At 35.2% G+C, this 72089-nt stretch overlaps 3 protein-coding genes across 11 annotated transcripts; 1 reads left to right on the top strand and 2 right to left on the bottom strand.

The window, feature by feature from the left end:
* Positions 1–16369: 16369 nt before the first annotated feature.
* Positions 16370–22539, bottom strand: LOC18446012 (Protein kinase superfamily protein). 2 transcript variants are annotated; one of them, XM_020674580.2, is made up of 4 exons: positions 22245–22539; positions 20626–21989; positions 18848–18925; positions 16370–17734 (listed from the first exon to the last, which is right to left on the bottom strand). In XM_020674580.2, the coding sequence occupies exons 2-4, from the start codon at positions 21353–21355 to the stop codon at positions 16446–16448; spliced, it is 2097 nt and encodes a 698-aa protein (XP_020530239.2). In that variant the 5' UTR covers positions 21356–21989; positions 22245–22539; the 3' UTR covers positions 16370–16445. The 2 variants fall into 2 exon arrangements, with proteins under 2 accessions (XP_020530239.2, XP_006856200.2); XM_006856138.4 differs by having other exon boundaries at positions 20626–22539.
* Positions 22540–34880: 12341 nt separating this feature from the next.
* On the bottom strand, positions 34881–44314 carry LOC18446013 (clast3-like protein). 2 transcript variants are annotated; one of them, XM_006856139.4, is made up of 7 exons: positions 43872–44314; positions 40669–40834; positions 39738–39796; positions 36553–36671; positions 36222–36459; positions 35514–35637; positions 34881–35303 (listed from the first exon to the last, which is right to left on the bottom strand). In XM_006856139.4, exons 1-7 carry the CDS (start codon positions 43929–43931, stop codon positions 35224–35226), a joined length of 846 nt encoding a protein of 281 aa, XP_006856201.2. In that variant the 5' UTR covers positions 43932–44314; the 3' UTR covers positions 34881–35223. The 2 variants fall into 2 exon arrangements, with proteins under 2 accessions (XP_006856201.2, XP_088712903.1); XM_088856777.1 differs by lacking the exon at positions 39738–39796 and having other exon boundaries at positions 43872–44016.
* Positions 44315–52282: 7968 nt separating this feature from the next.
* Positions 52283–71372, top strand: LOC18446014 (DNA topoisomerase 1 beta). Of its 7 annotated transcripts, none has more exons than XR_016048380.1 (16): positions 52283–52330; positions 59191–60405; positions 62523–62717; positions 63535–63615; positions 64822–64881; positions 65036–65130; positions 65253–65409; positions 65763–65888; positions 67532–67612; positions 67704–67794; positions 67994–68127; positions 69364–69450; positions 69561–69650; positions 70038–70141; positions 70278–70446; positions 71002–71372. XR_016048380.1 is itself a non-coding variant. In XM_011629433.3 (16 exons), the coding sequence occupies exons 2-16, from the start codon at positions 59230–59232 to the stop codon at positions 71068–71070; spliced, it is 2694 nt and encodes an 897-aa protein (XP_011627735.2). In that variant the 5' UTR covers positions 52283–52330; positions 59191–59229; the 3' UTR covers positions 71071–71372. The 7 variants fall into 7 exon arrangements, 2 of the variants coding, with proteins under 2 accessions (XP_011627735.2, XP_020530236.1); XR_016048381.1 differs by having other exon boundaries at positions 67704–67811; positions 69385–69450; XR_016048383.1 differs by having other exon boundaries at positions 67704–67816; positions 69385–69450.
* Positions 71373–72089: the final 717 nt, after the last annotated feature.

The following is a 72089-nucleotide window of genomic DNA, read 5'->3' as shown; positions in this document are numbered from 1 at the left end:
ACTGTCTAACAGTGGAACTGTGTAAACAGTTAGACTGATAAAACAGTAATAATGTTCTTTAACAGTTAAACTATATGTAAGAGATAAAAGTTACATCTTTACTAAGGAAACCAAGTTAAATTTACATCCAAGAAAGTTGGTCCGAGAGTTAAGACAAGAGACAAGGGAAAGTCTATTGCAAAGTACCGCCAAGGCCAGGAAGAGCCGCTTAGGGAAAATGCTGGACCCCTGAATGTCCAGATTGTCATTATCCACAACCTAAGGATGGCAAATTTAATTAGGAATCTTACAAGTAAGAATGCAACTTCATCTCAAACACTTAGAGTAAAAAACAAAGAACAAATTATTATAAATGACATTGAAGAAAATATTCAAAATTGGAATATTCCTAAGGTACCAATACATGACATTTACCATAAGGGATCATTTAAATTCAAGATGGGATATGCCATCAAAACAGTAGAAGAGAGTTTATCTGTCACTCAAAATCAAGAAGACTTTCAACTACTATCAAGAAAAGTTATTGAAAAACATAAAGAAAATAATTACAAATATTTACACATTGGCCTTATACAAATAGCAGTAAAACCTTTGACCCAACTAGGGTTGAATACTTCTGTGCTTGTATGCCTAAGAGATGCAAGACACAATATCTTCACAGACTCGCTACTTGTCATGGTTGAATCCAACTTTTGTAGTGGTCCCATATATTTTAATTATTTTCCAAATTTTTCAATCTCTTTAACTGATCCAAATGTTCTAGATATACTAACAATAAATTTAAAAACTCATGGTTTTAACATGATCCATGGTTCTCAAAATCTAGCAATAGTATACAGAATATATTACAAAGTCATGAACACTTTAGGATTTTGTAGTAATTAATGATAAAAAGGAGTATGCAAAGTAAAGGGATAATAGAGATATCAATTACGAACCATTGAGCATAAGATAACTCGCCAATCTTTATAATGAATAAAATTTTAAACTGCATTTTATCATGATATAAACAGATATAACAACTTTTTATAGCAACTGTATAATTTTTATAACAAAGTAACGGAGCAACTGAAATAATACGACTATTAAATAATATGACTATTACAAACTCTTGAAGAAAAGAAAAAGACAAGATTGAAATCTGAAACTTACTGTGTACAAATACAATAATTGAAAAATCAATTCCAATGTTGTGGACAGTATGAAGGGAGAGATTTTAGATTGCAGTCACACATAATGGATATAGAAAGAAAGGTGAAGGATAAAATCTGATCATATGCTTAGAATATGATGAGCTATGAAGGTCAGGATAGCTCTGATGTTTGATGCAATATTCCAAACTCAAAAGAATGGTGATGAACTGAGACTTAGAGAGAGAGTAGTCATCAACTCAGAGAGAAATAGGAGAGAGAATTCAGAGAAAGATCTCAGAGAGAGAACTCAGAGAGAACTCAGAGAGAGAACTCAGAGAGAGAAGGCAGCAGGGAGTAGAAAGAAGATGGTTGAGGTGCTGAGTTCGACCTTGTTGAAATGAGGAGAGGTCCTTCCTTTTCATAAGCGAGGGAGGTTGCTTCGAGACGAAGCAAAGTGACACGTCAAAAGGAAGGGAATCAAACTAAAGAAGGGATTCCTTTGTCGTGAAGTAAAAAGTGGTCCAGCAAAAAGGGAAGAGACAAAAGAAAAAAGAGAAAAGACAAAAGCGAAAAAGCATTATGTACAGTGCTCTATTTGTTTGTTTCCCAAGTGGCTACAGTAAGCGCATCTTGGTACAGTGCTTCTTGTCGAGGACGTAGCCATATGGAATAGTGTCTTCTTATCGTATATGATAGTGGGTACAGTGCTTCGAATCTTGAAACAGTCTTTTTGTCGTTTTCTGTTGGCGAGGTTTTGTCTCTTATGGAGCTTTGTCGGTGGAGACTGTTCCTCTTTTGGATTATTGGTATTGCTGTCAGTGGTAATGTCGGTAGAGACTTTTTCCTATTACGGTCGTTGACTGAATTCGTCTGGATCGTCTTTTTCTGGATCTGTCTCTTCTTCTGGATCAGCTTCACTCAATTGAAGGTATCTATTGGTATGAAGTGGGGAAGACTGTAAAGTTTCTTCGGAAGATACTGGTTTTCTTCCAGCCTCAGCAAAGATTTCTTTCATTTGTTTTTCTAGTTCTTCTTTGGATGCATTGGGATTGGTTTGCAACATATTTCGTAAGTAGGTTGGAAAGTCAAAAGAGGTATTGGTTGTAACTGGGCTTGGCTGGTATTTAGGTGTCTGTTGGGGTATTCGTTTTGGCGTGGTGGTGGTGAAATCCATTTTGAAAATGTCCCACCATTTTACAGAGATGGTTTTCCCCAATCGAGGAATATAGGTATAATCGGCTGTATTATTGACTGAGATAGTATAGTCCCATTTTATGATCCATGGGATCTGATACAATGCCATGAAGTATAGGTGAGTGTCAATTGTATTGTCACTATTATTGTATTGCACAAATTGTTCCTGCATGTTTTTTAAAGCAGGAGGTAGAACCAAAGATGTTGAACCCCACACCAAGAACCAATTTTGAAACCATGTGGGGAATCTTTCAAAAACAGGTAGCCGGAACTGAAGGTACCAGCTGTGTGTATTATTTGGATTTTGATAATAAAAGAATTTAAGCCAGGCTTCTAGGTATTCGGCATATTTATAGTATTTATACGAGAAATCTGGGTTGTGCAGTTTCTTTCCCTGTGCGGGATTGCAACCCCACTCGTCATAGGAAAGTAGCTTTTTTATTTGAACCTTGGAATAAGCAATTATTCTGGCATTCTGCTAGAAATAATGGACTACAGAGATGGACCCTGTTTCCATGAGTATAGCCTCATAATATTCTCTGGTTTTTACCCCATTAATAGGGTTGAGATGGTTCAATAAATATAATCCTACAAGAACATGTTAATTACAATAGCCTCTTTTTTACATAATTACTCTAGCCTAGATCAGTCTGGCTCCAAACACATGTTATATATTTCTTATAACCTCATATTCTGATTAAATTAAGAATCAAACAATAGGATTGTAGATCCTGGGCGTTTTGGAATCAGAGCCAAACAGTAGAACTGTCTAACAGTGAAACTGTGTAAATAGTTAGACTGATAAAACAGTAATACTGTTCTTTAACAGTTAAACTGTAAGGAAGAGATAAAAGTTATATCTTTACTAAGGAAACCAAGTTAAATTTACATCCAAGAAAGTTGGTTCGAGAGTTAAGACAAGAGACAAGGGAAAGTCTATTGCAAAATACCGCCAAGGCCAGGAAGAGCCGCTTAGGGAAAACGCTGGACCCCTGAATGTCCAGATTGTCATTATCCGCAACCTAAAGATGGCAAATTTAATTAGGAATCATTCAAGTAAGAATGCAACTTCATCTCAAACACTTAGAGTAAAAAACAAAGAACAAATTATTATAAATGACATTAAAGAAAATATTTAAAATTGGAATATTCCTAAGGTACCAATACATGACATTTACCATAAGGGATCAATTAAATTCAAGATGGGATATGCCATCAAAACAGTAGAAGAGAGTTTACCTGTCACTCAAAATTAAGAAGACTTTCAACTACTATCAAGAAAAGTTATTGAAAAACATAAAGAAAATACTTACAAATATTTACACATTGGCCTTATACAAATAGCAGTAAAACCTTTGACCCGACTAGGGTTGAACACTTCTGTGCTTGTATGCCTAAGAGATACAAGACACAATATCTTCACAGACTCGCTACTTGGCTTGGTTGAATCCAGCCTTTATTGTGGTCCCATATATTTTAATTGTTTTCCAAATTTTTCAGTCTCTTTAACTGATCCAAATATTCTAGATATACTAACAACAAATTTAAAAACTCATGGTTTTAACATGATCCATGGTTCTCAAAATCTAGCAATAGTATACAGAATATATTACAAAGTCATGAATACTTTATGTCCAAATATCATGAAAATTGATCAAAAAGATCAAACCATATTAATCCAAATAAATATGGAAAAATCTAATATGATTGTACCAAAAACAATTAAGTGGTCAGATATTATCCTCCCACAGTCATGGGCATTACAACATGCAAATCAGCCCCAAGAAGTACCAAAAAATAGTATTCCAAATCAAATAATTGAACATCCGGACGGTAATATTGAAATAAAATTCCAACAATTACAAGTACAAGATGATATCAATATTAATAGAAAAAGGAATATAAAAAATAAAATACCAAGTAGAAAATCTTATTCTACTAATCCTGATGTTATAATACTACCTCCTCCTACCCAATCTTTTTCATCTATACAATCTATTCCACAGTCAGATTTTCACTTCCAAGGAATAAGAAGAACAACTGACCATGTTGTTATTCCTACCTATACTCCTGAATCAAGTATAGCAAATACTCCTAAACCTAGTATAGAAGATTTTCAAATATTAACTTTGCAAATCGAAGATGATATAGAAGAAGAAATCAATCCATATGATCAATATTCTGACGAATATATAGCAGCATATTTAGCAACCAAACTAGAAAGGAAACGGAGAAAGGAAACGGAGAAAAGTTAATAAAGAATATATCAGAAAAGATTATTTATCTGAAGAAAATAAACATATTCGATAATGGTATTTAAAAACATTTCAACCTATATTAATAGAATTAATGCATAAAAAATATAATAAATTTCTTAAAAAAAGAAGATTAAACCAAGGATTTTTTATATGGTTAAGAGAAGTATGTACTCAATATAATAATATTATTCCTTCATTTGATAATATTCAAACATTAGAAGAGAAAACTTATATCAGTACAGATGGTACAACCACTGCTAGTACTCATCCACCTGAGAAGAGTATAATACTAAAAGCAGCTATCTCAGTTAAGGATGAGCCAGCACAACCACAATCATTATATGATATTATTGTCACTCCATATAAAATCTTACCTAAGGAAATTGGTAAGAACCAGGAATTAATTCTTCATATTGTGGAAAAGAATAATTATACTAATTTATATATGCAATCTTTAGGTAAACAAGCAGAAAGAATAGAAATACTTGTTTCAACAAAACAACCTTCTGCTACACCTATACCAAAGGCAGTTTTGTTCAATCCACCTCCAGAATTAAATAAAAAAAATTTCCATATTGGAGATAATAATAAATCCGTAATGGACCAATTAATATCAAAATTATCTCAGCTAGATATTAAAGGAATACCTTCTCCCAAAATAGATATTCCTCCTCCAACTATTATTAGTTCACTACCTGAGTCTTCTGATAAAGGAAAAGCAAAGTTACTTGAGCATGAAACAATGATGCTCCAGGAAGAACCCATTATAGAAGATACTATCCAAAATCAAGAAAATGCATTTATGGATACTACTCCCATAGATCTCAATAGAATAGCCTATGGAAAGAATTGAAAATCAATAACGGCTTTACCATATCACAAGAGACCTACACCTGTTGATATACAAATGGAAGAAGATGCTATACAACAGGCAGTATCATATTCATGCAGATCCATAGTAAACTGGAAAATAGATAGATTATCAGAATTAAAAATATTAGATGTCATGCAACATATGACAATGTACGCATCGGCAAATAAAATGGCAGGCAACCCTGATCAAGAGGTTGCAAAAGCAATAGTTAATGGATTTACTGGCTGGTTACGAGGCTAGTGGGATTTTATGTAGATGATGAAACCAAACAAAGAATCCTTAATAATACTAGACAATGGACCGCCAGAAATGAACAAAACCAATAAATAATTTATACAGAGAGTGATGTTGTCAACACTCTCATCTATGCCATTACACTTCATTTTGTAGGCAGCACAGCATTATTAGCAGCTAGATCAGAAAATCTGCTATCCAATTTATGTTGTCCCCTATCTCATTATAAATGGTATAAAGATGTATTTTTCTCAACATTACTAATAAGAGAAGACTGTCAGCGAGACCACTGGAAAGAGAAATTTATAGCTGGTCTACCATATTTATTCGCAGAAAAAGTCAAAGAAAGACTGCGAAAGAAACATTATGGAATTATAGTATATTCATCACATACATTAGGAGAACTCTCCACAGAAATATGTGCTGAGGGATTAGCCTTATGCACAGATATGAAACTCAAAAGACAACTAGATAAACAAAAAATCACTAAGCGAAAAGAACTTGGTGACTTTTGCGAACAATTCGGATATTATCTTGATAAGAAAAATATGCCTGACAATTTATATAAGAAAAAGAAAAAATATAAAAAGAAAAAATATAAATCTAAAAATAAAGATAAGAGAAAATATAATAAAAAATCTAAAAGAAAACTAATTGATAAGTTTTCCCCCAATACAAAGGAAAAAAGAAAACTACCAGTATGTTATAAGTGTGGTAAAGTAGGACATTATAAACATCAATGTAAATTAAAAAAAAAAATAGAATCATTACATTTAGATGAAACAATAAAATCAAAATTATATAATATAATCAATTATGATTCTTCGTCCTCTACTTCTACCAATTCTCATATAGATCAAATCCAAGATAATGATCTTATGTTGACAGACTCTTCTGATTCCACTAATGGTTCAGATACTGAATCATCCAGTTCAATAAAAGATAATGATTGTAGTTGCCCCATACCAACACATAACGTACAAACACTCACTCAAGAAGATAATTTCATCTTAGATATTATTGATAAAATTATTGATCCAGATGAAAAAAGAGCTGTCATTACTCAATTTATTTCTATCACAAAAAATAAAGCAAAATCACTTCCAATAAATAAATCTCCGAATGAATATAATTTTGCTTCAATAATGAAAAGAGTAAGCGAACAACACACTTCTCAACAAAAAGAACCCACAATTTCAGACCTCAAAAAAGAAATTAAAGAAATAAAAACTGAAATAGTTCAATTAAAAAATAGGATTAAATCATTAGAACTACAACAACTATCTCAACAAGATTCAGAAACAGATGAAATAGAATTCGATCAAATGATGACATATGAACCAAATCCATCATCCGATATTCTTGAATCTTCAGAAGCAAAGCCACAAATAGTAACTATTCCTTCTGTCAACTTAATAGACAAAATAGTAATACAAAAATGGTTTGTCCAAATTAAGATTATTGTTGCAAAAGATTATAGCTTTGAAACTTCTGCTCTAATTGATTCTGGAGCTGACCTGAATTATATCAATGAAGGACTTGTACCTTCAAAATACTTTGATAAAACTACTCAAATACTAAATACAGCAAATGGAAGTAGATTATTCATTAAATACAAATTATCTAATGCTTCAGTTTGTAACAATTATCAATGTATTGATACACCATTTATTATGGTAAAAGGATTAAGCCAAGTTGTAATACTTGGGGTCCCATTCCTTACTTTACTATATCCTTTAACCATAGATGAAACAGGAATATCTTCAACCATTCAGAATATTCCAATACATTTTAATTTTATACAAAAACCAAAATTAAAAGAATTAAATAGTGTTAAAAGTCAGTTACAAAATAAAGAAAGATTTCTTTATACTTTAAAGCAAGAAATTAAATATAGGTCTATTGAAAAACAAATACAAACTCCTTCAATTCAACAAAAAATCCAATCACTACAACATCATATAGAAACTTCAATATGCAGTGAACACCCTAATGCTTTTTGGGAAAGGAAAAAGCATATTATTACTTTACCATATTAACAAAGATTTGATGAAAAACAAATACCTACAAAAGCTAGACCAATACAGATGAATACTATCTTAATAGATATGTGTCGCAAAGAGATTGCTGATCTCCAAAATAAAAAGCTCATAAGACCAAGCTCCTCACCTTGGAGCTGTGCAGCCTTTTATATAAATAAAAATGCTGAAAAAGAACGAGGAGTCCCTCGCTTAGTCATTAATTATAAACCTTTAAATAAAGTTTTAAAATGGATTAGATACCCTATTCCTAATAAAAAAGATTTACTAGATAGAGTTGCTCAAGCTAGTATCTTTTCAAAATTTGATATGGAATTTGGATATTGGCAAATACAAATCCAAGAAAAAGATAGATATAAAACAGCATTTAATGTCCCATTTAGACAATATGAATGGAACGTTATACCATTTGGTTTAAAGAACGCTCCATCATTATTCCAAAAAATAATGAATGATGTCTTTAATGCCTATCATCATTTCATGATTGTTTATATTGATGATGTTTTAATATTTTCTGAATCTATAAATCAACATATTAAACACATTAATACTTTTATACATACTATCCAAACTGCTAGATTAGTTGTTTCAGCCAAAAAGATAACCTTATTCAAAACCAATATTAGATTTCTAGGTCATATGATCCATCATGGAACAATTATTCCTACAGATAGATCAATACAATTTGCTGATAAGTTCCCTGATCAAATACTTGATAAAAAGGAACTTCAAATGTTCCTAGGATGTTTAAATTATGTCAGTGATTTCTATCCTAACCTTGCCTTAGATTCTAAACCTTTATATGATAGACTCAAAAAGAATCCTCCACCATAGACAAATATTCATACTCAAGCAGTACAGGTAATTAAACGCAAGGTAAATACTCTAGAATGTCTATCCCTTCCTCATCCAACTGCTTTGAAAATTATAGAATGTGATGCTTCTGACAAAGGTTTAGAAGGCATTCTTAAACAAAAAATTGATTCTCAAGAACAATTACTTCGTTATACTTCCAAAGCTTGGAATCCTACTCAACTCAATTATTCCATGGTCAAGAAAGAACTCTTAGCCATAGTTCATTGTGTTTCTAAATTCCAAAGTGATATTTTTAATCAACATTTCTTAATACGCACTTACTGCAAAGCAGCCAAAGATATTTTACAAAAAGATGTTCAAAATTTGGTTTCCAAACAAATATTTGCCCGATGGCAGGCTATCTTGTCAGCCTTTGATTTTTCCATCGAACACCTTCCCTGGTCTTCCAATTCTCTTCCTGATTTTTTAACCCGTGAATTGATGTTTTAATATTTTCTGAATCTATAGATCAACATTTTAAACACATTAATACTTTTAACACTATTTACATCGTTTAATTTTGGTGTTTGTATAAAATTAAAATGTATTGGAATATTCTGAATGGTTGAAGATATTCCTGTTTCATCTATGGTTAAAGGATATAGTAAAGTAAGGAATGGGACTCCAAGTATTACAGCTTGGCATAATCCTTTTACCATAATAAATGGTGTATCAATACATTGATAATTGTTACAAACTGAAGCATTAGATAATTAGTATTTAATGAATAATCTACTTCCATCTGCTGTATTTAGTATTTGAGTAGTTTTATCAAAGTATTTTGGAGGTACAAGTCCTTCATTGATACAATTCAAGTCAGCTCCAGAATCAATTAGAGCTGAAGTTTCAAAGTCAGTTACAAAATAAAGAAAGATTTCTTTATACTTTAAAGCAAGAAATTAAATATAAATCTATTGAAGAACAAATACAAACTCCTTCAATTCAACAAAAAATCCAATAACTACAACATCATATAGAAACTTCAATATGCAGTGAACACCCTAAAGCTCCTTGGAAAAGGAAAAAGCATACTATTACTTTATATATATATATATATATATATATATATATATATATATATATATATATATATATATATATATATATATATATATATATATATATATATATATATATATATATATATATATATATTATCACATATAGTACCCAGAACTTTCTTAACATTTCAGCAGGTTATCAAACACAGTACCTAGAACTTATTTAAACATTCCTAAACAAAACATTCAACTTTTCAGAAGATATAAAAACTTTCAACTTTCCAAAATATATCTTTCAGAAAAACAACACGCCCTTAGAGAATTTTTGTGGTGCACCATGTTTCAATAGTGTAAGTTTGACACCTTATATAGACTTTTCCCTTTCTTAGCAATTGAGTGTTTACACAGGGCACCCTCCTTATACTATAGAAGTAAGGAGCACCTCTAAAATTTGCTTCTAGCTGCAATTGAAGTGTCAAAAATCTTATGATGACTATAAAATTTATTTTTATCCCTAGTTAAGAAATTTACATTTTCAAAAATAATACATATCAAGCATATCTATAAATACTTGGATATCTTTAAAAAGATGAAATAGCAATTTATTAAAAAAGAAGGCTAAATTATATAATTTAAACAATGAAAAAGATAAGAAGGGGGTTAAACGTCTTGTTTTGTTTAATTTCGGGGATTCCATGGGATATCTATAGGATCAATGGGCTAATTGGGTTTATACTTTTCAAGAGGAGAGTTTATGTATTTTTCCCAAAATCAAAATCATTATAACATGATCAAAAGATCCTAATTAAAAATACAGGATTTTTTTTAAAAAAATACCACTTGGGCTCTTCATCAAAAAAATACCTTCAATAATGCCTTAATTGTCCATTTTGAAGGTTGGGAACGCTAGATAAATAAGAGCATTTTAATAATTTGACCAACCTAAGAGAGCCCAACCAGCTGATAGGCGTATCAAAATATTCTAAAAGTACTAAAAATGTACCTATTTTCCAGGTGCTTAACCTTAAACAAAGGGCAATTTTGGTATTTTTAAAAATATTTTTTGAGAAAGTACTTAGGTGGAATACAACTTGAAAACGAAATATGCTAAAGCTAATTAGGATTTTTTGACCTCCTTTGTGATTTTGACGTTTGAACTCCATTTTCGAAAAAATAAATGGTGTGGAACCAATGATTTAAAATTTGTTACTCCGGATTGGGGATTGCCAATCCAGCCCTAAAATCAATCCCTACCGACCCAATTCCATGTCAGAATTGGGAATTGGTCCAAGCTTCTCTGGATTTGTCCAATTACATCAAAGAACTAGCAGAGTCTGTTAGGGAACCGAGTCGTCTGGATCAACTGAATCACCAAGTTCCGACCAGTTATACTTTTTATTATTTTTTCCATTTTTTTAAAAAAAAAAAGTATATGTATATAGCCTGACCCTAACCTTAGAGAATCAGTCTAATCCTCCATCTTGACTAGATTTTTGAAGGACCAGTTCACCCTGCTGGCTTGGTTTCTAGAACAACTTCATAATTTTATGTAAATTATGAAGATGACATAAAAACTTGAGTCAACTCATGACCAGTGGGGGACCGTTCCATGTTAGGATTTAAGAATCCTCTTAGATGTAGAAATAGGAATCCCAAAAGTTGGATCCCACCAATATCGTGTACTTATCCAGCTAGAAACAAAATAGGAGATAGCACGAGCCATAATACAAAAAATAAAGAATGAAACACGAACACAAAGATTTACGTAGTTCACCTCAAGTGGACTACATCCACGAACATGGTAAACTGAAATCCATTATACTATTAAAAGTTATATTACAAATTTTAGGACATAGATTTATCTCAATAATGAAAGTTACATTAAAAATTTTGGGACAGAGAGTTACCTTTATAACCATCGACAAAACCCAGTCAAGTAAACCCTCTTAGACCCACTCCTGATCGTCACCATCGTCGACCTCTCATCTCTATTCCACAGCTTAACCACTGTCCAAGAAGAGACCATCTCCATTCTATAGCTAAACCATTTTCCAGGAGGAGAACCTTAAGAACAACCAAGAGTTTCTCTCACTAAAAAGGGAAACTACCTAAAATCTTCACGGGAATCATTTCTCTACAAGAAACCAACATGTCAATCTACAGGAGGTGCAATCGTGATGTTTCTCTCCATAGAGAGCTCTTTTCTCTATAAGGTAGGCTTTGCTGATTTGAGGAAGCCACATTTCCTATATGGTGATCCAAATTGGGCACACAAGTTTTGTGCACTTTCGTCCTATATATACAAGGTTAGAAATCCACATCAAATATGAAACTTCTTATAGATGTTACCTATATCTCAAAACCACGAGATATAACCACGAGTCCTATTTTTTTGGATTTCCATTTGATTTAAGAAATTTATCCATATCAATCTCAATCCCACATAATATGAGATTTCTTTATATGGGTGATTTTGGATAATTACCATATCCAACAGTCCAGGTTCCCAATCTTGTCAATTAAAAAATTAGTTCATTTCTTTATACATAAAAACCCAATCTACCATTTTCAATCTTTTTCCCTTATTTCTTCACCAAAGATCATGAAATTAGTATCAAAATTTGTAGTTTTTATCACCTATTTATTACCTATACAATCATTTTTAATCAAAAACCAATATATAAGAAATCGAAAATCCAAAGTTTTGGGGGGTTTTGAAACTGAAATTGAAAATCTGCGATTTTTATTCCATTATTTCAACAAAACCCTGCAATTGACCCATTTGGAGGCAATTCTTTATGCCTCACAAGTATTGTATAAAGCTTGTGACCAAGGAAGTCCTGCATATTTCCATTGGCATGCATCGCACATAACTTTTGCCATACTAAATCCCTTGAACTCACGAGTGTGGTCATCTACGTCATCAAGATGATGCCAGTGCTATGGTTGGCATTGTCCCATGCCGGGTTCAAAAAAGATGACTTATTGGGCTTTTTTTAAGTAGTAGTTAGGTCTTCAAAAGTACCTCGAGTGTAAACCGCATTAAAAATTTACACGAAATCAACGTTTCACCCTTAATTAGTCCCATGCCGGGGTTCAAAAAAGATGACTTATTGGGCTTTTCATAAGTAGCTGTTAGGTCTTCAAAAGTACCTCGAGTGTAAACCGCATTAACAATTTACACGAATGCTTTTCACCCTTAATTAAGTGGTGTAGATTGTATAAGGCCGAGTCCCTAAACACTCAAAGTAAGACGCACATTCATATAGTGTCGAAAGGTGTTGTTTCAATGCTGAAAATCTTTGTAGTGTCCTGAAAATTTATTTTCATCTCTAATTATAAAATTTAAAGCTTCCAAAATAGTGTAGATCGAGCAAATCTATGAGCACTCGAAAATCTTGAAAATTGACAGATCCAAAAATGCATTACAAGATGCACTACTTTCAAGACTTGAAATCCATTTTTTCTCATGTCCATATATTTTAAGGTTGAGATAATCAATTTGAGGATTTTGGGGCATCTAAACAACCTCTTCTGAAGAAATTTTTGAGGTGTACCTTAATTTGATTGTTTAAGGCCTCAGCCTTATATGAACTTTTTTCCTTAATTAAATAGTGAATAACCACCTTCTTAGGGGTCCTTCTATGGTTATATTAAAGAGCATCATTAATATGGATTTCACGTCGTTTGCTTGACTTAAGATTGCACTTAGACAATCATTATTACAATTCACCATTGTTGCGCTCCAACAAAAAAATGGAGCCACAAGATGGCTGTCATTCCAGCTTTGGTTCTCATGGACAAGTAAGCCGCAACATGCCTAGCCTGCAATCCATGTACAAGGCCCTTGAAGCATTATTCTTTTCAACTGACTAGACGATGCAATTAGAAAAAGAAAACTTTGTGAGGTTAATCTATGTATTAAAGTGGTAGTATATTTAAACTTTGGGGTATTAAAATTAATCCTAGCTGAAATTTGATCTGAGGCAGTAAATAGATAATATACTGCCAAGGTAGTAGAATATCTTTTGGCCTTCACCTCAATTGTTTATGACTTTCAAAGAGTGTAATTCGTTGTCTCCAATACTGCAGTACTATCAACTTCTGATATGGATCGTCCATCTCAATATATACTAAATCAATTGGATTTGGAGCATTTATAATGTTTGAAGACATTTATGGTACGCCAATGGATTTCGAGGTGTTTGGAAGGGTTTTTGAGTAACATACCCAAATATAAAGAATATGTGACCCCATTTCTAGTTTTTCCATCTAAATGGATGAGTAAGATAGCTCATATCACGATGTCACATCAAAACGTCTTTGAATTTATTTTATTTTTTACAAAATAGTTTTGAGCAAAATCTTAGGCATCCCTTGACCTTATTGTGTTGCACCAAGCAAATATTTAAAATTTTAATTTTCCATCTAATGTTAGTATATATTTCCAAGTTAGTACTTTCAAATCCGGATCAGAAAGGCGGATCGTTTAGCTATAAATCCGTATCGGATCATTGAATCAGCCATCCTTATTAGATCCGGATCAATCCAAATCAGAGATCAAGAAAATATTAATAAATAAATAAAATAAAGACCTATAGGGTTGGGATTTAGAGGGTGCCTTAGAAAAAATATTAGATAAGTTTAAACAAGAAGAAAATAAAAAATAATATATATATATATATATATATATATATATATATATATATATATATATATATATATATATAGAGAGAGAGAGAGAGAGAGAAATACTAGCATTGGCCAGTGGATCTACAGCAACATATGAGCCCAACGAACCATATTGAATCTGGCCCGATCTAATTATCATGATTGCATTTCGTATTGGAATTTTAATTTTTTTATATAAATTTAAATCACTTAAAATTTTGGGTGTGTTATTTAAAAATTGAAAAATCCAATAAAAATATCAAATAAATATTTCATGAGAAATAAATTGATCAATAAAAGAGTTAACATTAAAATAACAAAAATTAACATTAAAACCATTTGTGAATATTAGTTTTACCTTTAATACCCTTACATAACAGATGCAAACCTTACAATAAAAGGGTATTCAAATCTTTCATTATAAAAGGTTAAAAAAACAAATTTATTCATCACCTGCATCTCTCGTTCCCCCATTTCTCTCTCCTTCTCTCTCATCCACCTGGTTCAGTCCAAACGGATTTCCATTTTAGCTATCCAATTCAAACATTGCCGATATTTAAAACATTGCTCAAAACATGTGGTCCTAAAAATAATCGTGGATAGAAGATTTTTACTTGACTGGACCATACACGTTAGTCCCGGCATATAATCTTTGGACTTGTACTTCACGGGTAAAGTGACATTATCCCAGCCCGAACCCTACGTGGCCCTTTTACTCTGTCAAAATTGTTAGTCCTAGGTGGCCTTTCTGCCCTGCTTCTCTACCAACAGATTTACATACGGCTATAAATATTTACATTTAACCAGAAAACAAATGGCACACAAACTACTAACCCTCTAGAGTTCACCAGAATTAATCCGTCCAGGGTTTAAGAAACTGAGAGATCATCCAACCGGTCGGACCAGCTCCTCAATCGGTTAGGTATCTAATACAGTCAAAATCAACCAACTGTCGGCTTTCTAAAACATTATCATATGGGTGTAAGACTTGACTTTTCTATAAATTTGTGTCAAATTTAATGATGATTATTTGGGGTCCTACACACGTGGGTGGAGACCTATATATTTTATATTTTATATTTTATAATAAAATCTCATTTTAGAATATAATTATATTTTAATTTTATATCTTTTTGTCTCTCAAATTTGATATTTACATACTTTTCACCATTATAAACCTATAAAATATAAATTTCAAATAATTTCAAATAAATAAATTTAGCAAACCACCCAAGAATAAAAAAAAAAAGGGGGCAATTTGATAATTTTTATTTTAAATAATTTTTAAAATATTTTATATAGGTGTATAATTGTAAAAAGAATAAACATACCAAATTCTAGTTGAATCTTATTTATTAAAATATTTTTAAAAAAAATAAAACTTTGATTGTAAAATATGAAATACATTACACTATTCTTGACTATCTAAAATAAAGCACAATTTATGTACAAATTTCCCTAAAAAATATAAAATGTATTAGAAAAAAGTCGCTCTTTGTTTGACCGGATGGTTGACTCTCGTACATAGTAGTATTCCAGCAGCTATGTTATCCTTGACTTATGAGATCGAACCGGTTTAAACCAACTGATTGAACAAGCGAAAACCAGCCAAACACTAATTTTGACCGATTTTTAACAAGCTTAATTTATACTTTAATCGAGACCAATTAAGACATCGGTCTGCGGTCCGCCACGGTCTTGATAACTATGAGTTGGATTGTGCGTAAGGACTAATGCCACGGTCCGACATGGTCTTGATAGGTCATGATAACTATGAGTTGGATTGTGCGTAAGGACTAACGCCATATGCAGATCTAGGCCGCGTTGGGCTGCAAGAAAAATTGTGCGTTGGGGGAGGAGGGAGAGACGTAGAGCTTAACTACAAACAGCAAAACCAGTCAGCGAACAGAATCACTGATCAACAGGCATTCTCGCGATCCCACCAGCCAAATGGTAAACTAGAATCCAGAAATGTCAAGAGGGAACTCATGGCGGTCAAAATATTTTATCAACTCAGTATTGAAACACAGGGTGATTCAGGCCCTGTAGTCATAGTTACCGAGCAGCACATGAAAGCTAAAACAAACCCACCAATCAAAGGAACTCCAAGTTGAATATTACATAACTTTACTTAATTTCATTTTCTTTCGGTTATAAACAAGAAGCACAAGAACATATAACAACTTTCACTGAACCACGTTACCCAACAGGCTATTTGTCGAAGGAGAACTTTGCTCACTGAACCAAGGATCCTGCACAGACACAGGAGAACCCCCCTTCAAATCCTCCAATGAAGAAGAAACCACCACCCCACCACCACCCCCACCACCACCACCACCCCCACCACCGTCGTCTCTCTTACTTGCACCTTTATGCGATCTCTCACTATCAATGGAACGAACAGATGGGGAGGTGCACACACCCGCAAAACTGACACCCCCCACCTCCATGTGAGCCCATCCACTCATTCTTATTTGATCAAGCTCAGTGGAAACCTCCATCATCGAAGGCCTAACATCTCTGTGAAAAGCCAAACACCTGAAGGCCAATTCAGCCACCTTGTGCACACTCGATAGAGTCCACGCATCACTATGGGGCTCAAGAAAAGGGTCTATAATCTCATCAACAAGGCCCTTCCCTATCTTATCAATCGCCAATGCAGCCAAATTCACCTCGCTTTGGCTTCTATTGAAATCCACCACCTTGAGGGCTGTTATGATCTCAACCAAGACCACCCCAAAACTATAAACATCACTCTTATCTGATAAATGAAAGTTTTGGTGGTATTGCGGGTCTAAGTAGCCAGGGGTGCCTTGAGGGGCAGTCGATATATGAGAAGACTCACTTAAAACGAGCCTTGATAAGCCAAAATCAGCAACTTTGGAGTTGAAATTGTAGTCCAAGAGTATGTTACTGGACTTTATGTCTCTATGGTATATGGGGGGGTTGATCGCTGAGTGAAGGTGAGCAATAGCATGTGCAGTTTCAGAGGCTATGGCTAAGCGCACATTCCATGATAGGCCTTGACCCCTCTCTCTTTGTAAATGTTGTGCTACTGTACCATTGGGCATGTATTCATACACAAGAATTTGTTCATCTCTCTCTATGCAACATCCCAAGAGGCGCACCAAATTGGGGTGGCTCACTGAAGAGAGAAGCTTGATTTCATTCATTACCTGTTCAATACCTTCAGTGTCTTTGTGTCGAATCTTTTTTACAGCTACCCATTCGTCATTATGTAATTTTCCAGCATAAACAGTGCCATAGGCTCCAGTTCCAAGCCTTTGTTTTTCAGAGAAGCCTTTGGTGGCTCTTTCGACTTCTCGGTAAGGGTATAAAGGGACCGTGAAGGAGTGAGCAGCCGCTGAGATCAAGTGTTTGTTGCTCTTTCGAGTGCGGAAGCAAGTGGGTTGGCGTCTCAGGCAATAGAAGAGGACAGCCAGTCCAGCCATTATAGAAGCTCCGGCAAGAAGACCTGTATGAGGGGAACAATGGCAAATGAGAAGAACTTCAGATTGATAACCGAAAAGATTAGAATCAAGAGAAAAAAACTTTTGGTGAGATTGTTTTGAAATCTAAAAGTAGGATTTTGGTTCCCAAGTATGAAAAAAGAAAAATTTCTAGGAGGCCTTGTTCCCATTGTTAAGACGGGGCTTGCATTTTCCATAGCTGAATCTGTTAATGGAAGAAATTTTCCTCAAACAAACGGCTAATTTCGATTGGTGAGGAAGTCATCACCGTCTATTTGAAATGATGGATAATCACAGACAGATTAGACTGCGATCGTGTTCATGTCCTGTTTTGGTGGGTGCCACTCCCTTTGCATCACCATCTATCATCTCAATGGATAGTAATAAGGATCATCATCATCATCATTCGAGCCTTATTCCAAGTATTTGGGCTCAGCCAACGGATAGTGATAAGGATGGTTTTCAATAATACACTGGATGAGAATATGCTTCCCATGAAGCCCATGGTCAACTTTATACAAAGAGGCAGTTGATGAAATAAATTTTGAAAAGCAGACTGCTCATATGTATTTGTTTGATCACAAAAGTGCACCTCAAATGGCTCACTTTTTTTGTGTGGCTACACACTCTGGCTACCTTTTAGAAGCACTTTCCTCATACAAAACAGAAGGCAGTGTGATCTAAATATCGTAGAATGGACATGTGGCCCGTTCCAGAGAGGTACAGTAATAGCAAAGTAGTAGTCATTTTCTCCTCTAAATTGAGGAGGCAGTCGTGTTCTTCCCATTGACTTCTGTAAGAGGATCTGCTCCCACTTGGTCATTAAACATTATCCATTCATACATCATGCATAAAATCCAAGACACCCCATTTGAACATGATAATTAAATCTGCATATGCATAAACATATTCTTTTGGATAAGAACTCTATATGGGCCTTATTATTATGTTTTCTGAATGTGGAGAACAATTATCTCGCCTAAGCTCATTCTTATAATACAGTATATTACGTTTCCAAGATCAGGAATAGAAATGTTAGACCATTAAGGAGTATCTTCCTCTAATATGAACAATATCAACTTCTAAGGAATAAGAAAATTGTCCAGCTTTTGATTTACCTCCGATTAGGACAACAACTCTGGTAGTACCACCACACCGTCCCTTTATGTAATTAGACGGATTGCACTTAAAAGAATCTGCATTCAGAGAAGAAATGAACAAACATAATAAAAATAAGAGGTAAATAAGCATTACCGAAAAACAAAACTTTGTCATTTATCAAACCATTCAGGATCTATAGATGAATTCCTGATAAGTGATGAACCTTGTGAGCATGTGATAATAATCTCACAAATAATTCCCCAAATGACAGGATTGATAAACTTTCTTAAAGTGTCACATTAGCTTTCAAAAGTGCACCTTCCAACACCAAGCATCATAAACTGCACAACTTACCATATAAGACACCATGTATCTCACAATATCATAAATATAAAACATGCTGCTTCATAAGAAAATACAAAAATTACTAGAGCTCTTCCAAAGACCAATAAAATGCTATAAATGAGTCATGTTATTCGGCTAGGTGCATTCTCTGCATTTCTAGATTATTGTAAAATAGACTCACAATTGCTAACATAGTAGATAGTTTTCTTACTGTAATCAGAAGTCTCTAAAAAATTGAGAAGTTTGTGGCTTCCAGCCATTGAGAAGATTAAATTGTCACTTACATACAAAAATTCCATTTTTTTTGAGAGAATTCATACCAAATTCTCTTAAAACATGGAATTTATTTTTCTGGAATATATTTTTAACAATTAGCATAATTTCCCAGTATGAAGAAGAAAATTTTCTCCATACTAAACAGTCTTTTACATTGTTTTAGTCAATCAAAATTTACACCAAAACAAAAAAACAAAAACAAAGTCAGAACAAATTGGGCCCAATGTATGATATTGAGCAGTTTTAGTAGAAATGTGACTTAGAAAACATGATGCTCAAGAATCCAAAAAGAGAAAAAAGAACCCAATAATTCTGGCCTGCTATTTTCTCTCCACATTTGCAAGTGGTGGAGCATTATGCCCCAACACCATTATTATTTCAAGCCATTAAAAAAGTCACTATCACAAGCCAGGTTTGTTTTGTCATTAAAGCAAAAGTTTAGAGTACCTCACGATTCTATCCAAAATTAGCGGCGTACCTTGAGGGTAGGCGGTCAATGGGAAAATAATAATCCAAATTCCGGAATTTCTGTCCCTTTTGGAGACTAGAGAAAGGACGACCCAATTGTTTATTTTAAAAATTCCTTTGAATTAGACAAAATAGACCAGATGAAAGAAGACAGAAATAGGGAAATAAATACTTACCTTTTTAATTAGAAAAATATTTTTCCTGAAATTATTACTATTTATTCGATTTTCTTTTCAATATAAAAGTATTTTCCACCGTTTTCTGGGGACGAGAGAGCCATGGAAAAAATTGGAACTGGAAAAATAAGAACAAATTCTGATATTTCAGTCTAGGTTTCGGCCGTATAAAAACCAACCGCAAAATTCAGGGAAAATAGCAAATTAAAGATGACAAAAAAAAAAAACCATCAATTAGAGAAATTCCCGACTTAAATTTGGTCAATTTAATCTTACCCTCCCGAAATGGGAGAGACACTGAAATAAAGAAATAATTCAAACGTTAAGGCCAAATTCGGTGGAAATTAGGTCCAAATGACTTTTGGGTTCCAACTTTCAAAGTGACTGAAAATTAGGAGGAAGTAAGCCCCAAAATTCAGGCCAAATTTCCGACCAGCTTCCGGCCAAATTTCTCACGCAAAATGAACTAAGAAAACAAAAAAGAAAGACAATAGTTCCATACCAATGCAAAAATCAATCAAAGTTCCTACCTTTATGACACCCATCTCCCCTTTTGAACCCATCGCCATGAAACCCATGTCTGCAACTACACCGGAAACCATGTCTTCCGGTGACTGGAATCTCAAATTCCGAGCAGTTCGATTCCTCTGAACAAGACGTATTGTCGCAATTTCCTGTCATCCACCATGAAAGCTCAAGCACCTCAAAATCCAGAGAAATCTTGGGGCTTCTACTTTGGTCTAAAGCAAAAGATGATAGCAAAGAACCACACCCGCTTCCATTAATTTCCTTCCATTTTAAGTATCCCTGATCATTAGCAGAGAAGCAACTAATATTCCCTGAAACCCTACATTGTGATATATTGAATCTGTCGTGTAGTAAGGAGCTTGAGATGAGGCAATCCGAGACTGATTTTTTACAGTCTTGGAGTAAGAGGCCATTTCGAGAACTTATGGCGAAATTTGGGCCAAAAAGACGGTTTAGGTCTGAGACTTTCCGGTTACAAATCGCCGGGTATTCAAGCAAGATACCATCAACGGTGATGTTGAGGATTTTGAAGTCATGGAGGGTGATATCACCCTTGATAGAGCAGTTTAAAGGGATTGGACAATTGCTTGAAAAGCCAAAGGGGAAGGGAAGCTTTTTTCCGCCACAAAATCGGTGACACGGCGATCTTGAAATTTGAGCGCAAATATAGGGGAAAAGGAGAATGAGAATGTATAAAATTAGGATTTGAGAGCTTATGGAGTATGATACCATCTTCTCTTTTTAGGGTTTTGGTGTCAGAAAAAGTTCAGTTCACGAAAGCAATGGAACGTGGATGATGAGTGTTTTGTTTTTGCGGACTCAAATTTGGCCTGGAAATCATTTTCCCGCGGAAGATCCAACTGAAAATTTCAGGTTTTCTGGCAAGAAATGGTCGGAATCATCAAAGCTTCACTTTCTCCGGCAATTGATTGCAAAGGCTTCTGCTCTTCTCATTGCATCTCATTTCATAAGCTCCTATTTCTTCTTCTCTTTTGTCCGATTTCAGCGCAAAATAAAAATATGCAAAAGCTTGTCTTCTGAAACTGAACCATATAGCTTTACTCTGTCACTCTAAAGCAAAAGAGAAGCTCAATTATTTAGCTTGAAATGGACTGGAACTTGACTTTCCTGTATATGATGATCCAAAACGACAAAATCCTCAATTATCAGTCAAGAGATCACGTTGAAACTGGAAAACTTTGTTCTCCAGCTAAAATCTACTTTTCCGGGAGAAAAGTCCTATAAAGCCTTCATTTCCCAGTCAAAACTCCAATAGGAACTTCATTTTCCGGAAAGATTTACAGGAAGACTTCATCTTCTGGCCAATCCATAGTTCCATTGTTAGCACACGCCAACCTTCAATTCCCTGTCAATAAGCCAAATTTAGCTGATTTTACAGGTGAAAATAGGCAGAAAACTTTGGTTCTTTCAAATTTCAAATACTCCAAGTTGCAGCAGGATTTCGAGATTCGACCGAAGTGAACTCATTAACCCTAATTTTAGGGTCGAAATCGCATCGACTTCATCACACCTACGGATCGAAGGAAAGTCCTCCTCATTCAATTCGCCATTAAATACCGCTCCTTCCCTAAACAAGAGGAATCTGTAAAGGTTAAAGTACCTGGTAAAACCTCTGCAACTCTTCAATGCCTGAAACAAAATCTTCGAACCCGCAAATTACATGAATTCCGCCATTACTACACACGCAAAGCGATGAGAAAGCGGAGTAAAAAAACCAGAGGAAAGCACAGCACAAAACCCCAATACTCTGCTTCAAATTTCCAGTTTTTTTGCGGCTCCTCTACAACTGTTGACAGTGCTGCTTTAATGGCGGTGATGAATCATTGCCCTATGCTAAACGAATTAGGGTTTTGACGATGCCTTAATCATTTTTGTTCTTCTACGCTGGTTTTTCTAGGCGATCAAAGTGAAGAGGAAAGATTTTATAGTGTTTCCATTGTGAGGCAAAAAGTCGTAAATAATTAGAAGGTCAAAATTTCAGGAAAATGACTTTGGTGCCCCTCGATTGGATGGAAAATTACGAACACGCTCTCAACTGCTTTGTAGTGCCTCTTATTTCTTGTTATTTATTGATCTCCGATTGGACTCTTAAATGATTAACCGGGGTTGTTTTCCATGGCCCATTTTTGTTATGGGCTTTAGGAGTTTATTTACTCCTTTGGGTAAAACCCCACCTAGGGTTAATTAGAACATGTACCTTAACTCTAATAAAAAATTTCCTAATTGTGCCCTTCATGCACTTGAAAAAAATAATACCTTGGGATTGAATAGGGACCATCCAATTTTTAGACGTTGAGATCTAAATGGTTTAAAAACGCAATTATCCTATAATCCTTAAATGGTTCTCAAAATTTCGGATTAAAAAAGTCTAACCAATAAAGGCTTCTAACACCGAGCGAGTATAAGTAAACTACGCTCTTGGGGGAGCATAGTATACCTGCTCTTGGCTAAGAGTGATGCATTTTGCAAACACATCCATTTAAAAGGTTAATAAAAAATGAGAGGAAATTATGGAAATCCACCTTAGATATGACTATTTAACATTTTTCATTTTTTTCTTGTAAATTTGAACCCCATCAAAAAGACACAAAGTTGTAAACTTGTTAAAAATGGGTGAATTGTCAAATATTCGATACCTTTTAATCTAAAAACTTGGTGCCACCCACATATAAAATATATCATTGACATGTCAAATCTAAATGAACTATTTTGTATAATTTCAGTCATTATGTCACACGTACTGCTTTTATTTTTGGTCATTGTGTTAATTAGAAGAAAAAAAATCCACCTCTAAGAAGTGAGATCGCCACAAATTTCATGTCAAATAATTTAGAAATAAAAATTAAAAACCAAATACAACATACTATCAAAACCTTACAATCAAGACCAGAAGCTCTGAAACTAACTTATGACATTATAACTGAAGTTATCCCAACAATCCATTTAGATCAGATATCTGAGAAGAACTTACAAATATATTTTATATGTGGGTAACGCGTATAAAACTTTCCCTTCAATATTGGAAAAGTTTTGGAGATCGATGCATTTACATGTGGTGGACCTAAGAGCTCACCTCAAAAACTGGTTTCGCCACTCATAAATTTGTCAATATATCATCTTCATCTCTACTTCCACTTCCATGGATGTTCCATCTTCCACTATTTTTTTTCAGGATCGTCTATTTCAAGTATGAGCCATACTCCATCTATGGAAGTAGGAAGTACCACTTGTATTCCTCTATTTCTTTTTTAAAAAAATAAAAAATTGGAGCTATGCTCCTTTTTAATTGAAATTCACTCTTACCATTCCCACGAAAAAAAAAAAACATAAATGGATTTGTATGTAATCATGAGATGTTTCAATCCTTCATCTATTTACCTTATACAACGAAGACCTTGCGAAATATGCTCCTTCAAGTATAAAGAGAGGAATTTTTTTTTTTTTTTTTTTTTTTAAAGGTTAAGAGTAAGTTTTATTAATAAAAGGAGGTAACCTTCAAATTATAAAGAGAGAATACCTACAAAATAAGCTTAGTTGATTAATTTCCTCTGTCTCTCTATGAGAAATAAACAAACAAAGAAATCAAAAGACTTTACTATTGTAATAGCATTTTTTCTATTCACGCCCTCCCATAAAACAAAATCTAAGAGCATTTTTAGGACCCTAAATAAGAGCATAAACCGTGGAGATGTAACTTCTTCAGCCGAAGATACCAACCTTAAAATAAATGTACTTTGTTTATGGCAAAAAAAATAAGGTTAAGCAGGGATCTTGCAATTTTTTTATGGTCAAATATTGATGTATAAAAACCAAGAATCCAAAATTGTTATATTAAAAATAAGGGAAAAGTTTATATAGAGCATAGGATCTAAACAATCAAAGAGGCTTTCTCAAAAAATTTCACTAAAAAATGTTGTTTTGATGCCCAAATATCCCCAAATTGATATCTCGACATCAAGATGCAAAGACTTGAAAAAAAAAAATATGGATTTCAAGTTTTGGAATTAGTACATCCTGTATCGCATTTTTTGACCGTCAATCCTTAAGTCATTAAAGTTTTTATAGATCTACATTATCTACATTATTTTTTAAGCTTTAAATTTTACAATTAAATATAAAAATATATTTTAAGGCTAATAAAAAAATTTCAATATTAAAACCACATTTCTCAACACTATTTGAAAGTGGGCTCTAATTTGATTATTTAGAGCCTTGACTCCATACAAACTTCACCCTAAAAATAATCTTCTAATAACCAAAAGTAGATCCAACATTTAGTATAAAAGAATTTCTCCTAAGTAGCTCTTTGACAAAATCTACAATATGATCGATTGCCCATTCAACATGTGAGTAATCATCACGCTGGCATGATGCCTGTTTCTGGCATTTTGGAAGTGTATCATTTGATACTTTGTAGGGGGCATTATAGTCATTGACAAGGTGGACTACACTATTCAATTGCCAGGACATTGCAAATCTCAACAAAGGTAGGGATTATTCCTCAATGACAACTTATTCCACTCTCAAAAATGTGGAGGCGGCCATTAATCCCGTCCTATCCGGTGAATGGCACAAATCAAATTATTAGGTGGTCTGCCAGTCCATCTAATACTCTAGAAATTATCAGGTGACTCTTATTTTAGATATATTTGGAATACCTCATGGGATGGTATACTGTACGACCATTTATTTTTAGTTTAAAGATGTTTTATACATCCTATTTATAATCTCACAGTTTACGTATGCCAAAAAGTTCAAAAAAATTGAAAAGATCGGTAGATTAAGCTAAAAAATTGAAAAGATCGGTAGATTAAGCTACGTCAATGACTCGCCTCCAACGACCCAATTTGATGACGAATAATTATGATCTTTTTTTCTTTTAACAGTAAATTATCAGGATTCCACATTTCAACTCGTAAATATTTTTCAAAGAAATATTTTTTAGTTCTTAGAAGCCTATATATAATGATACGTTACGTTTGTGATCTAATATTTGAGGGAGAAGTATTTTAGAGAGAATTAATTAGGAATATTTTTTTTAAGAAAATGTTTTGATAGGACTACTGTCTTATCAAAACAAATAATGCCTCACCTCAAAATGCACTAAAAATTATAATTTTGGCATAAAAAAACTTTCAAATTTATCATCTTGGCCTTGATGGGTGTAAACAAATTAGGATTTCAAGTTCTAAAATAGTGTATATTGTAACATATTATCCAGACCGTCTATTTCACCCTAAAAGTAGGTGCAGTAGATCTGTGTCATTTTCAAGGCTTCAAATTCCGTAATTGACATTAGAAATTGATTTTAAAACCATCGTGGAGATTTCCATTGCTCAAAGTACTTTTTGAATAATGATATGAGGTAAGGCTTTACTTTGTTTTCATAAAGCCCCTGGTAGAAACTACATCGTTTTTTTTCCTTTGGGAAGCATTCTTTTTTTTTTGGTGTGGTTTATATAAGGTTGAAGCTTAAATAATCAAAGTAAGGCGCACTTTCAAATAGTATTAAAAGATATTTTGATACTGAAAATCTTTGTGATGACAAAATTTTATTTTTATCTCTAATTATAAAGTTTAAAACTTAAAAAATAGTGTATATTTAGCATATCTATAAATTCTTGAAAATCTTGTAAATTAACGTTACACAAAATTTGTTACAAAATACACTATTTTCAATACTTAAAAATCATTTTTTTCTCATATCTATCTATACATGGTGGAGATGATGAGTTTGTCTATTTTTGGGTCTTGAAACAACCGCTTCTAATGAATTTTTAAGATACCCTTAACTTGATGGTTTAGAGCCTCAACCGTATATAGATTTTTTCTTTTTTTGTATCTTCAAATATTTTCCATATAGAATTGACCTTCTGGCGTGATGATGTTAAAATCTAGGGACAAGTAAAAATCCCACCATGTTTTTCTTGGGCGGCCCACCATATGATGGTGGTGGACCGCACAAACCACTAAATCTTTTTCCTAGACAGGAAGATAGAAAAGGGGGAAATCATAGCATACATCATATGAGGGTGGGCCCACAAGAGAGTCTTGTTTGTTGAATGGGGTTGTTTAATGAGAGGCACTCTGGGCCATGCGGTTCGCAACTTTGACCCATGAGAGAGAGAGAGAGAGATAGAGAAAGAAGAGAGAAGAAAGTTTGGATTTGAATTGCGAAGAGAGAGAAGAAAGAGTAGGAGAAAAGTGAAGGGTATGTATGTATGTATGTATGTATGTATGGATGGATTAGTTGGGAAGGTAAGAAAAAGGTCGAGAGTCACGCAAATGCTGGTAGCACAGCTTTACCATGTCCATTAACTATTCACATATGCTGTCATGCTCATCTTTTACTTTTCGAAGCTTCATCACCCACCTCTCTCTCTCTTCCTTGAGCCACCGGTCGGGCCGGGTATTTACTAATGTTTTAACAAAAGAATAAAAATATAATTAATGTAAAATTAAACGAGACACATTAAAAAAAGTATCGAAAAAATGAAGTTTAAAAATAATCAATTTGTGACTGTAGGTATTTTAAAAATAATTTTAAAAATAAAAAATAAAAAAAAATATTCATTATCGAAACACTTTCCATCTTTGTCAAAACAAAATGATAGAAAATATAAAAAGATATATCACAAATAAATTCTTTTTTTTTATATTCTTTGAATTATTTTTTTTAATATAGCAGATTAGGGTACCCAACTCAGAAAAACTCAGGCCCGTAAGCCAAAATACTCAAAACTCGGACCGAGTAGTCAAACACTGCTCTTTAAGTACTTCTCTCTCTCTAAAACACAAAAATGCAGAGTATATATGTAGATGTAGGACTGCCTGGGAAGTGTGTCATTATTGTATGTAGAGAGAGAGAGCGAGAGAGGGAGAGGAAGGGGGTCATACAATTCAGAGGAGACGTGCGTGGCCATGTGATACCATTGACCTTAAAGCCCACTCCTCTCGTTTTTTTCCATGCCTTTCACCATCATGAAACGGACAATGGGACTTCTTTATCTTTATCTTTGTATTGGACTCTAACCTAAGTCTTCCTACGCCACTTGAGAGAGATTGAGAGAGAGAGAGGTGGCTTCATAAAAATCATCTCGACCTCAAGATATGTGGACGATTTCTAGTCTCGGAAATAAGGCATCTTACGTCATGTAACATATTATCTAAACTGTCAATTTTCAAGATTTTTAAGTGTTCATATATCTACTTGATCTATATTATTGTTTAATCTTTAAATTCTATAATTACCGATAAAAATAAATTTTCAGACCATCATAAAGATTTATGATACTAAAAAAATATACTTTGGTACTATTTGAAGGTGCATCTTACTTTACTTGTTTAGGGCATCGGCCTTATACCAACCACACCCATTTAAAAATACCTTGTCATTAGACCCTACCCCACGATAATTAGTAAAATCCGAAAGGACATGTTGGGTCCCAAACACACCAACCTAATCGATTAACCACTTTTAACATGATATTAACGGTTAAGATTTACCACATCAACCTCAAACCCAAATTGGACGCACATGGTTATAAAATGATGGAACTTTGCTTCCATTCATTATGTTTTCTTGGCTAAGTGTGTTTGGGAAATAATGGGTTTCGATTGCATTAACCACTTTTTCATCACAAAGAATCCAAGGAAATCCAAGCCTCATGGATTCAAAACCATTTTTTATCCACCTGGAGCATCATATACACATACATATTCTCCTATTCTACCCAATTGGTAAGGTAAAGTAAGTTTTCTTTTATGTATTTTACATAAACCAAAAGAATTTTACTCCCGCACGACTAGAACCTCCATTTACTCCCTCCGGTAAAACCCCACCCAGAATTAATTTTAGGACCTTAAATTTCAGGATGCAGCCTTTTCAACTCAAAGATTAACCTCAACAAAAACAAAAAATCCTGGTTGTAGCCTCTATGTATGTCTCAAGATTGAATAGAGACCATCCAATTTTTAGATGACGAAATCTAGGTGTCAGAAAACTCGTACTTCAAATTTGTTTATGAAAACAATCGTCTAGTAATTCTAAAATGATTCCCAAAATTTCATATTGCAAAAAAAAGGAAAAAAGTCTTCATAGTAAATCTTATAACCAAAACTTGAAATCCATTTTTTTTTCTCATGTTCATGGATCTTGATGTCGAGATCATCAATTTGAAGATATTTGGACGTCAAAACAACCTCTTCTAATAAATTTTTTGAAGTGGGTTCTAATAAAATTTGTTTAGAGCCTCGGCACTACATAAACTTTTTCCTTACATGAAATATCACCTTCCGCCGCCCATTATTGTTATGGAGGGGCTAGTGCCGGGTTGTCGCCATCTTAAAACTATGATACAGCAGCAGGTCCCTCACTAGAAAAACTCATATCTGTATCATTCAACCTCGACAATTATGGATCTTGAAGAAAAACAGAAAAGAAAAGAAACGAAATACGATCTGTAATATTTTTTATGCATCAAATTCTTTAGCCAAGGGCTAATGTTCAAATAATAATAATTACATAATCAAGGGTGACCAATAGATTTGCAGACCATCATAATGTTTTCTAACATGGAATTTGCATTTTCCAGTAGTATTTTGGGGTGCAATTTTACAAAATATCATAAAATCTAGCCCTATGGAGGCCGCACCGGTATATCATTATCAATATTCAAAACCACTACTCAGGCTGAGTACTCGGCTCATGCCTGATATGAATGAGTACTTGGCCTAAGTTCAAGTAACTTGGCTCGAGGACTGAGCACCATAGCTGCAAAAATAAGTTAAAAAAATTATAAAAAACAGAAAAAGTCCAAAAAAGAAAAGAAAAAAAGGAACTGTATGTTTAAAGTAAGATTAAGAAAACCACATCAAAATAAAATGTTAAAAACTTAGTAAATAAATAAGTTTTAAAAAATCCATTTCTTATTGGGAGTATTTTCAAAATACTCTAAAAATATAAAAATAAGTATTCATGACCAAAACACTTTCTAATCTTTGCCATGATAGAAAGCATATATATATATATATATATATATATATATATATATATATATATATATATATAGGGCAATGATTTCATGCAACCGTTGTATACACTCTTTCATTCTAATCAACAATTACAAAAAAAGAAAATTTTGAAAACAAAACCTAAAAAGTATTTTTTTAGCCCAATAAACATAGACCGTTCATTTTTGTGAGATGCTTAGATCTAGGCCTTAGAAGGATGTTTTCATTTCCAAATTTTTTGGATGCCTTTATTATTATTAGATGAACAATGTTAAAAAGAAAAAAATGATTTTGATTTTATAAAGGCTAAGATATTGAAATTCACAAAATGAATGGTCTAGATTTGTTTTTGGAGGGGACTCATTTTGACCATATCTAGGGTTCAAATTGAACTTTTTCTTTTGGGGGATTGATTATTGAGATGAAGAGAGTGTCTGTGAAAATTTTAAGATCATACAAATACCACAAACATGGTTTTCTAAAAGTGTCGTTGCATTATACTACGATATAATTATTGCATTGGATCATTGCTCATATATATATGGGTTTGTCTAGAGTTAACAACCACTCCAAATACAAAGGTTAAAGTTAGAAGGGATTGTGATGGGTGTATATATAAAAAAGATGATTACTTTTTTATTTAAAAACTGTTTTTATAGATAACTCAACTATTACGCAAGAGAAAATTTGAAATTTTTACAAAAATAGAATGGCATTTTAGATGTTAGTGTCCTGAAATTTTATTTGTAGAGCGCCCTTGTCTTTTAGTAAAAATTTCAACTTTACCTTTTATGGAGATGACAAAAGTACCCCTTGTTGTATAGTAATATTTACAAAATTGCCCTCACACAGAAGTAACTTTTTATAAAAAATAAACTACAAAATTAATAAATACACCCTTCACAACTCTCTATATTTAACCTTTGTAATTTGAAAGGTGCTAAATGTTTAGATTATCCTGTAGGCGAAAATGAACATTCATTTCGCTTACCCTCAACACCATTAAAACTTTATCGCACAGTCACAATTGTCCGGTATTGTTTCAATTTTTATTTATTTTTACTAATCAGAATGATCTGAAACTTGGAGCGTGTGTACTTCTTATAAATTGACCAAAAAATATGAAAAAAAATAATTCGAAAAAATATAAATTGACCAAAATACCCCTGTCAATTTTAGGGGGTATTTTGGTCAATTTATATTTTACAAATTATTTTTTTCATATTTTTATTAAGTGTGCCTCACTAAGATGTATACACGCTTAAAATTTCAAGTAATTTGGATTTGAAGAAAAAAAAATGAAAATTGACATACTACCAGATAACTGTGACTATAAAATGAAGTTTGGATGGTAATAAGGATAAGCGAAATCACTGTTTATTTTCACCTATAAGCGTTGAGAAGAAGAAAAAAAAAATTGAAAATTGACATACTACCGGATAACTGTGACTATACAATGAAGTTTGGATGGTAATAAGGATAGGCGAAATTACTGTTTATTTTCACCTACAAGCGTTGAGAAGAGTTTTTCATATATATATATATATATATATATGAGAAATGATATTATGAGACCCTCCCACACCCATATGAGTAGGACCCGAAAGGATCACCATTAAATTTTAACACATATCTTTAGAAAAGTTATGACATGGGTGTGGGATTTGGGTGAATGGGCTTTTTAGAGATCTGTATCAAAATTTAATGGTGATCCTTTAGGGTCCTACTCACATGGGTGTTGGGAAGGTCTCATAATATTATTACTATATATATATATATATATATATATATATATATTATATAGTTTGTCTAGAGTTAACAACCCCTCAAAACACAAATGTTCAAGTTAGATGGGGTTGTGATGGGTGCATTTATCAAAACAATCATTACTTTTTTATTAAAAAATTATTTAAATAGATAAAGTTACCATCAAGCAATGACAATTTTGAAATTTTCACAAAAAAACAATGGCAATTTGGAAGTTAGTACAGTGAAATTTTTTTTGTAGAGTGCCTTTGTCTTTTAATTAAAATTTTAACTTTATCCCTTATGGAGATGACAAAAGTAATTGTCTTGTAGTAATATTTATAAAATTGCCCCACAAAAGTAATTTTTTTTAAAAAAATAGATTACAAAATCAATAAATCCACCCTTCACAACTCTCTCTATCTTGAACCTTTGTAATTTGAAGGGTTGTAAAGTTTAGATTATCTCATATATATATATATATATATATATATATATATATATATATATATATATATATATATATATATATATATATATATATATATATATATTTGTTTAGAGTTAACAACCCCTCAAAATACAAAGGTTCAAGTTAGAAGAAGGGGTTGTGATGGGCGTATTTATTAAAACAATCATTATTTTTTATTAAAAAATTATTTAAATATGTAACTTTACCATTAAGAACGATAAATTTGAAATTTTTACAAAAGTACAGTGACATTTTGGAAGTTAGTATCTTGAAACTTTATTTGTAGAGTACTCTTGCATTTTCGTTAAAATTTCAATTTTACCCCTTATGGAGATGACAAAAATACCCTTTATCTTGTAGTAATATTTACAAATTTGCCCACAAAAGTAACTTTTTTTAAAAAAATAGACAATAAATTAATAAACCCACCATTCACAACTCTCTCTATCTTGAACCTTTATAATTTGAAAGGTTATGAAGTTTAGAATATCTTTATATATATATATATATATATAGTATTGATTTCATGCAACCGTTGTATAGTAATATGACGCAATAACTTTAAAAAACCATCTTATGACTATTTGTTTGATCCAAATTTTGAAATATAGACTCTTTTCATTCTAATCAACAATCACAAAAAAAGAAAAAATCGAAAACACAACTTATAAATTATTTTTTTAGCCCAATTAACATAGGCCATTCATTTTGGTGAGATGATTAGATCAAGGTTTTAGAAAGATTTTTTCATTTTCAATTTTATTGGATGACTTTATTATCATTAGATGAACAATTTTAAAAAATAAAAAAATGATTTTGATTTTATAAAGACTAAGATATTGAAATTCACAAAATGAGTGGTCTATATTCATTTTTGGAGGAGACTCATTTTGACCATATCTAGAAATTGAACCTTTTTTATTTATTTATTTATTTATTTATTTATTTATTTTTAGATTGATTATTGAGATGAAAAGAGTGTGCGTGCAAAATTTGGGGTCATACAAATACCATAAACATGGTTTTTTAGAAGTATCGTTTTATTATACTATGATACAACCGTTGCATTGGATCATTGCTTTTACATATATATTACAAATAGATTTCTTATTTTTTTATAAAATTTTTTAATATCCCTAAGACACCTAACTCGGGAAAACTCGAGCTTGCCAGGGGCGAGCCCGAGCGCTCACGACTCGGACCGACTAGTCAAACGCTGATCATCATCACTAAATATACACCTGACACCATGACGGACAACACTTTCACATTTCTCCCTGCAACGATCATCCCTAAGGTTTTTTTGAGTTTTTTAATTTAGGGGTTGGTAAGCGGTGGGAATACAAAAAGAGAGGGTAGCCTACCTCAAATACATACGAAAGCCACGACGCGCAGGAGAATTATTCAGAGCTTCAATAAGAAAATCAGACTTCTTTATTTTTAAAAGGAGGTGGTTAAGACTTTTGACAGGATGACAGATTTTTTATGAGGAATATCGATTGTTCGACAATATCATCTATCTACAAAGTAAAACGCTGAAAAGAATGCTTGAAAGGGAAAACTGGCAATGAATGGTGATTAAAAAATACGAATTGGGCCCTGAATTGCTAGGTTCTGGTTTCAATCGCGCAGTCCGATGCTGGAAATTATTGTGTAAAATTGGGTTCTAGTTAACATAATAAAATAAAATAAAACAAAAAAAATGACAATGGAAAAGATTGAGGTTCCAAAAACCAAAATCGCCCACCTTCCAATCCTGGTAGAAGGTTTTAAATACTGCTCTAAACAAAATCAGTTAAATCACTTCTTCAGTATTCAAATACCGATTTGTTGATGAAAAAAATTGGAACATTTTACCATATCTTTCATGTTTGGTGTATCACTATAGAAAAAGTTTAAATAAGAAGATAAAGCGTACCTTGGAGCCCAATGAAAATTGGAAGTCCAATTGATCATCTGGCTTCAAGATGTATGGATATAAAAAAAAACATTTTCAAATCCTTAAAAACAGTGCATTGTATAATATAATATTCTAGACCGTCCATTTTGAAGATGTTCAAGTATTTATAGATATAGTTGATTTGCACCATTTTTGGATTATTAAACTTCATATGGCTGAAAATAGGTTTTCATGTCATCGTGAAGATCTCCAGCACTTGCATCTTGCAAAATTTGAAGATGCACCTTATTTTGATTGTTTAAATGTTGACTCCGTAGATAAACTGCACCCTATTACACCATATGCATCCCAGTCCATCTTAGAAATGCATTTTGGATTTAAAATTTCACTCTGAATAATCGACCACCATGATTTGTACCTTTTAAAAAAAATGAATCTAAACCTTAAAATATGCTATTTTAAAAGAATTAAAAATAAATAATCCAAAAACAAAATTTAAAATCGTACATCCTTAAGATTTAAATTTTACTTGTTTTCAGATTCATGATCATTGTGGTTCATACTACGGATCAGTTAAAATTTAGATTCAAAATAAAGATTGGATTTTGGAAGAAGACTGCACTTCAACAGGATTGGATTTTGGAAGGAGACTGCATTTCAACAGGGTGCATAGGCTGACGCACAGAGACCCATCCTTTCAGTATAATGATGAAGAGCTGTTTTGTTCTTTTATTTTAAAAGGAAAAATATAGGGGCATCGTTTTTAGTAGATGAGAGTAAAAGAGCATTTAAGGAACGATATGATGAAATCCCATGTCAATTAGTTCAAGTGTTCAACTAAAAATTGCGTTAGATAAAATAATGACACGAGGGGATACGCCAAAAACATACGTCATCCTATGTCAAAATTGACAGACATTCATGTATTTCTATTGTTTCTTAAATTCAGCAGATATTTTTGGATGTTTTATGGTGGTCGGATGCCTGCCTTAAACTTTTTCTTAACCGGTCGTCTTAAGCTCGGGTAGAATGACAGATTGGGTTAGATAGATAATCAATATAAAATTTTGTTAAAGAATAGCCTACCCGATTAACTAAGAAAAAGCTTTGATGATGATGACGATCTTTAGATCTTATTATGAAACCCATAAAATTCATATTTCAATTCCTTACATGCCTAAATGAACAAAGAGAAACTTAAGTATGAACGTCATGGACTAAATACATTTCCAACATAACTCGTGGTTCAACTACTACTGGTCAGACATCATTTACGCATAATCAAAATTCAAAACTCATAAATTTTGATAATTTCTTCATTTCTAGTGTTCTGCATATTAATGTAACCATGCACAACTCTCCACAATGATTGCTTAAAAATATTTTTTTCGTGGAAACAAGTCCACATAAACCTCACCTCTGCCACAAAAATGATCCCAGGCTCTCCTTCTAGAATAGTGAGATATCTGGAGGGGGACCATAAACAGTCTTCCATGATAGAGGAATAAGCCATCCTCCAGGTTCATTTGCTAAAAATGAATGACAGACAATAAATGTCATTCATATCAATAATAAAAATAAAAATAATAATAATAAACAAACAATTATTATTCTAAAATCATCAAATTCCTATAATTTTGCAAATGGGCCAAAAAATACTTGATTCCTATTTCCAGATGCCCCAAAAAGAAGAAAAATGAAAAAGAGCGAAAGAAACATTGTAGCATGAGAAAAATTACCATGGATGTCATTCATTCTCACACCAAGAAGATGGCATGCTGCCTCTGCCATTCGGAAAGAATCAGGTATATTGTCTCCTTCAGAACAATAGCTCAATATGCAAGTCACTTTCAAATCTTTTGCCTGATAATGTCAGTATCCCAAATGTTCATTAGGGACACAGTCAATTTACATGTGCTAAGCTAAATGGTTTGTACCATACAACACATTAGACAAGTGCTTTAAAACCCGAAATCGGGTGTTGGATAGGCCTTCTGGTGTACCGATCCATATTTGGTGATCGAATCCAGATCAGCCAATTTTCTGGGGTCAAAAGAAAAAAACAAAAATGTAGAAATTTAAATTAAGTGGGAATGACCCAGTTCTATGACCTGGATCGCTGATTCAACGGACAAATCGCAAGTCTCTGACAAAACCAAGATTCCCACCTAATCGAACTGATTCCGTGTTCGGCAAAGAAACTGGATTAGTTCCCTACTGAACCCAAACAAAATAATTGATTCCCAATCCAGATTGGCAATTTTTAAACACTACAATTGACTAGCAAGACACTATTACAATAACTATTAAATACACAAGAACAGAGAAAAAAATCAGAACAATAGTCGCGGTACACTAAGAAAACCTATGAACTTCTTCCCCACATTTATTTTTCCTTTTGCCAGGGTGGAGGGGAGGGAGAGAATCGTTAGAGTAGCAAAAAGTACCTTGCAGCAAGAAAATAAGGCAGCAAAAGGTAGACTCGGGTAATAATCTTCATCTGTCAACTCATCATCAAAAGAGAGGAAGTCATCTGGCACAATATTTCCTTCTGATAAAGAAACAAGATATTGCCATCTCTTCTGGGTTGGACTGTATTCTGGAAGTCTTTTCCACCCTAAATGCTCGCATACCTCATCTGATCCATCCATACTTGCACTCGAAATATAATGAATCTGCATGTTACTAAAGCGAGCACAAGCATCAATTAGAACAGACTCATAAAAATAAGAACAATCAAATGAGGAATGCTAGGACAGATAGCTCTTGCTTGTTTACCTAGACAAGTCACATCTTCGCCTCCTTCCCGAATCTAGACCCGACAAAATAATAATATGTGTTTTACCCATGTCAGATGCACAAGAAGCGAGATTCTTTGCAAACTCAATCATCATCCCCTATATAAAGAATGATATCAACCTGTTTAGGTTCATGTTTGTCCAAGGAAATGAAAATTCATAAGAGAGTAATAGCACAAGAGATAAGCATCAGTCTGAGGCATAAGTTCAAGACCAAAACAACATAACTTGGACACGAGTTTTTGGTTATTGGCCTGTGTTCACACACCAAGGACACACATCAACACATACGTCCGATAGTATAGAAACTTAGATACTTCTTCTTCGACATTTATTTTCCTTTTCTTTTTTACTTGTTACTCTAAAAGTACTAAGGGCACATTTGGCATGCGTGAAAATGTTTTTGTGAAAGTATTTTTACATGAAAGAACTCCCCAAGTGATTCGGTATGAAAGTTTTTTCACATTAATTGGCTACTAATTGGTGCAAAAAATGCACTATGACTAATTGGTGCCAAAAAATCTCACACATAATCACATGGGGGAGTTCTTTCATATGAAAATAATTTCACGAAAATATTTTCACACACGCCAAATGTGCCCTACATGTCACACAAAATCCCACCTCTATTACAAATCATGTACAAGTGTCATGTCTAAAGGGCAAATTTTGATGTTCGTGTTTCTGACACACATATCAATGTTGGACATTGACACGTGTCTGGATAAAAGAAATGCATTTTCCAGATGAAATAAATGAATTGAACATAACGTCTACGTAATGCCCCATGAGTTAATGAAAGCATGGTAGAATGTGTATAAATGTATAGCATCAACCACCACATACATTACGTTCAAAAAATCGCCAAAAATTATCCAATATTGGATCTTCATGGCTAAGAGAAACAATAAGTGGTGGGATGTCTGATGCTATCCTAAAGCGATGCACCTCTTTCCCTCAAACAATCATATCTACTACCAATAACACTAAGCCCAGACTGGACTAGCTGGTCTGACCAATCGAAACAATCACCAAACCCCCACCAATCCGATCGGCGATCCCAAACTAGTGTGGCATCAAACCCGTATCAAACCGGAGTATATCCTATTTGATGCCTCCACTAGCAGAGTCAACTAATCCACACTGGACCTGACATTCCCAATTCCTACACTGCTAAAAAGAAACTTTTTTTATCCTGCCCCGTTTTTAGGTCCATATGCCCACACATCTGGTTGCTTTTGTCCAAACAAATGTAATTGGATGGGGCCAAACCAGTTCTGAGATGCTATGGGTCCGGCCTGGTTCTCCCCCAAATCACCCCCTCCCCGCAAAAAATATTTTTTTTTATTTCTTTTTTTTTAAGCTTATCTAAATGTTTCTTTAGGTTCCATCTAAATCCCCACCCCATAAATCCTTATTTTAATTTTTATTTTATTTTATTCATTTTTTAATATTTCCTGGATTAGTGGATTACTAATTGGACCGATTTGGATCGCCAATCCAACGAACACGGATATGTGCGTGAATGATCTATCCCACCAATCTGGGTTTTAAAACACTGGTCCAAACAAACACTTTAGTTGGTTTGGGGGCATAAAAATATTATTTTAAGAGACAATGAGGGCAAGTAGGCAATTTGATTCCCCCACCTCCCCAAAAAACACAAAACTTCTTCTCTTTTCTCTCTCCCCTGAAACCCCTCAATCTGAAGGCCATTTTTGGGGGATCCTTGTGACATTTCCAGCCATATGTTGGGGACTTTATCCACCTCCCAAGTAGGGAATTTTAGGGGATTAGGGCAAAAGGAAGTTTTCTGAAAACATTATAATTGGGTTATTTTTAGTGTAAAATATTGCAGGCTTTGGGTAGATTTTGTTTATTTTTGGGATATCGATAATGGTTGTTTCGGTTTTGTTTAGTTCATTCATTTTCTTAAAGAGATTTTTTGTTGTTCCAAGGAACCATGGAAGTTACAATAGGTTTATTGCACTGCTTATTTTTGTTTTTTAGGTTGAATATTGGAGGTTTTGGGGCTGATTTTGATATATTTTTTGCTTATTATGATTTGAATAATCGATGTTTTTGGGATATCGATAATTGCTGTTTCAGTTTTGTGAGTTCATTCATTTCGGCTTGTCAGGTTAAAGTTTAGGGGTGGTTCTTAACTTTTTTGAAAAGGATAAGTAAGGGGGTTTTGTGTAGGTTCTTGTAAAAAATAGTTCAAATTTTATTGAATTTTTTCCTTTTGTCTCAATTTATTTGTTACTTTTATGAATTTTTTATTTTTTAAAAAAATTTGACCAGTCATATAGTGAACTGGTCAAGTTCAACCAGCCTAACCGAATCAGTCAATCCACAAATTAGATGACTCGTCTGGTCCTGATAACACTTCAGTTACTAAATAAACAAGAAATGCATAGTAGTGTATAATAGAAGAAAGGACAGCAACGCACATATGCTGCTACTTGCGAAAAGAAATGCAATAACTCCCTTGTACTACGAGCAGAAGGTCTAGCACTTGGGTCATTGAAGATCCTAGAAGACTAAAAGATTTATAGTGAAATATTGCCATCTCTTGTAGTGTAAACAAAAATGGATCATTAGAAAAGCTCGAGTTTGTTGTGCGGTGCTCATTTTCCCCATGCATACTCAAAGAAGTATTTGTTTAAATTTTAGTTGAAAAGAATAAAATAAATTAAGAAGTTATATCAATCATTGATTATTCATTTCTATTCCTATTTGATAAGAATAAAAGCATTTGCATACTAAATAATAGGTATTTTCCCTTTCTATCATCTTTGATCGAGTTTCTAAGGGTAGATTGGAAAGGTTAGTTGAATCAATCAAATTTCCCACCCTATGCTGATTAAATGTTTCCAAGTATCAACATTTCAAAATCATGGGCATACATGAAAAGCAAAACATGATTGTACCTTCCTCCTAACCAAACCAGAACTGTATCAGTTAAGGACACTGACCCTTTGTTCTTTCTTTACTTGATCATCCTCTAACTGAACCGGAACTCAATTAGTTAAGAACCCTTTGTTCTTTCTTTACTAAGCAATTTAGGAAAGACCGAGCATACATGAGTCTTTAGAAAAAGAGACTCCATTAACTAGTAGGAGACTCGAAGCTAATCCATTAAGTAAATGGTTGGAAACATGCCTTGACAACTGGAGACCTCTGTTGGATGAGACTCAATCCATGAGATGGAGCATCATAAACTGCCATTACAAAGGATAAAGTAGAAGCCATAAGTTTTCATAGCAAAAGCAACAAAAAAAATTACATCAAAGAGGCCCCAACTAGTCTATGTGATGGATTGGAATAAAGACCACTCAAATAGAAGTCAAAACACTAAAGGAAAAATTTTATATAATGTGTCAACCTTATCCTGTAGAAGTAAGGCATGCCTCAAAAATCAATCAAAAAATGTTGCTCTAACAAACCCTCTAATTGAACATCTCAACCTCAAGATGTATGGATAAAGAGAAAAAAAGAATTTCAAGACCCAAAAATAGAGCATCTTGTAACACATTATCTAGGACGTTCATTTTCAAGATTTTCAAGTGTTTGCAGATTTACTCGGTCTGCACAATTTTTTGAGTTCTGAATTTCATAATTAGATGTGAAATAGATTTTTAGGTCAACGTTGAAATTCTCAACACCAAGTAGTTCTGAGCCTTGTACCACAAAACTAGTCTTTAATTTTTTATGCAAGCCTTAACCCCAAAATTACATCATTCGACAAACCACATCCTTAATTGAATCACAAAACTAGTCTCTAATTTAAATAATTCTGAACCAAATACCACTTTTTCAAATAAGTTCCATAAATTTAGTTGACACTAAAGAATATTACAACATAATATATGACACATGAGCAAATGAAAAGAAATACAAAGGAAAAATTTTTGAGCTCATCCTTCACATAATAATTCAACAAAATTCTAAGTGCCAATTGAAGCTTTTAGCCAAGTAAAAATCATCAAAAAAAAATTAAAAAAAAAAAAAAAAAAAAAAGAAGGAGAAGAAGAAGAAGAAGAAGATGCTAGCATCATAGATCAGTATATGAATGATCATTAAATTCAGTTACCTTCGAGGGGTATGGCAAGGTCTCCTTCGGGCATCGGACCATAAGCATCATTCCCAACACATGGCAAAACAGAGGGCTCATCAAGAAACCCAACCCTTTTAGCATTTAAAGAAGCGATCAAAAGATCAACAGCTAACTGCCCAATGTTACCAATCGACAATGCAGGCTATAAACAACACAAAACATACAAACAAAAAAGAAACCTTAATCAGCGAACCACAACAGTGCTCATCACAGTCAATGAAGAAATCAAAGATCAACAGCCAATTGCCCTATGTTACCAAGTGATAGTGCAAGCTATAAACCAATATTGTCATATTTGCTTCAGAGACTTCTTCAGTTTGGTGAGAAAAATGAAGCACAGTGCTTCAGCTGATTCAAAGGAAGATTTCAGATTTTTTTTTAATTTAATATAAATAAATTAGATATTTATACATAAAATATATACAGATAATGGAAAAAATTAAAAATAAAAAAATAAAAAAAATAATTTTATATAGATATTTCTTGCTGCCCAAAGCAGACCCAAAGCATACCCGAGGCAGACACAAATCATACCCGAAGCAGACCCAAATCTGACCGAAGCGACAACACCAGGTTTCGCTTCGCTTCGCTTCGATTTATGCCTAAAATCCGAAGGCTTCGACCGAAGGAAAGTGAATTTGATAACACTGCTATAAACAATTCAAAAAAACACATAGAAGAAATAAAACATAATTAAATAAACCACCATTGTTGCACCGACACTCCACAAGGGGTTTGTCGCATGTTGACACTCAGAAACATGTCAAAATGGATAGAAATGGCCCTTACACGTAACCATGCATGTCGCATGATGTCCCAGATTTTCAATACCATATCGACACTTGTTATAGAAGTCATCATCATCATCATCAGAGCCTTTCCCAACTAATTGGGGTCGGCTGCACAAATCTTGATCCGTCATTCTGCTCTATCTTCTCTCACTACTTCCAACCATGTCCTTTTGGACCTACCCCTTACTCTTTTAGAGCCTTCCAGTTGAACTAACTCACACCTCCTAACAGGTGCAGTACTAGGTTTGCACTGCACATGGCCAGCCCCACCTAAGTCCACTTTCTCTCAGCTTATCGCCTATTGGGGCCACACCTAAATTCCCCGAATGTATTCATTTAGAATTCTATCCCTTCTTGTCTTGCCACTCATCCTTATAGAAGTGTCTTACTATAATAACTTTCAATTTCTTAACACTAAAAGCAAAGTGCTTAAGTGGTAAGAGTCTTGCACGGTGGTGAGGTAATGGGTTTGAAATTTGAATCCCACCCTGTCTAAGTACTCCGTACAATACTTTCGAAGTTATTTACATTTTTTTAAGCTATTGAAATATCAAAAATTTAATGCCCCAAAGGGGTTCAGTCACATAACCTTTCGTTAAAGCGAGGCTGCCTCTACCATAAGGTGCACAAAACTTCTTGTGAATATTGGTGTGACTATGGAAAACATAAAGCTTACATAAATGACCACAATAATGCACCCGAGAGTTTTGAACCCGGACTCTCTCTCTCTCTTTCTCTTTCTCTCTCTCTCTCCCACTCGTCTTAAAAAAATATGTGCTATTGTCTAAACCACTTATTATTTTAAGTTGTGAAAATTTCTATATATATGAAAAAAGAGTAAAATATTGTAGGGACATGCCAGAAAGTACTGACTTTTTAACCCCTGGTACCAGACACTCTAGGCACGCACAGACACCGATACAAGTGTCAGTATCTATGTAATACTGTAAACCACATATGGTGCTCTTTTGCAGTAAAGAAATCAAAGATCAACAGCTAACTGCCCTATGTTATCAATTGATAATGCAGGCTATAAACAATTCAAAGACATAAACGAAAAAATATCAATAAGCCACAAATGGTGCTCTTCGCATTCAAGGAAGAAATCAAAGATCAACAACTAACTTCCCTGTGTTATAAATTGATAAACAATTCAAAGACATAAACGAAAAAATGTCAATAAGCCACAGATGGTGCTCTTCACATTCAAGGAAGAAATCGAAGATCAACAACTAACTTCCCTGTGTTATAAATTGATAAACAATTCAAACACAACACAGCTAACTGCCCTAGTTACCAATTGATGGTGCAAGCCATAAAAACTCATAAACAATATTTTTAGTCTTGGACTCGGTTCTGGCTCGAGCTGAGTAACTTGGCCGAGTCCAAGTGGACTCAACTCGGACTCGGCCGAGTAACATACAGGGCCAAAAAAGCCATAAAAATTTAAAAAATACTAAAAAATTAAATAAAACTTTAAAAGTGAAATAAAACTAAAATGAACATAAGGAATCAAAATAAGCTGTAAAAAAAACAGATGGATTTAGAAATTTTGATTTACAGTTGGGAACATAAGAAAAAACCAAAAAAATGAAAATACAAAAATGGGGCATTTGACTGTAAAAACTCAACAATCATTGTACAACACGTCCAAATTATATATATAATTTTTACACCTTGATCCAAAAAAAAATTATATAATTGTTATTTTTTATTGTTTTAATTATCTGAGTTGTACCCGGGCACTCGGCTCAGCCAGGGGCCGAGTCTGGCCAATTAGTTAAACACTGACTCAAAATGGTCAAAGAAAAAAGAGTCCGAATCAGTAAACCCCATATGGTTCCCACCGAATATATATATATATATATATATCAAGATTAACAACTAAAACTGCCCATGTTACCAATTGCAAGAGCAGGCAACAAGCAATTCAAAACAACACAGAGATAAAAAGAAATAAACTAAAGATAGTTCTCTTTGCATTCAAAGAAGAAATCAACGATCACCAGATAACAGCCCTATGTTACTAATTCAAAGTAATGGCCTACAATCAATTCAAACAGTGAATAACAAAGAAACCCAATCAATAACCATAGATAGTACTAGCTACAAACAGTTCCAAAAGCGATAGAAGAAGAATAAGAAACCCTAACCAAGGAGTTAAAGAATAAGAAACCCTAACCAAGGAGTTATAGTACTGAACAATGTCTTGAAGAACGAGATGAATGAACTATTAATGGAAAATAACAAAGGGGGCAATGAAGAAGAATGAGAGTGCGAGATACAGTGATAATTTATCGGGGACAAACAATTCATGAACCAGAAGAAACCAAAAGCAAAAGAATGGCAAAATGGGGTGAAAATGGGTAAAGAAGGAGATAAAAATACCAGAATGAGAGTGGAAGAAGAGGAGTTGAGTTGCCTCCCTTCTTCTGCAACAAATTCCATGGATGAAATGGAGAAAGTTTCAATCTTTCCTATTTCTCAGATTTATTTAGATGAGTAAAAATGACAGTCATCAATGGGCTGATTTATTGCGCTTGCTTGCTTGCTCGCCTTTTATAAGAGCAGGAAAAGGAAATATTTTTTCTTTTGCCGATACGCCAGAGAGAATGGAAAATTATCAGTGATGACTACGGAGCATACAGTATGATCCATATATTCACGATAACATCATGACCATGAAGTTACTACAGTACCATTCATGTTTGTTCCACTTGTGAACGCCTTACTTTCCTTGTAACCATCCATCCGAGGATGATACACTTGGTCATGCCATTTGTATGGCCACATGGATCAAATGGATTTCTGTATTACTACTACAGGTCATCTGTCTGTCGCTTTCCAACTCCTGCTTGTATAAAGTGCTACCAAATAAAACTTATTTAATTATATTTAGGGGAAAATATTTTTTTTTTCTTTGTTATATATCAGTATAAGTATGGCTAGCAATAAGCGAAGCGGCGAGCCCTTGTCCCCATAGGGTCTAAGCCCAGCCCAGCCCGAGCTAGCTCTGTTAGCCCAGACCAGGTCAAGTATGACGAAATAAAAAAGATAAAAGAAACAAATAAGGAAAATTGGTTCATTCGGACCAAACAGGGCTGGGCCAGCTGAACCGAGGCGGCCATATCGTGGCCCTAACTAGGGCTTGAGCCTGGGCCATAACCCAAGCCCGACCCTGAGTTGTGGTGGCCAATGCTCAAGCCTTAGTTTTGAGGTTCGTTGGTAATGATTCTACTACGGTGCCACATTCACAAACTGATCCTAAGTAATTGTTGTTGTTTATTGGATTCCAAAAGAACTACTTCGTTAGGATTGAGGAATTGCTGCGATTCTTCTTGAATAGCCCCGATTCTCTTGTCGAGAGTCACTTTGAAACCCTTATCTGAACTCTGATTGAATATGATAAAGGCAATAAAATGACGAGATGCACAAGTAGACGAAAGGGGCCCATTTGCCAGCCCAAGACTTCGAAGGAAGGATATATTAGGCTACCCTAAGATAGGAATGGTGTGCTCTACAGACCTTATTTTGTAAAGTAAGAATATGTAAGTACAATTCGTATTAATATAATAAGCACATAGGGACACCTCAATTAGGAAGATGTCGAATGAGTACAACAAAACCCAGTAATAGTGGCTCATCCTTTTGAGCGGCCCAAAATGATTATGATGCAGTTTCCTATTTAGACCATCAATTTTGTGAATACATTAAAGGCGCATGTGCGAGAGAGATCCTCGATACATCTAAACCCAAATGTTGGGTAACCTAGGCCTGAAGCGACTAGCTTAGTATCGTAAAAACACGTAATGAATTTTGCAGGAATGTCACTAGGTGAGGTGCTAGGTAAGTTTCTAGTCTAATTGCCAAAAATGTTAGCTTGGACTCACCCCTTGGGTTGACTATTCGCCTTTCCCCGATGATTCCGCATTCCAATGTGGATAGGATAGGCCCACATTGGATGAGTAACCTTGGAGAGGCTTGGATGGACTTGACCTCAAGGACTTACCCTTCCCCTTCCCCTTCCCCTCATATAAGCCCATTCCTAAAAGTGGGCTTTGTGTTGCCTGTGTCATAAGACTGAGGCCTTCACACCAACATGATGTCCTGACTTAAAAGTGTACAGAAGATCCATAAGTTTTGGTTCGCAGATGCATGCCACTCCCATTCATAAGAGTGGAATGGATTGCATGTGTTCTAGTTCTTGGTTTATGGGGATGTTATATATGTTAAGTTTATTCACCAAGCTTAGGTGTTCAATCCACTAAATTCACTAAGATGAAATTACGAAATGAGGCATATCAAATATTGCCATGGCCACAATTACTTTTGAGATAAGGAGGTTTGTTCAATTTGGTGCTATCCATAATCACTCACATAAGACTTTAAAATTACCCACATAAAAAAATCTCATATTATGTAGGATTGAGATATTCTCGTATCTCCAAAATGACCCACATAAGGAAATCCCATAAAAAAAGCCCTAGTTAGGGGCATGACATGCCCCCCTCTGCAAGGCCCCACACACCTCTTCTTTCTCTTTCTAGAGAAACCAAAAGTTCTCACTCGTACATTCTCTCCCAAAGAAAGCTAGGGAATCTACTCTCTTTTGGAAGTAGTATGAAAGGATACAGGGGTTTATGGACTCATTGATGTTATGGCATTGATAGAGCAAAATGGTGGACTAGAATTCGTTTCGTTAACCCCAAATAGTTAGAAAAAAGACTCTGATAATGATAGATACTCATTTAGGAATTTTGAAGTGAATCTCAAATTTCCATATAAAAAATGGGCCAAGCTTTATATGCTTCCCCTACAGGATAAAACTTTTTTTTTTTACTAAGATTCAACTATTTCATTAAAATACTAAAAGGAAATTACATCATCAAAAACAAAAAGAGAAGGAAGAGAAACACCCCCTTTGGCCAAGGCATCCACAACGCCATTAGCTTCACGATTGACATGGGAAAAAAAAACTGATAGGTTAGCCATTTTATCCAAAATCTATAACCATAAAGACTATGGTACCCTCTGTTCCTTTTTACACCATCTAATGACATTGAACGAATCCCCTTCTATTAGCCAAAAAGAGCCTAGGTTCTTACCAATAAAATTTTGATACCCCTTAAAAGAGTCGTGAGTTCCGCACAATTTGTTGTAGCAACACCAATAGGCGGGGTATACCACAAACTTCCAATAGGCAGGGCATACCACAAACATTTGGGCCTAGAAGGTTTAGACCCCAGAGAGAAAAGGTTAGTCAGGTTGACCATGACATCAACCTTAGTTATACCCCACCCGCCCTTATCCACCGAAAGAGATGACCAGCTAGAAAGCTTAATAAGATGGATAAGCCTTTCCACGGATAATGCCACTCCTTCAAAAGTCCTTTTGTTTCCCTCCTTCCACATTTCCTATAAAATCATTCCTTTTGCAATCTTCCAAAGTGTGCTACCAACCTTAGGCAAAGAGGGAATACTAAATTGTGAAACAATCCCACCCACTTTCTGGGGCAGCGTTAAAGAGAAACCAGCTAAACCAATTAACCAAAGCCATACCTTCACCGTATATGGGTAGTGGATCAACAGGTGGTCAACGAACTCACCATCCAATTTGCAGAGGAAGCAGATATTGGGAAGATTTTTCCCCCGTTTTTGCAAATTATCAATTGTTAAGATTTTATCTTGCGCAGCAAACCAAATGAAGACTTGAGTTTTATGCGGTATAGGGCACTTCCAAATTTGCACAATACTGAGGGACGACCATCTCTACCGGTCGTGAAAGAGGAGATTATAGCAAGATTTGACATAAAATAAACCATTCCTTTCAATTTCCCATATCAAAATATCGTCTGTCCCTTGAGCAATATAGAATTTATCCAAGAGTTCCATCAAAACGCATCATTGGGAAAGCATGACATTATTTAACCTTCTATACAAAAGGGAGAAATCCCATACAAACTATTGGCCTCTTTTCTCAACTACTTGACTAACTTTATGATAAGGAGAGGCAACAACCCTATAAAGATCAAGGAAAATAGACTTCAATGGATACTCCCCAAGCTATTTATGATGCTAAAACATGATTTGATTGCCATCCCCCATATTCCATCTGAAGTAACCCAAGATCATGGATCTACAATTGAAAATAGCCCGCTACATATAAGACACCTCCTTCCCTCTACCATCCCCAATCCACAAATTATGCCTATCCATCCCATATTTAGACCATAAAACTTGATACCAAAGATGATTTTTCAGGTATAAGCTTCGACACCATCATTTGCAAAGCAAAGCCTGATTAAACTTTGAAACTTTTCGTATACTCAATCCACCTTCACACTTGGGTGTGCAGACTCTATCCCACCTTAAAAGATGGAACTTCCTTCTCTCCCCACTTGATCCCCAAATGAAGTCTCTCGTCATCCTCTCAATTCTCTTTGCAATCGAAGCTGACAAGTGAATAAGGGACATTTGGTATATTAGCAAGTTAGCAAGGCAAGACCTAAGCAAAGTAACCCTTCCCCCAGAGACAGGTACTTGTGTTTCCAAAGGTCGAGCTTGACTTGAATTCTCTCAAGTACCCCATCCCATGCTAAAATGGGGAATTTTGAGTATGAAATTGGAAGTCCCAGATAAGTGATAGGGAAAGAATCCATTCTACATCCCATCACCTTGGCCAGTTCGCTGGCGGTAGACTCACTACAGTTAACCCCCACCGTAGAGGACTTATGAAAGTTCTTAAGCCCTAAAGTCACTTCACAAATCTCTAAAAATGTCGTAACATTCTTAACATGTGAAGTTTCAGCATCAATAAAGATTAAAGTATCATCCGCATACTGAAGATGAGAGACGCAAATATCAGAGTTTGCGATTTGAAAGCCCTTAAAAGCCCCTGTGCTCTCCACCTTACTCAACATAAGACTAAAACATTTAACATAGATCAAAAATAAGAAGGGGGATAGGGGATTTCCTTGTCGTAGTCCTCTAATGGCATTGAAATAGCCTATCGGGCTACATTGGAAAATAATAGAGAAGTGCGCTGAGGATAAGCAGTCATAGATCCAACTTCTCCACCGAAAGCCAAAATCCATACATTTTAAGATCTCTAAAAGTACTTCCCATTCCACCCTATCATGGGCCTTCTCCATATCCAGCTTTAAAAGTAAGCTTACTTTTTTACTCAGAACTCTAGAATGAATACATTCTTGCGCCACCAATACACAATCAGTAATATGGCGGTCCTACATAAAGGCTGACTGTGTTGTTGAAATGATAAAGGGAAGAACCACCTTAAGACGTTGAACAAGAACCTTTGCAATAATCTTGTAGACACTTGTAAGCAAGCTAATAGGCCTAATATCTGAGAGCTCATTTATCACTGATTTCTTTAGTATCAAAGCGATGAAGATGGAATTGATACCCTTAAAGATACGACCAATGATCATAAACTCTCTCACCACCGCCAAAAGGTCATCTTTGACTAGGGTCCAGAATTTTTGAAATAAAACTAAGGGAAAACCAATTGGGCCCAGTGCCTTATCACCAGGCAACTCAAAAACAGCACGATGTACTTCTTGTATAGAGATGTCTCTCTCAAGAGAGCACCTCATCTCTTCATTCTGCATCCTAAAATGGACATTTGAAAAGCTTGGAGTTATCACCACCTCTTTAGAAAAGGCTTTCTTGAAATGGTTGATAACACTCTCGGCCATTGCATTAGAATCCTCATGATCTAAACCAAGAATGGTCAGACCTGAAATATCATTCTGCCTCCTTCTCTACACTATTTTATTTTTAGTTTTTTTTTTTTATAAACTATTTTGACACCAATTTTTGGGCGTCCAATCCTTTATTAAACTAGCACTAGCAAAAAATATTAAAAAAATATTTCCAATAAAATAAAATGACCAAAATACCCTTGAAAGATTCAAGGGGCATTTTGGTCATTATATTTTATCGAAAAATTATTTTTAATATTTTTTATAGGTGCACCCCAATGAGAAGATGACACGTACCAAATTTTATATTCATTCATTTTGTGTAAAAAACTAAAAATAAAATACTTTGAGATGTCGGATCTAAGATCAAACGGTGGGTGACTCTCTTGATCAAAATTGAATGGCTGGATGGTAGGGAAAGCATAGATCTTCTATGCTGTGAGGAAAGTATGGAAACCTTTCCCTAAAAAATGGGTATCCCCAAGGGGAAAAAAAAAACCTCAACACCGTAACACTTGATCCGATTGGACCATCCAAAAAATGGACAGTTTGTGCATCGTAGGGCGTGATGCTTCCTTTCCCATAAGGTTTTAGAGTATGAATTGATCGCTAGGTTGAGTAAGTCAAATGTGCAAGTTTGTGCAAGGGATCTAATGTGCTTTTAACTACCATAGAAGCATACAATTCTTTTTACAAGTTTTCTATTTCTCAAAAGATGAGTGAAAGGCAAAATATGGAGTACGAAGGGTGTACAAGCAACATTGAATAGGCCAAATTAGAAAGGCAAAAACTCAGACGTCCACAATTTTATGTACTCTTTTAATTTTAACTTTTTCTACTAATTGGATTGAGACAAATTTTTAATATTTTTTGCCTCACTTAAGCACACCTAAACAAATATAAAAATAATTAATAAAAACCAATTTAACTAAAATACCCTAAATAGTTCATGGGAATTTGGGCAATTTTTTATTTTCTTTTTATTTTGTACAATGTTTTTTTATATATATTTTTAAGGCGCGCATGGTTGAGGTTGTGGATGTCCAAAATTTTAAATTAATCAAAATTATTAAAATAAAAATAAAAGTTGAAAATAATCCCGAACATAAATTTATTTTTCTGTTTAAGAAAAATAGCCCATCATTTGCTCAATAAATTAAAAAAAGCCAATCTAGATCTAGAATTGCTAGGTACTGACCTTGTTCCTTAATGAAACCAAAGATTGGTCTATTTCATGGGACTTGTCCTCGACAAGTCTGTTAGGGATCCATGAGGTTTGAATTGGCAACCCGATTCCCACTTAATTTATTTTTTATTATTTTTAAATTTAAAATCTTCTTTGAGATCGAATCTAACATTAAAGAACTGGTCTGATCTGACCTGGATCTAGTTTATGACCAACCCGACTATCCAATATGCATTTTGAAAACTCTGCTATTGCCCTATTGGTAACCCTAGAAGGTACAGGCGGTTGATAAATGATCACAACAGCCTAAAGAATTCAAGTAAGGCACACCTCCAAAGTTCGTTGAAAGATGTACATTGGGCGTAGCACCTAAAAATCTATTTTATATCTTATTAGGAAATTGAAAATTCAACAAATAGGCTAGATTGGGCAGATCTACAAGCAAATTAAAATATCGAGAATGGACAGTCCAGATAATAATTAGGAGATGTACCTTTGGGACTTTAAAATCTTATTTTTTTAACATCCGTTCAACTCGAGGTCGAGATGATCAATTAGAGGGCTCTTAGACATTAGGATAACATATTTCGATGGATTTATTAGGCGTGGCGTTTTCTTACAGTATAAGGTTGCAACCTTGTATGAACTTTTTTCTTATGTGGATTGGAAATAATTTATATAAGAGTGATACCTTAAATTGAAGAATTAAGGTGCACCTAAAAAATACATTGAGAAATATTGTTTTGATGTTGGAAACCAATTTAATTATCTCAAGGTTTGAAATGTATAGATATGGAAATAATACATTTTACAACATATTATTTGGATTGTCTATTTTCAAGATTTTTATATATTTATCGATCTGTTTGATTTCAATTGCTTTTGAAGTTTAAAATTTTAAAATTAAAGATATGACACATTCTCGAGCCATCCTAAAAATTTTCAAAGTTGAAATTACAATCTTATGACAAAGTTTGAGGATGCGCCTTACTTTGATTGGTCCAAGTTACAATTCTATGCAAAACACACCCAACATACATGTGGTCCAATTTTGAAAATCCACATATCAGCTAAAATTTATTGAAATTTCAGCTAGTAATCTATTTCATCAATGTACCATCATCATCGTCGTCTAAGCATTCTTTCAACTCAATGAGATCGGCTATACAAATCCTGGTCTGCCATTTTACTTTATTAAGGGTCTTGCCCTTAGTGATGCTATAAAGTCCCATATTTTTTCTTACTACTTCTAACCAGCTTTTCTTACTACTTCTAACCATCCCTGACCCTTTTGAGCTTTATACTTGAACTAACACGTACTTCCTAACATGTGTTGCATTGAGAGTGCATCATGACCAACCCACCTAAATGTACTATCTGTCATCTTATTACCTATTGGTGCCACTATTAAATTTTTTCGAATGTATTTATTTTAAAATTTATCTCGTCTTATCTTACCATTCATCCATTTTTTCTTTTTTTTTACCTATGCTACACTTATTCTATGGATATATTCTTTTGACCGCCCTCCATACCATCCCATCCCATAGACTAAAATTGGTCTTGTATTATTTCACTTACGTACCATGCTTACCATAATAAACATCCCTCTTTATCCCTTTCTTTCTCTCTCCTCTTTTTTCTGAGCACTCCTCCTCTCTCCTCTCGTCGTTTTCCCTCTCTTGGACATTTCTTCGAGAACATATTCCTGCAAATACATCGTTAAGAGTTTAAATATAGACGAACATTTATGTAACCGCCAAATACCCTTATTACCCGAAGACACCGCCATCACCCTCAAGCCCCTCTCTCTCTTCTCTCCCCCTTATTCGCGTTAACTCTTTCCCTATTCGAGCACCTAAAGCCCATCCTTTCTCTCTCTCTAACTTCTTTGAGCTCTAGAAGCCGTTGCAGAGGGAAGCTGCCATAACTCTAGAACAGGTACTCTCTCTATTTCAAAACATTTGCTAGAGCTCATTTTATGGGTTTGGCGAACTCCCAACAACAGTTTTTTTCCTCTCCGAAATCTATATGCCCAGAAGCGACTGATATAAAAGAAAAAGAAATTGATGTCAAAAAACAGTAACTGGTTCAAATTTAAGGTCTTGTGCTTTTGCTCTCAACTATGTGAGCTTTAGGGTTCCTTTCCTATAGCGCCTTTTGTTCTACAGGGTAGGGTTCCTGCTACCCGAATTTGGCCATCATTCGGTTTTCTGTTTGTTTGTATCAGGTGTTTTGGATTTGTTCATATGATGTTGCGGTTACCATTTGAGTTCCTCTTTTAGGGTTCCGACAATTTCCAAATAAAAAGTAACATGGATTCATCAATGATATTGTTAATATGTTATATTTTGATTTTCCTAATGGCGGTCATAAAAAGTTCTCCTTTTTTTGGGCTTCCTCCTCAATTCTGTTATAGGTTGGGCTTTTTCTCTGTTGGATGTTGTTTTATTGGATATTGTGTTGGATTTTGAGTGAAGATTATTAATGGGAAGCATCACTTTTATCTCAATGGATTTTGCTGGTTCATACTTATCTGTCCTAAATTATGATGGGTTTTCTGAGGATTCTTGATATTTGGATTTTATGGGGACAATTGTGTTGGTGGTTGAATGATGATTTTATATGTAAACTGGGTTTTCTTTCTAGAGAGAGAGAGCATTCTTATTTGGAAAAAGTTTATATAAGGATGCTACCTTATAATGTAGAACAACGGATGCCCCTAAAAATCCATCGGAAAAGGTGTTATTAATGTTGAAAAACCCTTTGATTGATCATCTCGACATCGAGATGTATGACTATAAAAAATAAAAAGATTTTAAGTTTCAGAAACAGTGCATTTTACAACATATTGTCTACACCGTCCATTTTCAAGATTTTCATATGTTTATAGATCTACTTGATTTTAACCATTTTTGAAATTTAAAATTTTATAATTAGATATAAAAATAGATTTTGAGATAATCCTAAGAACATTTTACATCAAAACTATATACCACAATAAAATTTGAAGGTGCACCTTACCTCTACACCTACGAATGCATCCGTATGCAAACTGCACCCTTCTTATTTAGGGTTATTTTTTTGTGATATGGGGGAAAATAAGCTCAAAGAAAGCATTTTTGGAGAAATGACTCAAATTGTTGCAGCTTCCTGTTGTCGCAGCCAGTCTGCGAATGTTTGTATATTGATTTGTTATTGTGTTACGTAACATGTCATCTCTTTCTAATTTTTGGTAATCATATTTTCTTTATGTGCCTCATCAGAGGGACGTTTGTGCATAAATTCTTGTCTGAAATATGTTTTGCATTCGTAAGTCTGTCTGTTCATTCATCATATGTAGTTTTTCATCTTTAGGGTTGCTTGTGATCTCTCTCTCTGTCTCTAGATTTTCTTGTGGGCTTCTTTCCTCTAGTATTTATTGTGAAAGTATGGGTCTTAGTTCCCTCATATGAGCTGAATTTTCATTAAAAAAACATTACCAACACATGGAAAATGACTAAATGGGGAAAATAGTACTATTCAAATACAAAATAATATGGGCAATGAAGGTGGGTGATCATAAAACCATTTAAATGACCACATTTGCATGATGTAACCATTTAAATGACCACATTTGCATGATGTATTAATTAACTAGCTTAAGGCTTCTAAAACTTTTGGAAAGCTATGGTGAAAGAAATCAGTTTATCTGTCTCTACAACTAGGGAAGTATCCACTTGGTACACCACCCTAAGATTGGCACAACAGGAAAAAATTGTGGAATATAAACCATAATCCAAGAAGCATGTTACATAGAAAAATGACTTTGGAGGCCATAATTCTAATTAAAAAAATGGGAAAATATCTTCATACCCCCTATTTTTAAGTTTCATTTCACAATAGGCCCAAGGTTTTAAAGATATCTTGGCGCATAAAAATTGTAGATTTTATTTCTTCTAACCCCTTGAGCTAATTTAAACATGGTTTTTTAGGCCAAACAAATCTAAAAAGACATGTTTTTTTTAAAAGCCATCATCCCAAACTTCTAGAGAGAGAGAAGGGCTTCATGGAGGCGTGAGGTTATCCGGAGGAAACAGAGAGAGGTGTTTGGAGAAACACGGGAGGATAGAGAGACTCAAGAAGAGAGAGAAAGAGAGAAGTTTGAGATATATAAGTGCAGAGAGATAAAGGATTCGGTTTAGAAAGAGTATGTATTTCTTACATTTATTTAGGTTAAAAAATAGGTTTAAAGTGGCCCGGGGGTTAGAAGACATCTTTTGAAACCTGGGGTTTATCAAGAAATGAAACTTAAAAATAGGGGATATGGAGATATTTTCCCTAAAAAAGTCAGATCTTCTTGTCACCTTGCATCAAGTTACCTTGTGGTTGATTGCTCAAATTGCAAGAAACTCATAGCAGCATAGGTTGAGTTACTTGAGATAGTCTCAACTGTGGACTGTTGGGCTCTGGCATCGTCGTTTGGGCATCAGGGGTCATGCACACATGCAAGGTATGATAACCAACTAACCAACAATTAGGAAAGAGTTTTAGTTCCATGGTTGGCACTTGGCACTTGGCACATGACTACCATTATAAAACCTTTCCATACAGAGAGTAGTCAGCCAAAGATTGGAAAGATAATCACTTGTTCGATCCCATAACATTACGGCTGACAGTCAATCAGGATCCCAGCGTTTGATTGTTCCATCCCATAACCAGCGTTTGACTGTCAAACCAGCGTTTGTAGTGAATACTCTGCAAAATGGAAAACTCTTTCTTTGAGAAGCAAGGGAAACCCAAGTTTGAGAAATTGAAGGCTCCCTAAAAGAGTTGGCTGTAGGAAATCTTAAATCACTATTATGATATTATCCTTTGGAAGGTCCCTTGGGATGAGCATACTGGAAATGGATATCTTAATCTCATGCAAGTAAATGGTTCAGAATTTTCCCAAAGTTCTGAAACTGGGATTTGCCTCGAGTATTTGCATGTGTAAATGTTTGGGGTTAAGTCGATAGGACTCTTATAGAGGACACTGGGGGGTTCACAGGGTGAATGGATGGTTTTGGGGGGTGTGGTTTGGTAAGATAGTTGAATCTTTGAAAATCAGCTCGTGCCCATGCTAAGTTGAATCAGGTGAGTCCATGTCTTATTGTGAGAACGGAGACATTAAAAGATTCATCTTGTTAACAATAAGATCCTTAACTAGGAAGTTCTTCATGGGCTGAGAATCTAGTTTGCCTGTATATGGGTTTGGGCTTTGGCATGTGCATAGTTGAGCAGCCTATCTTAATTGGTTGGGAAATTCCATGATTTTTTTGAGTTTCATCAAAACTTTATTGACTTTGATGTTGATGACTGTATAGTCTGTTCTATGCATTTTGCATTTTGATTAGGTATTCTTGGAGAAAACTATACGGTTTTAAATGGGACAACGATGTCACTAAAGAGTAGGTCTCTAAACAAAATCCAGATATTTGCTTCAGTTGTTATCCTGTGACTAGATTCAAGGCATACATGGTTACATAAAGATCAGTTGGAGGTAACGTTGGAAAAAAAAAGAGGGATTGGTTGGTTTTATTTCTTCCATAATTCTAAATGGGATAATATGAAATAAAAAAAGAGAAAAAGGTAGCACTGATAAAGTAGTTCAAAGTTTTCAAACCATAGTTACTGGGAGCTACAATGGGAACGGCGCTGGGATCGGGAACGGAATTGTCAGATCGACATGGGCCAAAAGTTTCAGTAGTCTAGGAACGAGATTTGTACAATGTATCTAGCTTGGAACTAGATTCCATATATAAATGAACTCACTCCCAGTGCTCATGGGATTGGATCCCATTTCGCAAGAGCTGCCTTTCCCACTTCCCATGGGATCTCGATACCAAATACACAAGTACAACGATCCGTATAAATTGGGTTCCTTGATCCCTAAATATAAAGGATTCCAATCCCAATGCTCAAGAAACTGGATCCCATTGCGCAACAGACGGGGTTCCCTCTTCCCATTAAATGTTTTAATTATTTTAATTCTTGATATGGTTTATACATTATACAACTCTAATAGCAATCTAAGTAATTTAAATTTTTGATGTTTGGGATCAATACACAATAAGGATGGAGATCACATATGTAGGGATCGATATCCCAATAGATATGGAGATTCACAAATATAGGATCAAGATCCTTAAATCGGGGGATCGAGATCCCAACATGGTAGGCATCAAGATCCACAAATAGAGGGATCGAGTACCATGATTTGGGGGGATCCAGGTCCCTACGAATAAGGAATCGAGATTCTGATAAAAAGGAGCGAGCTCCCTCAAAAAAAAGGGCTTCGGTTGAAATCCTTGCTTTGGATGGTAGGATCTAGATTCTAGAACCGGAACGATGCACTTTAGGGGTGCTCTTGGTAACTAAGGTTCAAACATCAAACTGTTGCTCCTGAATCAAGGTCAAATCATACTTACTATGATTGGGAGCGAGGTTAGATCCCGAATTGAGATTGGGAACCGTGGGATGAGAGATGCATAAAGATCCATGGGATAGGGATCAAAATCCGTACACTATGAGTTAAATGGATTGGGATCCCAATATGAAAGGAGTAGGGTTCAAATTTGTCCAGGATCAAATGATAAAGAATATGGGGTCGAGGTCCGTCCAGCTTAGAATCGATGCTCCCCAAGAGCACTTAACTAGGATACTTTAGCTCGAGAACGAAGTCCATTGAATGCTATGATTAATGCTTTTTTTTTTTTTAATTCAAAAACCATAGTATCATTAAATACAAAGAGACCTGTTTTAAAATGGGATTGTATACTACGAGACCATTTACTTTTGATATAAGGAGGTCACAATCACTTTTAGGCATTTGATATGAAATTCAATAGATGAAAGTGTGTCACAACATTCAAGAGATTTTATTTTGGACTTTGTGCCCAAACGATGATACATCCTCAACCACCCGATTTTAAATCTAATGGTTAATAATGATTGTGACCTCCTTATATAAAAAGTAATTAGTCTCATTGTATACATTTCTTTTTAAAGTAGTCTTTAATTTTTTTTGTTATCATTTGAGTGTGTTTCATAAGCAAGATGAAACTGAAAACCCAAAATGAGAATTCAAATTTCAGGCCTTGGGCATGAAGAAGCTCTAGTGTTTGATGAAAATGCTGGTGATCTATAGTTCTATTCACAACACCTTAAATATGCTGGTAATCCACTCTCCCATTGTAAATGAATCTTGAAATGTGCTGGTGATCTTTGGTACCAATGTAAAAGAAACTTAATTCCATATTGGTGGGGGCTCAATACTTAACTTGGATCCCATTAACTCGGGATTTAGATTCCCAATTTTGCAGGTCGCAATTCTGAAATTCAAAAAAACGTTTGGAATTGAGATTCCTTGTCTTGGAATGCAGGATTGAGCTTTTAGAGCTCGAGCAACAACCTTCTTGGGCTGGACAATACTGGTAACTTTAGTTCTATAGTTGTAATATCAACGATATGTCCCAGAAATACTTTGGTTTCTAAGCGTACATGTTCATACAAAATTTAAAACCAAATGAAATGGTTTTCTCAAATTCAACCCGAAGACCCCACTATAGAATCCCAACTAGGTAAATGACTCCACTTTAGGGCTGATGAAACATAATATACAAGTGATTGATTCGTTATAAACTTTGATTATCGAGCTGAATTAGAGAGGAACCTAGAATGTGATTTCTCTGAAATTCGAGGGTCTCCTAGAAACATAAATAGTGATGCATATTTGACATGAAATGGAGTACCAAGATGAGATTTTAAACGCAAGAAGAGAGTAACAAAGAGGGGTTGAGTGCAGATAGATGAGAATGAGGTCCACCGTTCGCAGGCTTTAGAAATGTAGAAGGCACAGAAAATGACAAAATTCTAATATGAAATACAACTATGATGTTTTGTTAACTTTAGTCAAACCACATGAGCTATTTATTGGGTCCGATATATTGGTGTTCCCCGTGGTGTATTTGATTACCATGCTAAATCTTTTTGAGAGCTGGTATTGGAAATAGTTGCAGCTCATTTCTCTTTTTTCCACATCATACACACAGATGACTAGTAAGTATTACTATGTTAAATTTTCTCATTTAGGTGGCTCTTTAAGAGAAAAATATTTTCTTGCTGATCTCATCTGTATTCTAGGCACTGGAATGTGTTATATGTAGTTCACAGAGTTGATGAATTTGCTTTGGGAATAAGTAACACGGCACACATTTCTATGGTTCTTGTAACAATATGACATGCCAAGGCCATGACATGAGTGTCATACACTTAGGCACTTTCCTGTTACTTTTCTCTTGACAAGATATAATTGTCAAAGTATGTGCTATCACCTAAATCTGTACTTATGCCCTTTAAAATGGAATATGAATGTGCTGTTACTGTATGGCCAATTTTAGGGTTAGCATTTATGATGTGCATATTTATGTTGGATGCTGACTGATGTATAAGTGTCTTTCTAACATGGTTTGGAGGACTCTAGAAGTGGTGATGTAATATACTCATTGCTCTATTGCTTACCATTAGGATTACTCTCCCACTCCATATACTATGGACTTTTGGATGCATTTATTGCCTTTATCAGTTGTCTCGTATGCAATTATTAAATAACTCATGATGTATGCAGTTTCCTGAATCATTACACGTTATAAAATATTTATGCTATATTTCTACATGTGAGTTTTGGAGGGCACTTGTCTGACATGTACTTGTATCCTTCTTTCCAATCTCTAATGACATATTCTTTGGCACTTCTAAATATCTATCCATATTGCTTACAGAGGACGAGTATACATGCAAATTTGCTACAAACTGGAGAAATGGCTGGTGACAATAGCTTAAAACAAGAAGAAATTGAAAACAGTGACGATGATGATGAATTTCCTCTAGTTTTTAAGAGGTATAGTACACCAGCTAAACCAAAACAATCTGTTGCTGTACCAAAGAAGTCATCTCAAGGGAACAGTGAGCCTTTGGGAAGGCCTAGTTCTGTTGATCGCGGTGCTCCAAAGAATATATCACTGGTGAAACCTTCACATCCGAACGTGCAAAGGGATAACACCTTACCATCTTTGAAGTCAGCCCTATTTAGCTCAGCTATTTCGACTGCAAAATCAGGCGAATCAAGGGATATGAACCCAGGTATTAATGACAAGGATAGCCAACCCCTGCAAAGGCCATCTTCTGAACCAAATATGAAGTCTGAAGACTCTGATGATGATAAGCCGTTGAACTCTAGAGTTGCTGCAGTTGCTAATACAGTTAAAAACAAATCTCCAGGGCCTAATTTGCCCCTTTCTTGCTCAGCCATGCCTGTAAAAACGATCGTAAAGTCTCCAGTGAATGTTGTTAAGAGATCTCCTGATGATTCAGATGATGAAAAGCCTCTATCACAGAAGTTTCCGCGGAAGTCCTCCAATGGTGCAGTTGCTGGTACTTCTATTAAACCCACATATGATGACTCAGATGAAGAGAAGCCTTTGGCTTCAAACTTTCAGCGAAATGGTTCAAGCAAAAAGAATTTAAATGGGGAGCTTCCCTTGAAGGTTAATCAAATTCTGAAAAAGAGGCCTGCAGAGGAATCCAAAGTGCTGGCAAAGAAACCAAAGCCTTCAGCTGATCCTTCATCTTCTTCTAGAGTCAAAGTAGAAGTGACTGTGAAAGCAGAGAAGAGTGAAAGGGGAGATGATGAAGATGATCTTTCAATTTCTCAGCGGATGAAGAAATTTTCTTCTGTTAGTGGGCAGGCTTCAGCTAAAAAGATTAAAACCAAGGTTGTTTCTTCTTCATTCAAGAAAACCGGAAAGAATTCAAAGAAAGAAATGAAAAAAATCAAGGGCTCTAAGTCAGCAAAGGGGCCTCCTGGTTCTGGTGACGGGCAGAAGTGGTCCACCTTGGAGCACAATGGGGTTATCTTTCCATCTCCTTATAAGCCTCATGGTGTTAAGATGCTCTACAATGGGCAGCCAGTTGATCTTACCCCTGAAAAAGAGGAGGTAAGATATTTTCTTACTTCATTTTTGGGATTGCTGCCTTTTCATTCAATTGATTCCTCTATATTCTTCAGTCTGCATGCCCTGAACTTATTTGCTAGATCTAGTGATATTGAGGCCAGACCAGGAACTGGGGGTCCCAGTTCGATACTTGGATTAATTGGTTTAACTGGTCTAGACTGAGACAGCCGTTCTTTCTAAAGTGTCCCAAAAAAATGATATGTTATTCCGGGGTGACTTTGTACCTATTTTGGTTGGGTTTCATTGGCCCTTTCACCCCTTCATGGGGGTGTTTTGGTCCGGACCAATATTCCAGTTGGTTTTGGGGCTTAAAAGGCTTATTTTTGGTGAGAGAAGCAGGTTTGGTTGTTTGCTTGGCATGCTCTCTCAAGTTTATTGCACTTAGTTTTTGTTTTGTTCAATCTAGATTTTAGAAAAGTTAAAAACACAATGCTTTTGTTTTTTGGGGCCTTGGAAAAAGAAGGAAGGTTTTCTAAAACCATTGTAATGGATTATTGTTAAGGATGTAATAGTGGGTTTGTGCCATTATTTTGGTTTATTGGGTTGAAATGATTTTGGGTGGATTTTGTTTAGTTTTGGACATGGGAAATTGGTATTTTTTGTTTTTTTTTTGTTTTCCATCCATTTGTTTATAAAATTTTTGGTTTTTTCAACAAGACTATGTAAGATATAGTGGGTTTATTGTAGTAGTTATGTTTTTTTTTGGATACAATTTAGAGATTTTGGGTGGATTTTGAAATTTTGTGCTTAATTTGATACGAGTAATTCCATTTTTGTTTTTCGTTCCTTTTTTTTTTTCTTTTCTTTGGGGTTCTTCTGTGGAAAAATGGATGTTATATTGGGTTTATTTTAATGTTTATTTGGGGATTTTTGATTAAATATTGTTCTTGGGTGGATATGGTCTTTTGGAGAGCAAATGAAGGTTTTTTTTTTGTAGTTTTTTCCCAAAATGTTTGATTTATTTTTTTGGTCTTTCTGTTAGTTCATTTTATTTTACTTATTTTATTTTTAAAAATAAATTTGATCAGTCTGATCAGTCTGATCAGTGAATTTGTTTAGTTCAACTGTTCCCCACTGAACTGGTGCCTCCATCGGTTCAATGGCTTGCTCGGTTCTGATATCACTGGTTGGATCATAGTTTTGGTTGGTTTGGTGCATTATGCTGAAACCATAGGGTGGAATAACATTGAAATTTGTGATGCAATTCTCATTCAAGAAAATCATGTATATTAAGCTGCTTGTTAATGCCAAGAAGAAATAAATCTTGTAACTCATATTGAGAATTTACGCAATTGATTTTTTGCAATTATTGGAATCCCCATAAATGTTAGGAAATCATGCCAATACATATTACTTTAAAACTAAAGCAATGTTCTGATAGATTTCAGTCATGACAAAAGATAAATAAAAAGAAAAAGAAAGTAAATGTGATTAGCCTAACAAATGCATGAAAAGACTCATTGATATTTATTTGACTGTTGTATATATTTCCTGGGTTATAAAGACTACATGGGATTGGAATAGCTGGTTAACCAGGACCGTTGGGACTGGAATGTTCTGACCCATTTTTAGTCCTGAAAATCACATCAGTGAAGGAAGCTAGATTTATGTAATCCTTCTTGTCCCGTTCGGTACCTACTTCCTTGAAATAACTGGTGGAAATATTTTCCATAATAATCTTGTCATATGTTTTTTATTGGAAGCGGTACTAATGTTATGGACTGATAATTTCTACTTGTAGGGATTATTTCTAAAAAATGCAATATTTTTATCACTGGTTGAGTTGTTTCTTATTCTGTGCTGTTAGAAACTTGAAATGAATGGAATGCCATTTTGGAGTGCATAATAGGAAATTTTAGCAAACTATGGATTAGTGTTTGTTATTTCTTTGACAAACCATGGACTTTCCTTTAAGCTGCTCTGGACAGAATGTCAATTGTTTCGGAGAATGGCTTGCAAGGATAAGATTACGGTTACCGGTAGTATGTGTGAGTTATACATGCATGAATTATTTGTTTGGTATGAATATCGCATTTGGGTGTTCTTATTCTTGAAACCTAAGATGCTAATATACTGTTTCTGAATCATTTTGCTTGCAGGTTGCTACCATGTTTGCAGTGATGAAAGACACGGAGTATGCGACAAAGCCGAAGTTCATTGATAACTTCATGAATGATTGGAGAGTTATACTTGGGAAGAACCACGTTATAAAGAAGTTTGAGCTATGTGATTTCACCCCAATCTATGAGTGGCATCTCAAAGAGAAAGAGAAGAAGAAACAAATGAGTGCAGAAGTGAGTTAGGCTTCCTTTTTCTACTTATGGTATTTAAGGATATATATATAACATGTTCAAATCAATGGCTTAGAATTTTTCTTCTGTGAAATATGTACCTCATTTTATTATTTATTTTGAGCTGAGTTCTGGACAGAATTTTAATAACCGCTTGCTATTCACTCATCAAAAAATGTTTTTTTTTTTTTGATAAGATTACATAGGAATGGAACTTGAGACATTGTGCTATAAAAACCCAGCCTCCACCGTCTTGACCAAAGCCTGATTCCTTAGAAAAATAAACGTTGTTAATTTTTCTATTACTTTAGTTAATAAGGAGATAATAAGGAAAATCTCTATTACTTCGACTCACCGAAAAGGAAAAGCCTCTTACATTGTTGATCATGTCTTTCAATTGTTTTGTAGGCTTTTGTAGCTGCAGGATTTCTCCTTCATTAAAATGCTTTTAAATGTTTATTTTCTTGTAGCATTTGAATGTGCAAAAGTTTTGCTTTACGCTAGTTTGTATTGTCACCCACAAATGGTGCTTTGTTACTTGGTACTTGCTATTGTTTCCTCAGTCTGTTTTGAGCTATTATTCTATGGTATATGTCTTTCTACTGGTTCACAAGTTGTCCCATACTTGGATTGTAACAGAATAGAAGCACAGCAGGACACTTGTTTCCTGCTGATACATTGTATGCATTGTACTGGAGCGTATGATTTAAGCAATTGTAAATAATTTTTTTCCCTTCAAATTGCTATTTCTTTGTATACTTTGGAATATTATAATGCTCCCATTCTATTGTTAAGCTTACTGAGCCATGATTATGTGCAGGAGAAAAAGGCTTTAAAAGAGGAAAAAGCCAAATTAGAGGAGAAGTACATGTGGGCTATTGTTGATGGAGTTAAAGAGAAGGTCAGTAATATGAGTTTTGAATTCTTGATATGCCTTATATATTTGGAAAATGGAAAGTCTTCCATACTACATCATCATCATCATTATAGCCTTTTCCCAATTACTTGGGATCGGCTACACGAATCCTTGTCCGCTTGCTCTATTAAAGGTCATACGTTCAGTGAGGTCATAAGTCCCTATATCTTTTCGGACTACTTCCACCCACGTCCTTTTGGGCTTACCCTTTCCTTACTACATACATATCAAATTTGTAATCTTTTTGGCTCTTACTGATCCAATAATATGGAGGTTTGTTGTTGGTGTTCTATTAGATGTGGTCTCTGAGGTATCTGGTTTCTAATGCTTTTGATTTGCAGTAATAAGCTGGATTCTGATGATTGATTATATATGTGGATCAAAATGTCTCTACACAGATGTACACACATACACATAGATACATAACATATACATACATGTATACATGCATGCGTGTGTGTGTTTTAATTGCTAATGACCTCTCATACATGCAGAAGATGGAATTATATTAAATGATGATGGTATTATGAGGCACACATGTCTATTTCCTAGCATGGTTGCTAGGTTGTATTTTTGCACAATAGTTGTGAATTATGTTTTGCGTTTTATAATTCAAACAAGGATTTGTCCTATATTATGGGATAAGAGCAAATAAATGATAAACCTGAGGATGCGTACAGCTAAGCGTGCTAAACTTTGGAAGCCATGGAAGTCGAGAAATAGAACTGCCAATCTTGGTCCACTTAATCTAGACAGGAACTATGGGAACAAGAGATTAAAATATATTATGGGCTATTCACTATACATATGCAAAATGGCCAACATGATTCTTGAACAGTCCCTTCACGAATATGAAGCTGTATGTCGTAATCTAGTAACTCAGTTGATCGAAATGGTTTATATGGGATCAATAGAATATTCTCAAGATCATACGTTTGAAGTAGTGCGTTTGCAGCATGCTTGCTGTTTTTGCTCTTTCATTACATGCTGGCTATTTTTTCTTCTTCACTTTCCAGATGAGCCCCTCCCCCCCCTCTTCTCTTTCCTCAACATTGATACCCATCAAACATTGATATATAATTATGATTTTACTATTGGTGATCATTCACAAAATTGCTGCCATTTATTGGGCACCCATGTGGCATAAAAGATCCGTCTTGTGGACTCATTTGATCTGTGTATGTATTTCAGGTTGGGAACTTCAGGGTAGAACCACCTGGCCTATTCCGTGGACGTGGAGAGCATCCAAAGGTTCAGTTGTGCTATCCTATACTTTGAAATAATTTGTGCCAGTTTAATGATGCATCTTAGGCAGTTCCCAGTGATCTGGATGTCTTTGATGCCACTTCCTGTTTCGTGGTACATTTTATTCTTTTCATTTAGTTTGCATGGTTTTGTGCTGCAGATGGGAAAGTTGAAAAGACGAATCTTTCCAAAAGATATTACCATCAATATTGGGAAGAATGCTCCCATTCCAGAATGTCCTATATCGGGTCAAAGGTCAAAAACCTAAATCTTTTTGTTTGCAACTCTTAATCTGCTTTTGGCATGGGGCTCATGTTTGGATTTGTCTAATCTATTTCTCTTTGGGTTTTGTGGCATTATACTATAAGCTTACACAGGTGGAAAGAAATAAAACACGACAACACTGTTACGTGGTTAGCATTTTGGAATGATCCAATCAACCCAAAAGAGCTCAAGTATGTCTTCTTGGCTGCCAGCAGCTCCTTAAAAGGGCAAAGTGACAAGGAGAAGTATGAGAAAGCGAGATTGTTGAAGGTGATCTCTGTTCTGGTTCAAGTCAATATTGTTTTGGATGGTGAAGTATACTATAACCCATAAGGACTATCAAAAACCACCGCCGAATGGATCATTGCTGTGCATTAAAATGATGGACAATGAGGGAAAGAGAGTTGGACATACCAGAAAATGACATGGCCCCATTCCCAAAGTTCCAACTTCCTCACCTTCACCTTCCATATTATGCAGTGAGGATTTGATGGATGTGATTTTCACATGGTCTGATGGTAGATCATACATTCCATTGATGTTTATTGTGGCTTGGTGTTGATATTTGGTGTTGTATTAGTAAGGCTTGAAGTCTTCTTATATACCACTTTATACGAATGCAGGATTACATAGACAGCATCAGGGAGACCTATACAAAACATTTTAACTCCAAGGATATTATGAAAAGACAAACTGCCATTGCGACATACCTTATTGATAGGCTGGCTCTCAGGGCAGGCAATGAAAAGGTAGCAAACTCATTTTGTGCTTACAATTCATTATTCTTTTCATTAGTAAGATAGTGGACACGTGGTTGAATTAAGTGACATTTACCTTCTTTTTTTTTACCACCTATGAAATTTAACTAATTTTTGTGTGAAAGTAGGTTTGTGGATTATTAAGGCATACTTGTTGAATATTTAGAGCTGTCTTCCTTATTAATGGTAAAAAAGAGGTGTTTTATCTGTCGAAGAGGAATGGAAGTACAATATTCCAGAAATCCCAAGGTTGAGCACTAGAAAATGGGCCATGAATACCCGCAGGGACGTACAGAAGCCAGATAGTAATTCGTTTCAGGAAAGGGCGCCAATCTTGAAAAAGTATTACTCTATTTTAATTAATAATTGCCTGCCATGCTAATTATTTTACCAATTTAAAATGATTTGTGTACCCATAATATAATGGCAGCATATGAGATGATTTGTGCTGTTCATGTCTTTACTTTTTTTTTTTTTTTTAATTTTTAGGGCCTTTTGTTCCTATGGAGGACTTGACCAAGTAACTTGTCTTGGCCAAGGGGCGAATCCCTTGGCCGAGATGAGTCTAAATGCATGTAAATTATATTTTAAAAAAACGTTTGCATAACCTTTGCATGTTTTTTACATTTTCTTTTTTTTTTATATGCCCCAAGTTCTTTTTTTTTTATATGCGGGGCCGAGTAACTCGGCCAAGTCCAATTGGACTCGGCTGAGTGCCGTCACACTGGGAAGCATCACCAATCTACGGGTGAAATTAATTGGGCTGCATATGCAATCAGTTATGAAATCAACTGGGAAGGATCACCAGTCTAGTGTGCCTTTATGTAGTAGATTCCCAAAGATGGTTGCGATCCTTTTGAAATCCATTGTCAAAAAGGCTGGAAAAGGTGGCGTTTCGCCAATTGTTTATGACACAAGAAGGATTTACCAAACAAGGGGCACAGCTACCAGATTGAAAATTTGGAAACTGCTGATTTACCACATATTTCCTCTTTCACAAGTGCAGTCTGATTATTCAATGACCGCAATACATTGTTTAGAGTGTTGTTTCTTGATCTTGGTTCTTTCAGCTTCTATTCCATTACAGTATCATAAGCTAGAATGCCTCCCAAATTTCTACTTGCATGTAATCTCCAGTTACCGAGAAGGTTAATTATCTCTTGGTTTTAAAAAAGCTTATTTTTTGAGGACCTCGTTCTGGACTGCACATAGCTGTATGGCATCTTAAAGGACAAATATTCGGGTTTATACTATGGAAAAAAGAATCATCTGCCCCTTGTGCTGTGTCGGTTTAAAGATTCGAGAAATGTCTGGATGTAGTTAAATTGATTTTCTTTTCTTTGTTACAAGGAAAAGGTGTTAATGTTGTATATGAGATGTTATGGTTCTAAAGCATTTTCTCCTAGTTTTTGTTGTATATTGTCTAGAATCCATTGTAAGGAAAGCCTGAGGCATTTTCAAAAGCAATCTCAGTCCCCCCATTTGCTTTGGCTTGTTAGCCAAGAATTACTCATTCTTATATGTTTGATGTAGTCACTCAGAGTGTGAATACCTATCTTACATGTTAGCAATATCACTGGCAATTGGAACTTAAAGCTTTTTACTTCCCTTCGAGGTTTTCTTTAACATGTCAGGATGATGATGAAGCTGATACAGTGGGTTGCTGCACATTAAAAGTGGAGAATGTCACATTACTTCCTCTAAGTTCATTACAGGTATTATTGGACATCTCAAGTAATTGTTTAGCTTCTTATTCATTGAGATTGAGTTTGGTAATCTTCATCTTGGTCCTTTCTTTTGTTGCAGTTTGATTTCCTCGGTAAAGATTCCATCAGATATTTCAACACAGTGGAGGTTCTGCCTCCTGTATATAAAGCCATTGGAGATTTTCGTTCTGGTCATTGTCTATTCCCTGTAATGTAATCTGTTTCCCTATATGAATTTGTTGGCCTTGCCATTGAGTTCTTCTGTTCTTTTTATTTTGAATTAGAGAAAAAGGAAGGCGATGATCTTATTCCCTGAAAATGTAATCCATTTCCCTATATGAGTTTGTTGGCCTTGCGACTGAGTTCTTCTGTTTGTTTATTTTGAACTAGGGAAAAAGGAAGGAGATGATCTTTTTGACAAACTGGATACAAGTAAACTCAATGCTCATCTTAAGGAATTAATGCCTGGCCTCACTGCAAAAGTTTTCCGTACATATAATGCATCTGAGACCTTGGACCGACTGGTAATAGAATGTTCCTCATGGTTGGGGCTCTTGAAGTTCAAATTTTGCATAACTGCATTTCTCTCTCTCTCTCTCTCTCTCTCTCTATGTGGGTATATGTGGTTTCTCTCTCTCTCTCTCACTGTGAGTGGTTGAGTATGATGTGTGCATGCACACCTGCATGTGTGTGCATGCACACCTGCATGTGTGTGCATGCATGTGTATTCTACTGCCCCTCTTTGGCAGAATGGCTTGAGCATTGCATGAGGATTCACCTTTCTAAGTTTAGATTGTGGGACATAATGATCATTTTGTTATAGGGTTCAAAACCATAGGTCAATTGGAAGGCACCTCTTCCTACAACCTTTAGTTAGGTGTTGGACGCCAGCTGCCTGTCAAAAAATTTCATGTATCTAGTTTCTCCAAGGTTTTTAAGTACTCGGCTTGGGCTCGAAACTTGGCCCTTGCCCAAGTTGAATAACTTGGGCAAGTGAAATGGGACCTTTTTTCTTTTTTTGGTGTTTTTTGTTGGGATGGGGGTGGGGGTGGGGTGGGGGTGGGAATGGGTGGGTGGGTGGGTGCGGGGGTGGGGGTAGAGCGAGAGAGGGAGAAATGAATTCAGAGTGAGAGAGAGAGAGAGAGAGAGAGAGAGAGAGAGAGAGGGAAATGAAAATGGGGGCAAATTTCTGCCTTCCTTTTAGAGAGATGAAAAAGGGGGCAGATTTCTCCCCCATTTTAGAGACAGAGAAATGACATTAGTGAGTGGTGCCTCCTTTTTTTTGCCCAAGTTCTACAGTTCTTGTGCAAGTATGTGCAGTACTCGAGTCCTGGATATGCTTTCCCATGTACCAAGTAGGTACATGGGAACTTGCCTTGGCTACTAGTCAAGGCCGAGTAACTCGGTTGTCTTCGAGGCCTGAGTTTTCAGTGTATTATGTGTTCTGTAGTCTGCTCTTATTTGTATACCATCTTATTAAACCTAAAGTGTTTGTTCACTTCTGTCATAACTTTTGAAGCATGGTCCATTTATATGACTATTGGTTTGAATAGTTTTCAGTCGTTGTCCAACATTGTGTGTGTGTATGTCAGAGAGAGAGAGAGAGCCTCTCCTGTGTTTCTCCTTCAGTGTTGTGTTCTCTTGCCTTGTTTCTTTATGGGCTCAGATCTTGGAAACTTTGAAGTTTTATAAAGGAGAGACTTGTACCTCTAGGCTATATAGTTCTCAATCCTACCTCTTTCATGTCGTGTTGGCTGAAGATTTTTGAGACTATCTGACAGTTGCAAGATACAACTGGAAGCAATCCCACTGAGAAGATAGCTGATTACCAGCGTGCAAACAAAGAGGTATTACTTTGCATACTTTCACAATTTCTCATTGTGTTCTCTCTCACTTGGCAGCTTCTTATGAAGACTTCCAGATATGTTCTCTGTTCTTACAATCGTTCTTGCAACAGGTTGCGATTCTCTGCAACCATCAGCGCAGTGTGTCCAAGTCACACAGTACTCACATGGAGAAGCTTGGAGAAAAGATGGCTGAGCTTGAGGTTCAAGTCTTATTGGATTGTTTGTGCATTCTTGACTGTCATATACATTAGGAAATCGGACCATAGACCAACGGACTTAGTAAAACCATGGTTCATTGATCCATTGGGGTCACGACTGCATGATGAAAGAAGGGGATAGTGATGGAGATAATATGACCCACTAGAACAGGTGGTGTCCACCATCGTCCATTTCGTAAGATGGTCATGATCCCAATGGACTATGGTTTTCCATATTCTGTTGGACTTATGTTTTAGGCAATTGTGGTACATAGTCCCTCTTGTTTGAAAGAAAAAATAGCAATTGGGCCATTTGGGGATGGAGATGTTGGTTCTTGGAAATCTTTTTTATCTATGTTTTGCTGATCCCTTGTTTCTTGTGGATACCAGAAAGTACTCAAGGAACTCCAAATAGATCTCAGTCGGGCAAAGAAAGGAAAGCCACCGCTAAAAGCTGCAGATGGGAAGCCAAAGAAGAAACAAAGCCCTGAAACGTAAATTTGTACTCATTACTTGAACTTTGCTTAAAGAACCATATGAGAGAGAGAGAGAGAGAGGGAGGGAGGGAGAGAGAGAGGGGGGGGCTTGCTTAGGCACCTGCAGGAGCTTACCCCTAATTATGATGTACAGGTTAGACAAAAAGATAACACAGACTTATGATAAGATCGAGAAGATGAAGTTGAATATGGCCATTAAAGAGGATCTGAAGACTGTTGCTCTGGGCACATCTAAGATCAACTACCTTGACCCCAGAATATCGGTTGCGTGGTGTAAGCATCATGAAGTTCCTATTGAGAAGGTAAGAATTCTTCCTTTTGTGTGTGTGTTCAGGCATGTGTGTGTGCATGTACGTGTGCGTGCTTGCATGTCTCCCTATCTGTCGGTCTCTGTGTGTGTGTGCATGTGCGTGCATTGGTGTGTGTGCCTGTGTGCATGTTCTTTGAAAAGAGTAGGGCAGCAACTCAAAAACCAATTTGTGTGTGTGTAGTTTGAAAAGAGTAGGGCCAACACTGGAAAACCTGAAATTGATCATCTTCGCCTAGTCAATCATGGATCTAGAAAAAAAGGATTTGAAGCCCTAAAATGGTACTTCTTGTGACGCATTAGCTGTCCACATAGAAGCACTAAATTTGCATTATATTTTGAGCTTTAAATTTTATAATTAGGGGCAGAGATAAACTTTAAAGCCATCATAGGGATTTCCAAGGCTGTTTGCTTAGGAATTTGAAGATGTGGTCCTACTTTTTTGAGTGTATGTATGTATGTATATATTGAGATCGAGAGTCCCATTCATGACTTCTTTATTTTATTCTGTAATATTTTGTCTTTGTAATTCTCTCTCACTCCACCTCAGATATTCAACAAATCCTTGCTGGCGAAGTTTGCATGGGCCATGGACGTTGATCTGGATTATAGATTCTGATTGAATATGAAAACACAGAATCTCTCCCCCCCCCCCCCCCCCCCCCCCCCCCCCCCCCCCCCCGGCGGGCCTGTTCTCTCTCTTCTGTAATTCTTTCTCGTCTAGGGGAGATCTCCTGTTATTCAGGCACTGTATGACTGCCCAATTGCAGTTCTGAGTATTTAGTCAGAGGGAAATCCCTCCCCTTAATCATCAAATGTCATGTACAACTTCTATCTACAAAAAGTAGTGCATGTGAAATTTCCCATAATCTCAAATATTTGTTGAATCGAGGTGCTTCTGTAAATATGTTTCTTCTCAAATCTGTGAGGTTGTCCCAATTTGAATGAATTTGTCTGAAATCAAGGGTTTTCTAGCGGGTATTTAGAGTGGTCGTAACCAAAAGGTAAAAAAATGACATGAAAGTAGGGGTGGCAACAGGTCGGACTCGGATCTGGAGCTGGATCCGAAAAAATGATATGGGATTCGGATCCGGACCCGGGCCTGATCAGACCCAACCTAAAAATTGCAGAATATCTATGTATTTAACTATATTCAGATATATTTCACATTTTCGGACCTGAAAAATATTTATATTTTTTGAAGTTATATTCAAATATATTTCATATTTTGAAACCTGAAAAGTATTACCGGACTTGGATAGTGTCTGGGTCCAAGATTTGGACCCGGACCTGACTTGTTAGGTCCAATTTTTGCACCCATACCCGGAAAAGGATCGGCTCTACCCCTTGAGTCCCTGGTTGGGTTCAGGTCCATTGCCGCCCCTGCATGAAGGGCGGTAGTTGCAAAAATTTCGTGTGTTAAAAAATCTTGGGCAAGTGGAAGCAAGGATGGCCCTGCAAATGACACCACCATGAGAGTGCCATTTCCAGAGGATTTGCATGGGCTAGGGTTGAACCATTAGATACCTTCTACTAGGGTCTAGGGCTGGCAATGGGCCAGCAGCCCAGCCCGGCCTGCCCTGTCCACCCATCGAAGACTATTCTTGGGCCATAAAATAGGCTTGAGGGCCGGGTCAG

This window comes from Amborella trichopoda, chromosome 13 (assembly GCF_054954075.1).
Source record: "Amborella trichopoda isolate Santa Cruz 75 chromosome 13, AtrichopodaSantaCruz75HAP2 v2.0, whole genome shotgun sequence".
Taxonomy (NCBI): domain Eukaryota; kingdom Viridiplantae; phylum Streptophyta; class Magnoliopsida; order Amborellales; family Amborellaceae; genus Amborella; species Amborella trichopoda.
Note: the sequence above shows the minus strand (reverse complement) of the source record. Positions and strands in the feature narration are given on the sequence as shown.

Excerpts from the sequence above, each read along its gene's own strand:
- LOC18446014 (XM_011629433.3), top strand. The coding sequence starts at position 59,230 with ATGGCTGGTGACAATAGCTTAAAACAAGAAGAAATTGAAAACAGTGAC. Across the intron at positions 64,882-65,035 it reads GACGTGGAGAGCATCCAAAG|ATGGGAAAGTTGAAAAGACG; the intron begins GTTCAGTTGTGC and ends TTTGTGCTGCAG. Across the intron at positions 69,451-69,560 it reads ACCAGCGTGCAAACAAAGAG|GTTGCGATTCTCTGCAACCA; the intron begins GTATTACTTTGC and ends TTCTTGCAACAG.
- LOC18446012 (XM_006856138.4), bottom strand. The coding sequence starts at position 21,355 with ATGGTATCATACTCCATAAGCTCTCAAATCCTAATTTTATACATTCTC. Across the intron at positions 18,926-20,625 it reads GGGAGATGGGTGTCATAAAG|ATTCTTTTAAGTGCAATCCG; the intron begins GTAGGAACTTTG and ends CTCTGAATGCAG. Across the intron at positions 17,735-18,847 it reads AGTTGTTGTCCTAATCGGAG|GTCTTCTTGCCGGAGCTTCT; the intron begins GTAAATCAAAAG and ends CCCCTCATACAG.
- LOC18446013 (XM_006856139.4), bottom strand. The coding sequence starts at position 43,931 with ATGGAATTTGTTGCAGAAGAAGGGAGGCAACTCAACTCCTCTTCTTCC. Across the intron at positions 40,835-43,871 it reads CTTCTTCCACTCTCATTCTG|CCTGCATTGTCGATTGGTAA; the intron begins GTATTTTTATCT and ends TGTTGTTTATAG. Across the intron at positions 35,304-35,513 it reads GAGAATGAATGACATCCATG|CAAATGAACCTGGAGGATGG; the intron begins GTAATTTTTCTC and ends ATTCATTTTTAG.